This window comes from Apium graveolens, chromosome 10 (genome assembly GCF_009905375.1).
Source record: "Apium graveolens cultivar Ventura chromosome 10, ASM990537v1, whole genome shotgun sequence".
In the NCBI taxonomy this organism is placed as follows: Eukaryota; Viridiplantae; Streptophyta; class Magnoliopsida; order Apiales; family Apiaceae; genus Apium; species Apium graveolens.
In genome coordinates, this window is record NC_133656.1 from 185,311,645 (window position 1) to 185,383,733 (window position 72,089).

The 72,089-nt window shown below is 33.9% G+C and overlaps 3 protein-coding genes and 1 long non-coding RNA gene across 6 annotated transcripts; 1 reads left to right on the top strand and 3 right to left on the bottom strand.

The window, feature by feature from the left end:
* Positions 1 to 19,731: 19,731 nt before the first annotated feature.
* On the bottom strand, positions 19,732 to 22,995 carry LOC141690006 (uncharacterized). Its single transcript, XR_012562630.1, has 3 exons — positions 22,948 to 22,995; positions 21,425 to 21,497; positions 19,732 to 19,959 (listed from the first exon to the last, which is right to left on the bottom strand). It is a non-coding gene; the product is annotated as an uncharacterized LOC141690006 (long non-coding RNA).
* Positions 22,996 to 34,494: 11,499 nt separating this feature from the next.
* Positions 34,495 to 35,280, bottom strand: LOC141693351 (uncharacterized). Its single transcript, XM_074498425.1, has one exon. The coding sequence runs from the start codon at positions 35,186 to 35,188 to the stop codon at positions 34,613 to 34,615; it is 576 nt and encodes a 191-aa protein (XP_074354526.1). The 5' UTR covers positions 35,189 to 35,280; the 3' UTR covers positions 34,495 to 34,612.
* A 3,646-nt stretch (positions 35,281 to 38,926) lies between these two features.
* Positions 38,927 to 40,988, top strand: LOC141689301 (uncharacterized). 3 transcript variants are annotated; one of them, XR_012562334.1, is made up of 3 exons: positions 38,927 to 39,095; positions 39,555 to 39,632; positions 40,143 to 40,988. XR_012562334.1 is itself a non-coding variant. In XM_074493552.1 (3 exons), the coding sequence occupies exons 2-3, from the start codon at positions 39,654 to 39,656 to the stop codon at positions 40,751 to 40,753; spliced, it is 645 nt and encodes a 214-aa protein (XP_074349653.1). In that variant the 5' UTR covers positions 38,927 to 39,095; positions 39,555 to 39,653; the 3' UTR covers positions 40,754 to 40,988. The 3 variants fall into 3 exon arrangements, 1 of the variants encoding a protein (XP_074349653.1); XM_074493552.1 differs by having other exon boundaries at positions 39,555 to 39,687; XR_012562333.1 differs by lacking the exon at positions 39,555 to 39,632.
* Positions 40,989 to 60,727: 19,739 nt separating this feature from the next.
* LOC141691437 (uncharacterized) lies at positions 60,728 to 61,295 on the bottom strand. The gene is made up of 2 exons (XM_074496176.1): positions 61,083 to 61,295; positions 60,728 to 61,039 (listed from the first exon to the last, which is right to left on the bottom strand). Exons 1-2 carry the CDS (start codon positions 61,293 to 61,295, stop codon positions 60,728 to 60,730), a joined length of 525 nt encoding a protein of 174 aa, XP_074352277.1.
* Between the last annotated feature and the right edge of the window lie 10,794 nt (positions 61,296 to 72,089).

Genomic DNA, 72,089 nt, shown 5'->3' on the forward strand with positions numbered 1-72,089 from the left:
TTGAGTGGGGCTCCTCCCTGAGTTTTAATGAGGGAGAATCAGGAATTGATGTGAATATCATATCCACATCCAGAGAGGGTGATGGAGAGTTTGATGATTGGTGTGTTTCTATTATGAGAGAATGGGGCTGTGACTCCACATTTGCTGGAATCACATCAAGCTGAATTTGAGAAGGCTCAGATACAGGTGGATGTATCTGTGCTGTGTGTGCCCCTTGTGTGGAAACTAGGGTCTTGGCCTTCTTCTTCCTTGAAAAGGATTTAATTGGTGAATGTGTGGCTTCAGTGTCCCTCCCCCTTTTGTTCTGTGTCCCTGGTTGGGGACTATTTTCAATAGTTACATCCTTTTGGGAGGATGCAACTAGGGATGTGTTAGACTCCTTTTGAACCACCACAGTCTTTTGAGAGACTGTGGCTTGGCTGGCTTGGGTACCACTCACCTCTCCCACCTTATCCTGTGGGGTTTCTTGATGTTCACCACTCCCCTCACCACTCACACCCTGTTCACTCCCTTCAGGGTTTATGGTAGTTGTTACAACTGTTGTCTTTTGAGAAACAATAGAGGTAGTTTTTTTTGACTTGAGTTTTGAAACTTTAGTTTTGGTGGATTTGGTAGGAACCTGTTTGGACAAAGACACAGATTCCATGGCCACACTAGAAGGCAAAGAAACAATGGGGTTGGAAATAGTAGGAGTTATAGAAGTGTTTACCTCACTTACCTGTGGTGCATTCATGATTGACAAATATACCAATGGCACCTGGCTGTTGAGGTTCATTCTCAAAAGGTCTGCAAGGACCCTTTTCTCTTGTGCCCAGCATTTGAGTTTATTATTCTCATTTGATATAACCAATCCTTCAGCAACATGGTTAGCCAATAACATAAAAAATCTAGCATAGTAGATGTTATGTGGTCTATTAGCTTTGTTACCTAATCTGGAACCTAATTCTAGCATGACACAGTTGCTAAAATTAAAGTACCTATCAGAAACTAGCATATAAAGCATATTAACAAGAGATGAAGTTATGGCATCAAAATTGCTAATCTTCCCAGAGAAAACCTTAATAAAGGCATCTCCAAGAAAACTCCATTCTTTCCTAAGGCCTTTCCTTCTAATGCTACCTAAACTAGCAGAATCAAAAGCATAGCCTATGGAATCTAACATAGCAGATACATCTTTATCAGTGTGTGGTGTTATGGCATTATTCTCAGGCAACTTAAAGCAAGACTGTATATCATCACAGTAAATGCAATAATCCTTACCTTTGAGAGAGAAGGCAATAGTCATATCCGTGGAGTTGAACTCTGCAGTTGTCCAAATCTCCTCAATCACCTCACAGTAGATGGTTGGGGCTTCCAGTATTGCATAGCTCAGTTTGCAGTTTTTGATGAAGTCCATCATCTTGTGATAATCAGAATGGGCTTCATTCTTTTCAACCAAGGCTACGAAATTATTCTTTTTATAAACAAATCATGTTTGAGACATAATTTTGACTACTGGTGCCATTGTTGTGAGTAGAGGTTGCAGAGAAAAACTTGAGAATTTTGGGAGAGAAGGAGAATGAAAATTGCAAGAAAGCGTAAAGTGAAAATAAGAGTTCAATGGGCTTTTATACTTTCTTGAATTAAAACGTAAATAAAATGATACTTTTAAGTAAATTACAGTCGTTCAAGAATAAATAAAACTGTAGAAATTCTAAACTGCCTTTAAAACAAATACATACAACAGTGTATATCTGTATCAATGGTTAAGTAAAGAAATCAACGGCTGTGACTTACTGAAAGTAACTGATGTGACACTTCAACGGATAAGGTAAATAGTTATCCGTTGATGACCAACACTATTTTATCCGTTGAGGGATAAAATTACCAGAAATGTATATGTCCTTCAACGGATAATGAACATCCGTTGATAGAACAATTTTGGCTTTCAACGGATAGGGAATATCCGTTGATAGGATAGGTCTTTCTTAAAGCCAACTTTGTTCTTGCAGCAAATTCATTTCAGGCTTCAATGCAGATTATATAGAGGACATAAATTTATGAATAATTAAGCATACCTAGCTCACTTACTAATCTTGTGAATGTTGATTCATCAAGTGGCTTGGTAAATATGTCTGCAATCTGCTTTTCACTTGGAACAAAATGAAGTTCCACTGTACCTTTCATCACATGTTCCCTAATGAAGTGGTACTTGATATCAATGTGCTTGGTTCTTGAGTGCTGCACTGGATTTTCAGTAATGGCAATGGCACCTGTGTTGTCACAGAATATTGGAATTTTGTCAACAGTCAAACCATAGTCAAATAGTTGATTCCTCATCCATAGTATTTGTGCACAGCAACTACCAGCAGCAATGTACTCAGCTTCAGCTGTTGATGTAGAAATAAAATTTTGCTTCTTGCTGAACCATGACACAAGCTTGTTCCCTAGAAATTAACAGGTGCCAGTTGTGCTTTTCCTGTCTATTTTACAGCCTGCATAATCTGCATCTGAGTAGCCAATTAGATCAAAACCAGACTCTCTAGGGTACCAAATTCCTAGATTTGGAGTCCCTTTGAGATATCTGAAGATTCTTTTAATAGCCACTAAGTGAGATTCTTTAGGGTCAGCTTGAAATCTAGCACAGAGACATGTAGAAAACATTATATCAGGTCTACTAGCAGTTAAATATAAAAGTGAGCTAACCATACCTCTATAACTTAAAATATCCACAGACTTTTCAGCCTTGTTTAGTTCAAGCTTGGTGGCAGTGGTCATGGGAGTTTTTGCAGATGAACAATCCATTAAGTCAAACTTCTTTAAAAGATCATAAATGTATTTAGTTTGACTAATGAAAATTCCATCACTAACTTGTTTAACTTGTAATCCAAGAAAATAAGTTAGCTCTCCCATCAGGCTCATTTCATATTTACTTTGCATTAACTTAGCAAACTTTTTACAAAGCTTATCATCTGTAGATCCATATATAATATAATCTACATAAATTTGAACAAGTATTTTAGAGCCATTAACTAAAGAAGAGAGTTTTGTCAAGAGTACCTCTTGTGAAGTGATTATCTAGAAGGAATTTTGACAAAGTCTCATACCAGGCTCTAGGTGCTTGCTTTAGTCCATAGAGTGCTTTCAATAGATAATACACATAGTCTGGAAAGTTTGGATCTTCAAATCCTGGAGATTGGCTTACATAAACTTCTTCCTCCAATTTCCCATTTAGAAATGCACTCTTGACATCCATTTGATAGACTTTGAAATTGGCATGAGCTGCATAGGCTAGAAAGATTCTGATGGCCTCAAGTCTGGCAACTGGAGCAAATGTTTCATCAAAATCTATTCCTTCTTGTTGAGAATAGCCTTTAGCAACCAATCTGGCTTTATTCCTTATGACAATGCCATTTTCATCCATCTTGTTTCTGAATATCCATTTTGTGTCAATAGAACTCTTGTTCTTTGGCTTGGGTACCAGCTTCCATACTTTGTTCCTTTCAAATTGGTTTAGCTCCTCTTGCATTGCTAAAATCCAATCTGGATCCAATAGAGCTTCTTTCACTCTCTTAGGTTCCTCCTGTGATAGAAAGCTACTATACAGACATTCATCTTGAGTAGCCATTCTAGTTTGCACTTTAGATGTAGCATCACCAATGATCAGTTCAAAAGGGTGATTCTTGGTCCATTTCCTTTGAGGTGGTAGATTAGCTCTAGATGAGGTTGCCTCAGTATTGTCATGATGTGAGATAGAATGTTGATTGGTTGAAACTCCCCCTGAGTTGCTGATCCTTTGAAAGCAATTGGGAGCTCTATCAACTGATGAAATGAATTGATTATCCGTTGACAGACTGTGATCAACGGATGCTTCATTATGAACTTCAACGGATGATGCACTTTGTCTTTCAACGGATACTGCATTGCTCCTTTCAACGGAAGCTGAATTATGACTTTCAACGGATGCCGCATTCTGTGCATTATCCAAAGGTAGATTCTGAATTCTTCTTGAGATGCCTTCTTCATCATTCTCATCTTCACTATCATCACAATATATCTCAATGTTGTCAAATTTGAGTCCTTCATGATGTCCCTCATCTTTTAGTCCATCAATCTTTTTATCATCAAACAAAACATGCACAGATTCCATGACAATGTTGGTTCTTAGATTGTAGACCCTATATGATTTTCCAGCAGAATAACCAATAAATATTCCTTCATCAGCCTTTGTATCAAACTTTCCTTTGTGATCAGATTGATTCCTTAAGATGTAACATTTGCAACCAAAGACATGCAGAAAGTTTAAAGTTGGTTTTCTTCTCTTGAATAATTGATAGGGAGTCATGCCTTTTGCCTGATTGATTAGAGAAATATTCTGAGTGTAACATGCACAGTTAACAGCCTCAGCCCAAAAGTAAGTTGGGAGTTTTGACTCTTCAAGCATTATCCTTGCAACTTCAATTAGTGATCTGTTCTTCCTTTCCACCACACCATTTTGTTGTGGAGTCCTTGGAGCTGAGAACTCATGCATGATCCCATTTTCTTCACAGAACAACTTCATGGTTGAATTCTTGAACTCAGTTCCATTGTCACTCCTGATATTCCTTACTTTGAAATCAGGATGATTGTTGACTTGCTTGATATGATTGATAATGATTTCACTAGCTTCATCCTTTGATCCAAGAAAATAGACCCATGAAAACTTAGAGAAATCATCAACAATCACTAGGCAATATCTTTTCCTTGAAATTGACAATACATTGACTGGTCCAAAAAGATCCATGTGTAGCAGTTGTAATGGTTCATCAATTGCAGATTCAAGCTTCTTACTGAATGATACTTTCTTTTGCTTTTCTTTCTGACAAGCATCACACAGTCCATCCCTTGTGAATTCCACTAGAGGCATTCCTCTAACTAAATCCTTTTTGACTAGATCATTCATTGGCTTGAAATTCAAATGGGACAGCTTCTTGTGCCATAGCCAACTTTCAACTGCACTTGCTTTGCTGAAAAGACAAGTAATGGATTCTGCATCTGTAGAGTTGAAGTCAGCTAAGTACACATTCCCTTTTCTAACTCCAGTTAGAACCACTTTATTGTCCTTTTTACATGTGATAATACAGGCTTCAGAATTGAAGGAAACAGTATTCCCTCTGTCACATAGTTGACTGATGCTCAATAAGTTGTGTTTGAGACCATCAACCAATGCAACTTCATCAATGATGACATTTTCTTTTGAAATCAAGCCATATCCCATAGTGAATCCTTTGTTGTCATCTCCAAAGGTTATGCTAGGGCCAACTCTCTCCTTAAACTCTGTGAGCAGGGTGAAATCTCCTGTCATGTGTCTTGAACATCCATTGTCCAAGTACCATAGATTCCTTCTTTTTCCCTACACACAACAAAATCAATCAAGTTGATTTTGGTACCCAAGTTTCCTTGGGTCCAGCCTTGTTAGTCTTTTTCCTAGACTTCATTCCTCCTGCATCTTTTGACTTAGGTAGCTTTGGGTCAACCTTGATCTCAGATGTGGTTGGTTGAAGTGTAGGGTTAGTCACAGAATCACTAAGCACATTTGATTGAATTTGATAAGGCATGGATTGTGCAAACATGTTATTCCATATAGGCATATTGTATGACATTTGAGGCATACTAAATGCAGTAAAATAAGGATTATTAATATATGACATGTTTGTAAAATGTGCATGGGGATTCTGATGAGACATAACAGGCATAGCATGCAGAGGTGATATAGACATGTTAGTCATGGAGGGTTTTGAAGGTATGAGAGCATTTTTAACAGATTTGCAATTATCAGATAGGTGATTAACACTTTTACAATGCACACAGCTTTTTCTAGGAGCATACCTATCAGGTGTGTAATTGTTATGTTTGTTAATCCCTACCTTCCCATTTCTTTAATATTTTCTTTTAATTTCCTTCTTATCCTCAACCAACTTAAGCCTATTTTTCAGCTGATCCAAAGTCATGTGTCCTATATTCACCTTACTGGCATCTTTGGATGTGCTAGCTCCTTCTTTGACAAAGTTCTTGAGAGTTGAATCATTCTTCTTATTAAGGTTTTTATTTTTAAAATTACTTGCCTGTTTTAATTGATGAGCCTTCAACGGATGCTCCTTTTCTTCCTTCAACGGATAACTTTCATCATCCGTTGATTCCACATCCGTTGACAATCCATCAATTAATTCTAACTCTTTTTGTTCTTCTTCCAGGCATCCTCACAGAATGATTCAATTCCCTGAACCTTGGCAATTTGAACACTAACATCCCTAGATGTTTTCCAGGCCTTGATTACCTCTTGCTCACTTTCTAACTGTTTAGAAAGAATTTCTACTTTCTTAACAGCTTCTTCTAGTTCACTCTCAACAGTCAAGCATTTAAGTTTAATCTTTTCAAGCTCAATTACCTGATTCTCTAACACAGCATTCCTATCACTTAAAAACACATTATTCTCTTTGATCCTAGTGTTTTCTTTAGCTAGTGATTTAAGGGAAACACGCAAATGATATAATTCATTGGACATATCATTTATGGCTTCATTGCATTCATGTTTAGAAAGCTAAGAGAGATCAGTAGTAATTACCTGGTTGCTTGATGAACTAGTTTCATTTTCATCAGAATTAGCCATCAGGGCTAGGTTGACATATTCCACATCATCATCTTCATTGACCCCATCTGCTGCCCAATCATCTTGAGTGAGAAAAGCTCTTTCCTTTTGTTTAAGCAAATCAAAATACTTCTTTTTGTAATCAACTTGCTCAAATTTCTTTTTATCAGAGGTTGGCTTCCTACACTCACTTGAAAAGTGTCCACTAATGCCACAGTTGTAACATTTGAACTTTGATTTGTCCACCATGTTTTTGTCTGGCTTAGTGAATTTTGTATTTTTCCTGAACTTCATCTTTGCAAACCTTCTGGACAGAAAAGCCAGATGTTCATCAATATCATCAGAGTCATCCTGACTGGAATTGTCTTCATCCTCAGCTATTTGCTCTTTACCCTTGCTTGATTCTGATTTGCTTGTGCCAATTTTGAGACTTGGCATTGTCTTTTCCTCATTCATGGCTTCAACCTTCTCACTGTCAGCTACAAGTGCAACTGATCCTCCTTTTCTCTTTCCCTTTTCCAACAGCTCATCTTGCTCCATCTCAAGTTCATATGTCTTCAAAATTCCATATAATCTTTCAAGTGTGAAGTCCTTATAATCTTGAGAATTTCTTAGAGAAACAGTCATAGGCTTCCATTCCTTTGGTAGAGACCTTAAAAATTTTAAGTTGGAGTCCTTGACTTGGTACACTCTCCCATACAGCTTCAATCCATTCAACAGTTTCTGAAATCTGTTGAAGGTATCATTCAATGATTCTCCTTCTTCAAAGTGAAAATACTCATACTGTTGAATGAGAAGCTGCATTTTGTTTTCTCTAACTTGCTCAGTGCCTTCACAGATAAGCTGCACAGTATCCCAAATTTCCTTAGCAGTTTGGCTGTTGATGACATTGTCAAACATATCTTGATCCAGGCCATTAAACAGAATGTTCATGGCTTTCTTGTCCTTGTGGACCTCTTCAATATCTTCAACAGTCCATTCTGCCTTTGGCTTGGGAATAGACTGTCCAACAGCAACTGTTGCAGTAGCAGCTATTGCCACCTTGTGTGGGATGTGAGGACCATTCTCAATGCAGTTGATGTAGCTTTCATCTTGAGAGAGAAGATGTAAATGCATCTTCACCTTCCAGTGATGATAGTTATCTCTTTCCAGGATTGGAATCTTTACACCAATATCCTTCTTACTCATGATGTTAGCATAATAGATCTTTAAACTCTTTGTATGTTAAGAGCTAGCTCTGATACCAATTGTTATTCCCAATGGACTAACAATGAGATTTACAGAAGGGGGTTGAATGTAAATCTCAAAACTTTTTCAAGTTTTGAGCAGTTTCTAAGGCTAAGTGTTTTTGAGAACAAGTGTGTGAATTGCTTGAAGCTAATACAGACAGATATATATATTCAAACACAAATGTAAAGAACACAAAGAACTTAAAAACTTTTCTGGTGGATTTGTTGTTCCACCAGAGATGTGTTATTTCAGAAAATCTGTGATTCAAAGAATTAAATCACAGCTGCTTCCTAGTACAAACTAGATGATTTTCTCTCTGGATATTTCTAAACAGCTCAGGAAAAATTCTTATCTAATTACTAGCTGCTACTTGGTTTATATATCACCAAGTTTACAAGTGAAGACAAAACTGTAAAATATAATTAAAAAGATTCTTCACATGTTTCTTCTTCATTTCTATATCCAATGCAATCTGGGATAATCTGTGAATCTTTGAATACTTCATTGTTTGCATCAGAATAGAAATGCTGCATTTTCTTGATTCCTCCTAAAGGCTTCCACATTCCAGTTTGTCTCTGTCAACCCATGTGCCTCTGTCAGCTTGTGAATTGTCACTATCAACTGCTAATGAACTAAGCATCCGTTGAAGCTTTCATCCGTTGATGCCTTATCCGTTGAGGCTTTATCTGTTGAAGCTTTATCCGTTGATGCATTATCAGTTGAAGTCTTTATCCGTTGAAGCACTTATCCGTTGATGGATATTATCCATTGAAGCATTAGAGACATCCGTTGAAGCTTTGTTTCTTATCCGTTGAAGGTCTTCAATATCCGTTGATACTTCTTCACTTATATAAAATTACAAGGCATGAAATATTTACAATTAGCCCTCCTATTTGCATATCCATTAGTAGTCAACATGACTGATAATTTCCTACAACATCTAAGAATTACAACTTAAATCCAGAGAATGAAATGTGCTACAATACTAAACTTATTGCTAAGTAAAGCTACTCCTTCAACGGATAGCCAAGATGGTCTTATCCGTTGAGGCTATAAACACTAGATTTCTACTTAAGTGTTTTGTTTAACTTATCATCAAACTAATACACATATTCCTAACAAGAATCTTCAGTATCAGCATCTTGTGATAGAATAATTGTATGTGAAGCAATAGAAGATTCATCTGCAGTGACATCAACATCTAGTAGTAGAGTTATTGGCGGAGTTTGCTGAGTAAGTGGAGCTTCCAGATGCAAGACCATAGGCACATCCAAGTTGTTGATATCAATTTCAACACTTGTACCTGGGTTATCAGCATGTACTGGAGACTGTATTGGAGACACATGAGGTGTATGCATTTGAGTAGTTTCTGGCTCAGCACTTGGAAGAGATTCAACTATAGTAGGTTCTTGTGGGATCAAAGATTCCTGATCCCCTTCCACAGCTACTGCTTCCATTCCTTCTTCAGAGGTTGATTCTTCTACAGCCCTCCTTGCTCTTTGCTTTTTAAGTCTCTTAGCTAATGGAGAGACTCTGGGAGTTTAGCTTTCTAAGCCTTTTCAGGGGCCTAGAACTCCCAGTTTCTTGAGCTTTCTGAGAAGAGACCTTCTCAGCTACTTCAGCAACAGGTGCTGATGGTTGAAATATACTTCATCATCAGACTCATCTCTTAAAATCATCTTCCTTCTTTTCTGCTGTGACTGAGGTACTGTCTTAGTCCTCTTTGCTCTAGAAGAAGAAGGCTTCACTTGATTATGTGATGATGGTTGTGGTTTCTGTGTTTGGTTAGTGGTTGGTTCTGATGGTTGTTGTGTGTTGGTGGGTTGGACATCAGGATATAGCAATGAATAGGTATTAGAATCAGCATTTACTAGAGCTTGCTTTACTGATAAAGGAATTCTAAGGGGTCTCAAAACCTCCTTCTTGTTGTCAGCAGTTAAGATATCAGTTAAGCCCTTTTTGCTAACCTAAAAGGTTCTATGTGTTCACTTGCTAGTTGTGGTTCATCTGATGTACAGTAACTGTAAATTAACTGACAGAATCTAGCAAAGTAAACTACATTCCTGTCCTCTTTCATTCTATCTCCTATAAAACATAACACAGTCTTTGCATAATCAAAATGAGACTGGTTTAAGAGTGCATACCCAATTTGTTGTGTCAGAATAGGAATGACATCAAAATTTGAGCACTTGTTGGAAAACGTCTTCGTGATGCAATCGAAGAAGAAGCTTCATTCCCTTCGAATATATGGGCGATTGAGTTGACCCATCTTAGCTAAACTCTTTTTATACCCTAGATTAGCCATCATTTGTTGTAGCAAGGGCTCCTCCACAGCAGAACTGAATTGACAATTTTCAGGTAGGTGTAAAGCTTTTCGAGCTGTTGCCTGAGTAACAACGTACTCCACCTCCTTTGCTGTAAAAATGATGCTTGGAGTCCCATCCTTACCACCATCATCATAAAGTCCCGTTCGCCAGAACGTCAGAACTTGAGTTCCAGATAAAGTGGATGGCTGCGTCAAAGCGAACCCAATTTCACTATGAGATAAGAAATCCTGCATAAAATGAAGTTTCGAAGGAGCTTCAGTCTTAGTGATAATGGCAGCGTAGTTGTTGGGCACAAACTTTGCTCCATTAAAGATTATATCCTTGGGTGCCATTGAAAAATAAGTGAGAAATAAGAATGCCTGAAAGGTGTTTGGTAAAATTCCCGTGTAAAAACCGTCAGTGAATATAGAGAAAATAAGAGAAAAGAGAGAGAGAGTATTGAATACAAAAGTAGATAAAATATTTAAAATCTTTTCTCTCTTTTACTTATGCACGCCACTTGACAACAATTAAGACGAATTGGAACAGTCTTTACACCTGTCAGCCATGCAGTAGTTAAGACAATAGTTAATGGGCATGGGAAATAAGTAATGATTACTATACACATGCAGTTTTTTTTAAAAAAAACTGTTCCCACTAAACAAGTAATTATGACTGTCTTTATCTCACTTAAACCAATATTCTGATAAAATATAACCGTTCAAGTATTGACCCAAAAATAAATCAAGGAAATAAATACTGCCACGTAGCATCAGAACTTGACTATTATCAGAATTTAAAGGTCATCAGAATATGGCTCATGTACTCAAAAAGTGAACGTTTATTTCTGTAATCCTTCACACAAATACTGATATGGTTTCAGCAGAACTTAATCATCAGAACTTCCATCAGAACTTGTCCTCAGAATTTATGCAACTAACACTTAAACTGTTAATCTAAAATAACATTTATCACCACAGTAATTTTCATCATTCATATGGAGTGTAAGTGTGTGATTTAAGATAAATATCATACACAGAGTAAAGTCTAATTCACTTCATTATAACTTAGAAATAAGGCATAACTAAGAACTTTTCTCAAAATCTGTCATTAGTCTGAAGGCTACTATAGAATGAGTTCATGCATGAGTCCACCTCAACTGTTTTGTGCTCATTTTATGAATATTTTGAAATTCCTTTTTACAGTGGCTTCTCAGTGTAAGTGAGTCACGACTGCTTATCAGAATTTATGCTGTTATAAGAGTATTTCTCCAGTAATCAGAGAATGTGAAAAGTCACCAAGAAAATTTTATTTTGCTTTTCTAATGCATATTACTTAATACCAACAATGCACTTGGGTCTTCCCTTCCAAATATATTTTTCTCTAGATCTCAAAGGAGTACCTGATATTTTATTTTTTTTACTTTTTCTTTTGATAAGCGAGGCTTATCAGCACTTAGTACATCCATAAGATTTACCAACATCAGAACTTAACAGATATAAAGCATTATTCTAGTTTTTGACTTAGTAATAAGAAACACAAAGTAAACCTAACCAAGCTCAATATCAGAATTTGCTTATGTTAAAAGATTTCCACATAAACAATTACTTTAAACATGGGTTATTTAGTATATTAGAGACTACTAGGTCAACATCTAGCACATTTATCCTCATTGGATTGAATAGTCACAGAAACATTCATAATACTATCAGAGTTTAGAAATTCACATCAGACAACAATCAACACTTAGGTAAATTTCAATTTAAGCACAAATTACATAAAGATAGTAATATCTGTAAATACTGATCATAAAGTCTGATATATCAGAACATAATCTAAACAGATTTAAAAAGAACCTGAAACCATTCCAAGTTCATTTACCAATCTTGTAAAAGTAGCTTCACACAGTGGTTTTGTGAAGATATCTGCTAGTTGTTGATCTGTTGGAACAAAATGCAATTCCACTGTACCTTCCATCACATGTTCCCTTATGAAGTGGTACCTAATGCTGATGTGCTTTATCATTAAGTGCTGAACTGGATTACCTGTCATAGCAATAGCACTTTGATTATCATAGTAAATAGGGATTTTAGAAAATTCTAACCCATAATCCAGTAACTGATTCTTCATCCAAAGAATCTGTGCACAACAGCTTCCTGCAGCAATGTACTCTGCCTCTGCATTTGATGTGGAAATTGACTTTTGTTTCTTGCTAAACCAAGAAACTAATCTGCCTCCAAGAATTGGTAGCTTCCACTTGTGCTTTTCCTGCCAATTTTGCATCCTGCAAAATCTGCATCTGAGTAACCTATTATCTTAAAGTCTGATTCCCTAGGATACCATAATCCTAGATCAGTTGTACCCTTAAGGTACTTGAAAATTCTTTTCACAGCTGTTAAGTGAGGTTCTCTTGGATCTTCTTGAAATCTTGTACAAAGACAGGTGACATACATGATATCAGGTTTACTTGCAGTTAGATAGAGTAGTGAGCCAATCATACCTCTGTAATCAGTAATATCTACTGATGTACCAGTATCCTTATCCAATTTTGTTGCAGTGGCGATGGGAGTGGATGCACTTGAACAGTCTTGCATTCCAAATTTCTGGTATACTTAGATTGATAAATAAAAGTTCATTCTTCGTTCTGCTTGACTTGAAGACCCAGAAAATAGCTAAGTTCCCCCATCATACTCATTTGATATCTTGATTACATTAGCTTGGCAAACCGTTTACAAAGTCTGTCATTTGTAGATCCAAAAATGATATCATCAACATATATCTGTACCAAAAGTAAGTCATTTCCATGGTTGAGATATAATAAAGTTTTGTCAATAGTCCCTCTGTTAAATCCACTTTCCAGAAGAAACTGAGCTAATATCTCATACCATACTCTTGGATCTTGCTTAAGGCCATAAGGTGCTTTATCAAGTCTGTAGACATGATTAGGAAATTTTGAATCTACAAAACCTGGAGGTTGTTCAACTTATACTTCTTCCAATTCTCCATTAAGAAAAACACTTTGTACATCCATTTGAAAGACTTTAAACTTTTTGTGAGCAGCATAAGCCAGAAGTACCCTTATGGCTTTCAATCTAGCAACTGGTGCAAATGTTTCATCATAATCAATTCCCTCCTGTTGAGAATATCCTTTTTCAACCAGCCTTGCTTTATTTATTGTAATTATACAATCACTATCAGTTTTATTTCTGAACACCCACTTTGTACCAACAACAGATCTATTCTTTGGTCTTGGCACTAGGGTCTAGACTTTATTTCTTTCAAATTCATTTAACTCTTCCTGTATTGCTTGCACCCAATCAGCATCTTGAAGGGCTTCTTCCATAATCTTTGGTTCAGTCTGAGAAAGAAAAGAATGATAGAGACATTCATTTGATGTTGCTGTTCTAGTTCTAACACCTGCTTCAGGATTTCCAATAATCAAGTCAGGTGTATGTGCTTTAGTCCACTTTCTTGCAGATGGAAGGTGATCCCTAGAACTGGATGCTCCCCCATGATCCATGCTGTCTCCATCAATATTTTTTGATGCTCCCCCTGAAATTATGCTCTCTGAGTTGGATTCTTCAGAATTTGAGTTTTCAAAATTATCAGAACTTGGCCCATCAGAACTTGAAGAGCCTGTTCTAAGTTATGATGCTTCTTGAGATGTGGTTGGATCTTCAATATACTCCCCTACACAGGTGCATTTTCCTTAGGCGTAGTCACCACAGTTCCAATAACATCAGAGTTTAACCCACCAGAGTTTACAGTATCAGGATTTAGATTATCAGAATTTACAGAATCAGAATTTAAAACTTCATTCTCAAATCTCAGCTGATCATGATCATTGAAATCTTCAAGTCCAGTAATCTTCTTATCATCAAAAGAGACATTGATAGATTCCATGATAACCCTTGTTCTTAAATTGTAGACTCTGAAGGCTTTTGTGGAAAGTGGATATCCAACAAAAAATTCCTTCATCAACTTTTAGATCAGATTTGGATAGCTGTTCTGGATGAGTCTTAATAACAAAACACTTGCATCCAAATACATGAAAGTACTTCATATTTGGCTTCTTATTCTTCACCATCTCATATGGTGTCTTTCAATGCTTGTTGATAAGCGTTGCATTCTGAGTAAAATAAGCAGTCTGCACAGCTTCAGCCCAAAAGTAGGCTGGTAACTTTGCTTCATCAAGCATAGTTCGTGCAGCTTCAATAAGAGTTCCATTCTTTCTTTCAACAACTCCATTTTGTTGTGGAGTTCCAGGAGCAGAGAATTCCTGCTTTATTCCATGGTCTTGCAGAACTCTTCCATGATCAAATTCTTGAACTCAGTGCCATTATCACTTCTTATGATTTTTACAGAGACTTTGACCAATTTATCCAGTTGTTTGACATGATCAATCAAGATAGATGCAGTTTCACTTTTTGTGTGCAAGAAATACACCCATGTGTATCTGGTAAACTCATCTACTATGACCATAGCATATTTCTTCTTTGCAATAGACATGACATTTACTGGACCAAATAGATCAACATGTAGTAGGTGATAAGGCTCAAGAATTGAAGATTCAGTCTTGCTCTTGAATGAAGATTTTCTTTGTTTTGCCTTTTGACATGAATCACAAAGGCCATCAGGAGCAAATACTGATTTTGGCAGTCCTCTCACAAGATCTTTCTTGACTAGTTCATTTATATTGTTAAAATTTAAATGAGAGAGTTTCTTGTGCCAATCCCAGCTTTCTTCAATTGATGCTCTGCTTAACAGACAGATTGCAGAACCATCAGAACTTGTTGAAAGATTGGCTTCATAAATGTTACCATGCCTGTATCCCTTCAGAACAACTTTGCATGTAGATTTGCTTACAACTTCACAATGTTCTTCAATGAAATCCACATGATAACCTCTGTCACAGATTTGACTAACACTCAGCAAATTTTGTTTAAATCCTGAGACTAGAGCTACTTTTTCAATGATGACATTCCCAAGATTGATATTGCCATATCCCAGAGTTTTTCCCATGTTGCCATCTCCATAAGAAACTCCTGGGCCAGCTTTCTCCACAAAATCTGATAGCAGGGCTTTATTACCAGTCATATGTCCTGTACATCCACTTTCCAGAACTAGGATGTTTTTCTTGTTGCCCTGCAATCAAAAAAACCACTAATGATTAGTTTTAAGGACCCAGACTTGCTTGGATCCTTTGGCCTTATTAAGTTTGATAGTATTTGCAGCGGATTTAATTTCAGAGTTTATGCTAACATGCTATTTATCAGAATTTACAGTATCAGACTTTGCATCAGAACTTACACCAGAAGGAATAATGCTAAATTTCTTTAAAGAAGGTTTTATTTGATAATAATCATAGTACAAACTATGATATTCCTTACAAGTATAAATGGAATGTCATAAACTACCACAATGAAAATAAGGATTTTGTGGTTTAAACCTAACAGACTGGCTCTTAACTCCTGATTTAGGAGGTAAATAGTTTATATCCTTATTCTTCCTGCAAAAAGAAGAAAGATGGTTAGAATTTTCACAGTTATAGCATTTCTTTATAGGAGCATTAGGAACAGGCTTATAATTATTGCTTTTATTCATACCTTCCTTTCCATTCCTATTTTTCCTAGGTGGCTTTACCTTGTTTACATTCTTAATCTCTTTCAGCTTATGCTTAAGCTGCCTTTTTGTCATTAAGCCTATGTTGACTTCAGTTGGCTTATCCTATTTTAATTTGTCAGAAGTTGACTCTGCCTTAACTTCTGTCTCAGTATCTTTCATCTTTCAGAATCAGACTTTACAGTTTTAGCTACAAACTTAACAGGATTTACCATTGGCTTACCAGTTTGTCTAACAATAATTGGCTTAATTTGTTCAGTTCCTATTTCACTTTTATCATCTCCATAACCTAAGCCCTCTTTCCAGTTTCCACTACTTAGCAAATTCTGAGTTATTCTTCCAGAGTTAGTCCAAGTCCTGATAATCTCTCTTTTCTTTTCTAACTCAGTTTTTAGAGATTGATTCAATTTTAGCACTTCATCTCTAACATAAAAAGCATCACCTTTTTTTCTGAGGTTGATGGAACATAAATAACTCCTTTTCTAAATAGTCATTCCTTTTCTTAAAAGCCAGATTTTCAGAAGTTAACCTATCATATGTTAAAGTCTGATCTCTATAGCTAATGAATATGGTTTTAAGATAAGATCTCAACTCAGTAATATCATCAGTATGAAAAGCATAGATTGTTTGAGGTACCTTTAACTCAGCAACATCAGAACTGCTATCAGCATTTGCCATCAAGACATAGTTCACCTCATCTTCAGAATCTGAAATGTCTGTCCAGCTTTTCTTCTTTGTGATAAGTGCTTTTCCTTTGTCACCTTTTCCTTTCTTGCAATCAGGAGATATGTGGCCTTTCTTACCACAATTGTAGCATTTAACATTTGAGTAATCTCCTTTCTCAGACTTTCCTACTTTGCCTTCAGATTTTTTGAATCCCTTCTTATCAGAACTTCCACTTTTCCTGGAAAACTTCTTTCCCCTTCTGAGTTTCCTGTAGGCTATCTTTGTGATATTCTTCACCATAAGAGCACACAATCTCATCATCCCTTCATCAGCATCCATCTCAGATAGACTTTCAGTTTCTGAATCCCTATCATTATCAGAACTTGATGACTCAGTATCAGACTTTGTGATGAGAGCCTTTCCTTTGCCTTTCTTTGAGACAACCACTTTGGGGGATTCCTCCTCAGCCTTAAGAGCAACTGTCCTTGACTTTCTCCCATGTCTCTTGCTTCTTTGATCCATCTCAAGTTCATGAGTTTTGAGCATACCATAAATTTCATCAAGAGTAGTTTCATCAAGAGCATAGTTGTCTCTTATAGTAGTTGCCTTCAAATCTCAACTTTCAGGAAGAGCTAATAGGAATTTAAGATTAGAATCTTCAAGATCATATTCCTTATCCACCAGTGACAGATCATTCAAGAGTTTGCCAAATCTGTCATATAAACCAGTTAATGACTCATCAGGTTTTGAGTCAAAGTGCTCATACTCTTGAGTGAGTATAGTCCTCATGTTCTTCTTAATTGCATCAGTTCCCTGGCATCTTGTCTCTAAGGCATCCCATATCTCCTTTGCAGTCTTGCAGTTAATTACCCTGTTTGACATGACATTATCAATGCACTATGCAACAAATGCCTTTCCTTTGCATCCTTGGCAATATATGAGATATCTTCAGCTGTATACTCACTTTTCTCCTTTGGTACAGTCTTTGCTAGCTGATCTGCAACTACAACAGAGAGCTTGGTTGGCTTATGCGGTCCTTCATTATTTCTGTCAAGGTATTCTGGATCTGTAGCTTCCGGAAACATAGCCATCCTCACTTTCCATATGGGATATTCAGAAGGTCTCAGCATGGGAACCCTAATAGTCTCATATCGACTGTGGATTTGAGTCTTTGGAGTTTCTTCAGTTTTGGTGGGCTTGGTTGGAGTTTATTCTTCTTCAGACATGATTATTTTGGATCTTTACTGTATATGTGTTAACAGATTGGCTCTGATACCACTTGTTAGGTCACACACACTGTAGAAGGGGGTTGAATACAGTGTATACTACAATCAAATCGAATTAAGAACTTAAGTATGTAACAAAAAATAATCTTATTAATAAAACAGTATTGCAATGGAACCGTTCTCTCTCAGTGATGAATAAATATCATGAGAGCTGCCAGGGTTACAATGAATAATATTCTCGATAACGATAACACATATAGTGTAAACCCTATGTCTGTATTTTTATACCACACAGTTACAACATAATCTCTAATTGATATCGAATATAATTCTGTATCCTAAAATATATCAATTAGTTATCTTTTCCTCCAAGTCTTTTATTCTTCATAGAATTCTTCTCCATGCATACCTCTTCTTGTTTTAGTCTTGATCTTCTTTCCCTTCAATCAACCACCTTCCTTATCTGAAAGTCTTCTTAAGTCCTGATATTATCTTTTGATGAATATCTTCTGATATCTTAAGTTCTGATAACTTAAGTTCTAATATCTTAAGTTCTGACTTCAGTATAAGTACTGATTTCCAGTTAAGTCCTGATTTGTCCTGTTATTTAAGATCTGAAAACTAAACACAAATCATTATTAGACATGACATCACAAATAAATCTAACAGTTTACCCAGTGCGCACCCGAAGGCTAGCGGCTGCGGGTTACCTACGATTAAAAAAATAGAGAAATATGTATAATAATGAAAAAGTATCAATTGAAAAGGATGTTAAAATAATAGTGCTCAGTATCATATGTTAAATTTTATAAAAAATCAGATCACATTAATTTGTTTCTTAAATTTACTTCTCAATAATTTAAAAACTTAAATCAAATCAAAATAATATTTTTAGTGACGGTTTCTATTCTGTAATTAAAAAGGTACATTAGAGAGGTGTCAATTTAAGTTTCTCTCTTGCTTCCTTTTCTCTTTCTCAAATATAGTCGCCGCCTGAGTTTTCGCCGATTTTCACAGGTGAAAAACCCCAATCTCTTTATTTTCTTTCTGTTTTCTTAGTCTTGTTATTAGATCTTGGTTTCTATCATTTTTCCAAAAATAGTTTTAGATCAAAAATCATTAGAGTATCATAGGTATGTATTAATATTAATTTATTTTTAAGTGAATTATAAAATTATATGTAATATAATTAAAATATTTGATTGAAGCAAAAAATTGAAATTGTTATAAAAGGTCGCCTTACAACATATAAAAGAGAACACCAAACTGGTTGATAACGACATTTGATCCATTTATATTATTATTATTTAATAAATTTACGCTCAAACACGTGTTAAGAAATTTAATATATACCTATGATAAGCCCTATCCGAAATGAAATATTTATTATTTTTATTTTTTTTGAATTTATTATATTTTTTAAAGATAATATTATTATTTCCTAATTCACTTCACAAATTCTCAATTTTTTTATATGTATTAAATAAGTTTATAAAAAATCTTTTGAATTGGAAGTACATTTAAGTTCGAAAGATAATAGTAAAAAAATTATTATATATATATAATTATCAATAAAACAATTTGTGCTCAAGTGTGATATATTTATATGATTTGCACAAAATTGTCCAAGAGTAAATTTGCTGACAAACTTAGTAACTTTATTCATACTCATTTGACATACTTTTTGTCAGTATCAATATTTTCTATAATAAGTTAAAAATGTTAAAACTAATAAGAAAATTATAAGGACAACTTAGAAGAGAATGCCTGGGTATGCAGATAGGCTAACAAAACCACTTTAAAGGAGAAACATGCCTACACAATCTTGCTTGTGTAATTCATGATTTGTAGGGTCTATAACGACAATCTCAGAAAGTACACAGGTGATTCCAATATAAGACACTCACCAGCATTGCCAATCTCAACACCTGAGTTTATCATAACATAAAAGTTATTAGACAACAACTCCCATAAAGCCATTGACCGCAGATTTTACAGACTTTTCACTGTTGACTATCTTCTTATTCAAATTAACAAAGTTCATTCCAAGGAATTCAGAGATGAACTTGAGACTTTCACTATGTATCATTTGACTGTATTTGCACTCAGAAAACCATCATTATGAAAAATTGACCATTCTTTTCATAATTGCAAGAAAATTTGTGTATACGAGGTGATACTCTAGAAATTAAGAATTTGGTGAAGAACTTCCATTGTCGAGTATTACTCTTTAAAAGCCTAACTATACGAAAATCTAACCTTCAAGACCCATCATAAGAACTTCCGTTGATGAGTCGATCTCCTGCAAATATCACATGACAAATCAAAGTAAAGTTAAAAAATCAACAACCACCATAGTATTACGATGCTTATGTTTGTTACTAAACACAAACACAATGTTAATAAAAATACAATTATTTTTTTACGGTGCTTGTGATATTTGTATGCAAAAAATGTGTGTTAACTAATAAAAAAGCACATTCAAGATATCAAGACCCCGATTTTAGCTTTTATCAGAAGGATTGCATGCAAAAACAAATCTAGTGTTGATCTATGTATTAGTATCTGATAATTACAAATTCCAAGATAAATAAAAATTAAGGATAATGCACTTATGCACTATAATCGTGTGTGTCATTTAGGTGATTAACAGGTTCAACTTAGATCATTAATATTTATATAAATGTTGGCGATCAATAGAAAGTTTGTTGCTCGTGTCATGGCCAGAAACAGGGTACTCATTGATGCCATTAAACATGCTAACAAAGGTTTGGTCCGAAATTATTTGATTGAGTCTTTGATGAGCATGCAAAAGGTCTGATGTAGATGATAAATTTTAGAGTAATACTTAAGTTAGACATGACATATATAATAATGTTAACTTTACATTAATATTAAAGTCTTGTAATACAATTTTAAGTTGTTGGATATATTAACTGGGAAATATATATTATGAATGTTGGAATTTGTGAAGGTAATATCCTTGCAGAAATTAAAATTATAGTACTTTAATTTGAATAATTTGAGTACTTGTAGTAGCTAGTGTTGACATCACTACTATTTTCACTTCCGTTACTCCAAGGACCTTCATGATTTTCTCTGTTGAGGTTTATAGTCCTGTTCTCATGGTATAAAATGGGAAAATTTCGTTAAGATTAATTTATAAAGAGTAAAATTTAATATCATCAATATACAAAGTTTCTTTCTTACACAATTATAGAAAATTATTACTTGTAATATTATACCTCTCCATCGAGTTTCTTGTTCTTAAACCAAAGGGAATCATTATCATCCCTAAGAGCATCATATTTTGTCTTGAGAATATTCAAGTCTCTCTCTAATTGTTAGTCTTCCAGCTAGCCCTCCTGTTCTAGAACCAAATAGTGTCTAGATTGTAGTCCTAAAGACCTAGCTAACTACATTTTCCTCTCAGGTTCAAACTTGTTACCAAACTCAAAACTCTTCTCAAGTGGCTTGGAGACCAAATAGGTGCCTTCTATGCTGAATGATCATACTACTTTCACAATCCATGTCGGAATTTTTTAAAATAAACTAAAAAAATGTAGTATTATGATACTCCTTTTGATAAATTTGGAGATTGATTTTTTACATTTGGACTATGAATATCATACACTTCAAATCTATGTCTCTATGTCAATTTAAATAATTAAATTATACTACTTCAAACATGTTTCACAAATCACTTATATATACTAATCAAATTGTTTGTAAATAAATAATATAATATCTGGCCAGTTAATGAAGACCTTGACGACGTAATTTGCACGTTTGGCCTTAAAAGAGTAATATTTTTTTGTTGGTGAGTAAAGCTTGTTGCACCTGTCAAACAAATTCAAAGATAAGTAGAATAAAAGTCAAAATCTCTGGAAGCATAATTATTAAATAAACCAAAGGTTATATAAATTTGTGCACACAAAAGCTCTACATCAAGTGGTAGTAATTTCAAGTTCCGTTTCACACAACAGAGTTTGTAGTGAGGAAGGTTCTGGTCTATATGAAATAAAAAGTTGTAATAATGTGGTCAACTGTCTAGAAGAAAGTAAGATGCATGTAGTGAGATAATATGGAAGACTTAGTATATAGTTCAAAGCTTCTGGAAAATATTAAATGAAGAATAAGCATGTAACACAAAGGTTATCAACAACTGCAACACTTTCTCAGGTGAATATCTTGCAAAATAGTGGCTGCCCTAAAAAATAAGTGGTATAACAGGCTGGTTTAAAGTCTTCAGTGGTAGGCTAATAAATGTTGTATTCTGTAAGCAATGATGAAATATAATGTATTTAGCTTCTATACATAGGATAGGATATACTGCAGTTTGAAAACACATGAGTGAAAAAAGAAAAACAGCAGGGAGAGTATATAATAGTTGTGTGTCTATTATAGTTGTGTATCCAATATACGCCTCCCGTGAAAGTATTTATCAACATGAAAATTTAATACTTGAAAGAATTAAAAAGAAGACATAACATAACTGCGAAACGTTATATCAATGTGTGATTACCTTCCATTTCATCTCAGCAACCCACAATCAGTGTCAAGTTCATAATAAAAAAATTCCAACTAGCCTGACTCATCTCTAATAAGTTCATAAAAGATAACAGGACGTGGTAGTAGTTTACTAATAAATAAACATAATAAAAAAGCACTTCATTGAGACACCAGATCAAGCAGTTGGTGAACATATCTTGATTATCAAGCACAATTAAACAAAATAATATCTTAGGCAAAATTACTAACCTCCGTCATCATTTTAAAATACCTGAATATGAATGTAAAAATCAATCATATACCATGTACAAATCAAGATAAACTTAAATGTATTTATACACATAACTCATCCATGGTATCAAATTATTTACCACTACTATCAATTCATTCACTTTCTGCACAAAAATAAATATATATTGTCAGATTATAAGCTCTTCATTGAGACAGCAGATCAAATAGTTGGTGAACATATCTTGATTACATGACACAATTAATCAAAACAATATCATAGGCAAAATCACTAATTATCATCATCATTATAAAATACCTCCTCTATGGTATGTACATATCAAGATAAACGTAAAAGCATATACATAACTCGTCCATATTATCAAATTATTCACCTGTTGTATTTATTTATTTACTTTCTGCACAAGTCAAACAAAATTAATAAAAGATGTATATAAACAAAGAATTTGAAGATCTTTTCCCAAGTAACACATAATAACATTTATACACACACACACACACACATATATATATATACATACATACATACCTTAATTAACACTTTTCAAAGTAATTGATTTATGGTTCATCATCATTTTTTATATGCATAAATCACCCAAATATGAGTACATATGAATATATAAAAATAATATAAAAATCAAAATAGAAACAAATCAGAAAAAAGATACCGAATTTATATATGGGGTGGATGAGTATTTAAGAATCAAGAATATACATAATAATTTGAATTTTAAAAAATTGATTCGGACAGATGATGAATCAAGAATGTATTGATTTCACGTATAAGCATTATCAATCAGTGGGTTGTCAAGTTTTAACAGCATTACTATGTTTAGAAAGAATACAATTCAAAAAAAATTCAAAATATTCAGTTTCTATAATTAGGGAGCGGTTTAGGTGTATAGATTGATATGTAAGTTTAGTTTCTATATGGGTTAAATGGATTTAAATGTAAAAAATCATAAATATGTGTATAATATAAAGTTTTATGTGTAAAAACATTAAATGGGTCATCAATCACGGATCATGGGTGAATTAGTGGGTAAAAGTTATAAGGGCAATAGTAGCCTTTAAGATAATATAAATAGGGTCGGGACCAAGAAAAAATATTATTTTAGCAAGTTTATTACTTTACCGGGAGTAAAAATACACTGTGTCCATTATGTTGGGACCGGAGAAAAATATTATTTTAGTGAGGTTATTACTTTATCGATTATTACTTCATCGAGGTTTAATTGTATTACTATTTTTAATAGAAAAATAGAAATATCCTACTTTTGAGTCTCATTTAAGATTATTTGAGTTTAAGCACGAAAAACATGTTAAACATGGAATCACCTTAATCTCATTTGTAATGATATAATACATGTGTGCGCGGTGAACTAGGGGAGCTGCTCCTCAGTAACAACTCGGAATTTATTTATTTTGTACTAATATAAACCAACTTGATATGTTAAGTTAAGTACTACTACCGAAATGGATTGTTTAGAAACCAGTCAAATTATTTTTCAAAAACAATGTCTCAATTACAAGTATTACAACGAAGCAATAAAAAAGACATATATATGTAGAAAATAAATTTTTATTGATATTTTAAAGTTACAAATTACAACATATGTTTAGGTTATGCCCTCGAGAGTTTATACAGTACTCTCTAAAAAACAGATTCTATGCATTATCTAACAAATTTCCACCTTAACTTGAATCCACTAAAAAAAACAGATGTACCAGATGCACCATAATAATGTCAGATGTACCAGACTAAACTCATATGCCTTAGATATTGCCCTTAAAGGGAAATTAACAACTCCGAACAATTAGCAAGTTCAAACAATATTGAAACTTGCTATGTGAAACCGGCTTGGTGAGCATATCAGATGGGTTATCAACAATACCCACTTTGATCAACTTGATTTTCTTCTCACTTCTCAGAGAATGATATCTTACATCTATGTGCTATGTCCGCTCATGATGGACCTGGTCCTTGGCTAAACAGATTGCACTTAGATTGTCACGATACACTGTAGCCTGATCATGATGTAGACCCAAATCACTGACCAGACCTTTCAACCATATTCCTTCTTTTGCGGCTTCTGTCAATGCTATGTACTCTGCTTTTGTAGTAGACAAAGTCACTGTAAGTTGTAGAGTAGCATTTCAACTGACAATTGAACCACCCAGAATAAAAGTATAACCAGTCATAGATCCTCTACTGTAGTGTTTGGGATTTTCGCGATGTATTTAAGTGAATAAAGTATAGTTTGTGCTATAATTGTGAATTTATGTGAATAAATAAAAGATTAAATGATTTTGTGGTTTTCTTATCATTGTTGTATAATAGTAACTGGGAACGTAAAGTAACTCGTTCCAGTTTGATGAGTCAGCTAAGGGCTTAAGTTGTGTTGTTGGGCCGTCAAGTTGAACGGAACTCGTTTTGTAAAAGGGATTAAGGTGTTTAAGAGTGCGAATGTGAAATATATTTGATGATCTTGTGTATTTGCATGTTATTTGATGTATGCGTGTTGCATGTTATTTGATGTATGCGTGTTCAAATATGAGATCTTTGGAATTTTAAATGTTTTTAAAAGGATTTATAAGGATTTTATTGATCTTTAAACATTTTTGTAAATTATAGATATGTGATCAAGGTGCGAGATTTGTTTTATTATTCTTAAAATAGTCCAAGGGACTTTTTAAAAGTGATAGTTGGATTTATTTGGATGATCTAATATTTTAAAATGATTTTATGAAGTGTAATTATATTATTTTGGGATTATTTGTAAAATCCATAATCAATAATCTCTTCGCTTAAAAATTTACTTAAAATATAAGTGAGGAGCTAATTTTATGTTTTAGTTTATAAATTAAAAGGTTTAATTATTTGTGAGTGGAATGGGGATAAATTGCAATATTACAATTATTTTGTAAATCAAAAATAGAATAAAAGGAAGAGGGATTTTGCAAATGACCAAAACACCCCTGAAATGTTTTATATATATCTCCCTCCCTTCCCCCTGAGAGTGTGCATGTTGAAAATTATGAATGCATTCTAAATTTTAGTTTAAAATTTGTGTTTAGTTTCATTTTTTTCAAAGGATATGGTTTAAATGGTTGATAATCAAGTGTTTTTGATTTAGAATAAGTGTGATTCTTGGTTTTTGACCTTGCATGCCAAGTTGGTTAGTTGCTTGTTGTTTTGGTTGAATAGGGTCGAATGATGCTTGGATTTTAGAAAAGAAAATAGTTCGAATTACTTGATTAATTGATATGATTCATGATTTTGGTTGTATGGTGTATTTAAGTTTGAGTTTGAGTTGATAATTCGTTGGGATTTTAATCTAGAAGTATGCATGTAATGTTAAGTGATTGCATGTTGGTTTTATAAAAGATTTGTTTGATTTTATCATGTTGTGTTGATTCGAATTTTGATAAAAAGGGAAAGGGATAATTGTTTGATGTTAAGTGGTTATATGTTAAGTAGGGTTTGCTTGCATAAATGATAAGTGCATATTGCAGAGTCGATCGAAAGGACTTATGGTCAATACTATAAAGAGTTTATAAGCATATCGTATTATGTGCTATGTGAGTATGTTTGTGAGCACTAAGTAAAGTGTTATTACGATTGGGGTAAACATTAGATGTTCTGAGAAATGTCGAGAGTTGATTGAGTATCTAATTAGGGTTTTATGTTATATTGTAGATTTGGATAGCGGAAGCATTCAAGATAGTAAAGGAAAGAAGGTCGTAGGTGGCAGTAGCCCCGGTTCCGTAAAGCAGGAAAACTTTTGAGGCAAGTAACTCTGGCTTCTATTATGAATTGATATAGAGAGGATATTACTGATGCCATGATAGAATGAAAGTTCTTTGTTATACTTGTTATTGATTCTTGAGAAATCCTAAAATTGTTCCTTGTAATAAGCTCGTTATAAGTCTATATGACGATCCCTAACAATAACCCCCTTTGTTTCTAGAAATTGTTACCCTATCCCTATATCTTATTAATCCTTGACCCTAAAAAGAGATTTATGAACTTTTCACATGTTATATCTTGTTAACCGAGATGCCCTATTATTCCTTATACCTTGTTACGTATCGTTCTTTGAAACTATCCTTATTGCAAACTTATACCCTTGTTCAACGATTGATCAATATCGTTAACTTATGATCCCCTTTTATTTTCGATTTATTCACTTTCCTTGAATTCTTAAATTGAACTTAAGAATGACTTTCGACTTGAAAGAGTCCAATTGATTTCATTTATCGACAATGTTAAAACTGAATTTAGATAAACTTACTTGTATTCCAACGTAAAGGTTTTCCAAATGAATTCCTTGAAGATTGGATAGAGACGTAAGAGGCTAATGGGACTAATCCAGTTATATAAGAGGCTAGCGGGGCTAGTCCACTATAAGGCTGAAATAATGCCATAGGCACCTTAATGACCGGATGGAGGTCAGTACGGGCTGATCACCCGTATTATATTTGAAAAATGGATATTCCAATCAAGGGTTCTTTAATGTTTTATAAAAAGAGTAATGTATATATTTGATAAAACATCTTGCTTAATTACTTGAAATGAATAGAATGAGTAGTATCTTCCTCAGAGTAGTGGAAATTTGATCGAGAACCCTGTCACTTTATGTTGTTATTGATCCCCGAAGCTTGAATGACTGTTTCCTTTGGAATGAGAAACTCCTTGAGAGCCTTGTTGTTGATTTGTGATGAATGTCAGTTTTCTCCCAAACTTTGAATCTTGAAAGCCTGGATTTTTTTCAAAGCCTTTACCTAGCCGTTAAAAGAATACTGCCACCTAGTTCAGTTTTATGCAAAAATAGAATGCCTAAGTTAACGTTGTTTACGTTGATATTTATAACTGCTATATAGTTACTTGCTAAGCGTCTTTGCTCATTTATTTGCTTTGATCTAACCATGGCAGTTAAGCGAGAAGATGGCCAGCCTTAGGCGCACTGCTCGTAAGAGCGATCCTGGCGGTCACTACCGTGTTGTAGGATTTCAGATGCCAGATCAGGTTGATGCTGTGTGAGTAAGCGATGGTGGGAAATGTAATAGTTGAATCATATACTTTTGGGTTATCTGTCGATTCCAAGTCGGAATCGAATTAATTGAATTCATTTATATTTTGGGTTGTAATAATATTATTTTCTGGTTGGTAGTTGTAATCTTGTCTCATAATTTATCCTGTTTAGATCATGTTAGTATCGGGGTTTATTACTTTTCTGCTATTATGGTATTAGTATATTGGTGTGTGGTTCCTCATTTCCTAACCCCGAGATTGAGGGCGTCACATCTACTGTCAACATCTCCAGCATAATCAGAGTCTGAAAACTCTGTCACCAAACACCCTGTATCGCCTCCATAAATGAGACCCACATCAGACGTATCTTTAAAGTACCGAAAAACCCTCTTCACAGCTTGTCAATGCTCCTTGCCTGAATCACCCTTAAACTTACTAACAACACTGACTGATTGTGCAAGATCGGGTCTATTAAAAACCATTATATACATCAAGCTCTCTACTACACTAGCATAGGGAACTCAAAATATGTAATCCTTCTGCTCAGCAAACTTAGGTGCATAAGCAACAGACATATGTGCATTTGCAACATTAGGAGTATCTATGAGCTTTGTTGTAGACATGCCAAACCTTGATAAAATCTTTTGAATGTATCATTTCTGCAATAAGAAGAGTTTTATTTTGCTTCTATCCCTATAAATCTCCATTCCAAGAATTTTTCGAGCTGCACCCAAATCTTTCATCTCAAACTCAGCACTAAGAAGACCCTTCAACTTCTAAAAATCAGACTTGTTCTCTACAGCTATCAACATATCGTCCACATACAAGACCTGATAAATCAAAGAATCATTTGCTGTCTTACTATAATAAACACAACAATCATATAGACTCCTGGTATAGCCAATACCTATCATATAGCTGTCGAAATTCTTGTACCACCGCTTCGAAGACTGCTTTAGTTCATACAAGAACTTTAACAACTCGCAAACATAGTCTTCTTTACCAGAAAACTAAAAATCATATGGTTGAGTCATGTATATCTCCTCTTCCAGCTCTCCATGTAGAAAAGTTGTCTTCACATTGAGTTGTTCAAGCTCCATATTCTGATGTGCAGCTATTTCTAGTAGCACCCTGATGGAAGCATGTCTAACCACTGGCGAAAGAATCTCATTATAGTCTACTCCCTCTTTTTGAGTGAACCCTTGAGCTACTAACGAAGCTTTGTACTTGATACCCTCAACGAATGTTTCTTCTTTCTTCTTCTTGTAGACCCATTTACAAGTGACAATCTTTTTGTCTCGAGGCCATTTAACCAATTCCCAAGTCTTATTTTTCTGAAGTGACTCAATTTTTTCTCCCATTGCAGCAAACCATTTTGTAGACTCAGTACATGTAACTGCTTCTTTGTAAGTGGATGGATCATCAGATCTATGATCTACCTCTTCAACAACTTGTAGTGCATATGCCACCATATCTTCAAAACCATATTTCTTGGAGGCACCCAATAATTAGCTCTCCTTGATCGATCAAGAGCCAAACTGTGTTGGTTCACTATTAGTATTGATGAAACTGATGGTTCTGATTCTGATTGTTGTTGAACTTTCTGTTGGGGTTCACTCTCAACTTGAGTAACTCCCTGCTTCACATGTTTTTTAACACCACCACTTTCTGAAACAACAGTAGATTTCACAGTAGAGTTAAACATAGAATTTTCATCAAAGACTACATTTACTCAGTATAACCCTATTTTCATATGGAGACCATATTCTATAACCTTTAACCCCATCTCTATAGCCTACAAATACCCCCTTTTTAACTCGTGGCTCCAATTTACCCTTATTTACATGATAGTAGACAATACAACCAAAAACTCTTAAATCAGAGTAATTAACATGCTTACCAGACCATTTTTCAATAGGATTTATGAGATGAATACCTATGTGAGGTCTACGATTAATCATATAATATGGTGTACTAACCGCTTTTGCCCTGAATCTTTTAGTTAGTCCAGCATTAGTGAACATGCACCTAGCTCTCTCCAGAACTGTCTGATTTATACGTTCTGCTACACCATTCTGTTGTGATGTATCTATGAATGTATGATATCTAGAAATCCCCCATTCTTGCAGAATTCATTAAACTCAGACGAGTAAAATTCTAGGCCATTATCAGTTCACAACCTCTTAATCTTTTTCCCTGTTTGATTCACCAGTAACGCCTTCCACTGCTTGAAAATCTTAAAGGATTCACTTTAATGCTTTATGATAAACACCCAAGTCATTCTTGAGAAATCATCAATCATTGACACAAAAAACCGTGACACCCTAAAGCTCCACCCGGGAAGGATCCCAACAATCAGAATTAATGTAATCAGGTGTGCCTTTTATTCTGTGTGTTGCTTTAGAAAACTTGCTACGATGTAGCTTTCCAAAAACACAATGTTCACAAAACTCAAGACCTATGAACTTATGATCACAAAGAAGATCAGTTTTTGACAGGATTTTCATCCCCCTTTCACTCATGTGACCGCGATAAAATATATTTTTATATATATTTTAGATGATTTTGTCCTCATATTTATTGAGTTATGCAATAATTTTGATATTTATCTGATAGAATTTGATGTTTTATTATAGGTTACAAGAAAATTCTAGATTGGGAAGAATTTGGAGCAAAAAGTCATATTTTGGAGTGAAAATAGAAGAAAATTTGTAATATTGAACTACATGGGATGCAAATACTGTTTGGGCTGTATCTAGAGATCCATAAGTCTGATTTTGATGATCTAACAGTCCATGCGAAGTCCACGAAATTCTATTTAATTCAGAGATTTTCCAGTAAGGAGAATCCATCTGGAGCAGCCCAGAAACACAGAAAAATAGAGAGCAACGAATTTTTACAAAGAAATCCTATTCGGTTTAGAAGTCTCCCTTGTAATTTGATTAGAATAATAAAATACGTTTATTATTAGATAGACCATCATATTTTATTATTATCCTTAGACACAGATACGTATTATTAAAAAGTTTAGACACATAGAATAGTGAGGATTTTATATACTGAGAAAAAAGCCATGGATTTTGGTGTCGTGACAAGATTGAATATCACAGGTTTTCTTATCTGATTTTATTATGTGTTCTATTTAGTTTAATTATGCTTCTTTATTATCTTAGTTGATTTACTTGTTTAATTATTAGTGAGTAGTCGTTTTCTATGGCATAGAGGGGAAACCATGTTTGCATGATAACATTGGCGTGATTTTCACAGTGATTTTATTGATCATGGCTAATTCTAGTTGATTATGTTTTAATTATTAATTTGTATAATCGGCCGATATCATGAATTAATTCCATGCAAATAGGAGTAATAGATTGGGAGATTTTACTCACTAGAGGCACACATACAATTAACATAATTGAAAGTGAGAGCATGAGCATCATTGGATTTCTGAGAGCGTTAATGCTCGGAAGAGATTAACAATTGCTTTAATTGCCTGATTAATTGAATTACTAAAAGTTATTGATGTGTAAGCGTGTTTCGAAAGTGTTGATACTTGAGAGAAATTAACATACTCTAGTTACATTACCACTTTAGTGACTTTAGTTTAGAAGACAGTCATTGTGTGAGCATGGTGGACCTGATTACCCTAGGTTTCTTATTCCTTGTTTAGCATCTAATAGTTTAGTGTTAATTTAGTTTCAGTTCTTAGTTACTAAGATATTATTCACACAATCGTTCTCCTCTTAAAACAATCTATAGTAATTGAGTCGAAATTAATAAAACTTGTCTCCTTGTGGATACGACCTGCACTTGCCACTTTGTACTAGCAATAGACATCGTACGCTTGCGGTTAGATTTAAACTAAACACATCAGACCGGGCCTCATGTGTCATAACCTGGTCATGTTTTCCTTTTCAATCTCAAAAGATGAACAACAACAGAACCTGTTAACGTAGAAGCTTGAAGAAAATATAAGGTACCATGTTTAACACCTTTCAGAATCACTTCAGAACCCTTGCAGACATGCAGAACCCCACATTCACCTTTAAAACTGAAACCCTTGTTTTCTAATGTAACTGTCCGCACTTCCGTACTATGAACTCTAAATCAAAACTGAAATAAAATACAATTTAATAATTCAAAATCTATTATAAAGGTGATTATTACAAAAGTGCAACTAACGAAGTCCAAATGTCAATCTACTCCAATTCTAATTCCTCGAATTCTAGTGCTATTCAACTCGAATCTCAGATGAAACCTAAAATTGTAAGTAATGAGCTATACAGCTCAACAAAAAAACAATCGATCCAACTAGTAGGCCAAGTAACACGTACATATATAACAAAATACGATGATTTATATGATATAATATACGAAACAAACACTTTTGATATACATTCTTATTCTTATTTGATATATACGATACACATAGCGCAAAAACAACAATAATTCAAAATCCATAATCCATGTCACAACTACAACAACCTGGTGATAACGATCCTAAATTTTCAGAAAAATGTCATTACAATCCGATGATTACGGTCTTAAGTTTTTATTCGATATTTTCACAAACCATGACACAAATCAAAGATCCAAAATTATTGTCTCGACACCACGCATATTCAATAATACATATACTATAACACATATTATTTTCAAATATATTATTACTTAACCCAAATTTTGATAATCGAATATATACGCATGTCACACAATTTTGAAAATACTAGCAAGATCGATAGAAGACTTACCTCAAATTCTAACCAGATGTAAATTTACCCCTTTTAACCCTCTAAACGGAGTTTTTCGAAAAACTCGAAACATGAAAATTGAAGATAACTAAAAGACCTTTCTGAAAAGTCCAAAATCAACGAATTCCGATTTGCGATGAATTTTCTATGAATTTTACAAAATTGATGATTTTTATGTATAAGTGCCCTACAAATTTTGATATAAAAAATAAGGAAAACGAATAAGATATATTTATAATGGTACAAAACCCTCTTTCTTAACCTACAAGTTATTTATATTAGAGTCTGATCAAAATTTTAGGTCCGTTAGTCTAATACAATTTTAAATCCTAATCTTTATCAAATTATAATCCTTTTAATTTATTATTATTTTATTAATATTATTCTAAAAATCACAGGAGATATTACATCTAAAATACTCAAAGATATCAGATTCTTCGTCATTAGTGGAACATGCCTAACATCATTCAATGTGCAAAAATTACCATCACATGTCCGAAGTTTAACCGAACCTATACCAACCACCTCACAAACAATAATGTTAGCCATAAAAAATTTTACACCGTCTACATGCTCGTAGGTTGTGAACCACTCCCTGCGTGTACATATATGGCAAGACGCTCCAGATTCAAGAATCCACACATCAGAGTGATGCGTGTGATTAACCGCAACTAGAACAATATATTATTCAGAATTATCACCAGCTACAGCAGTAGTACCAACAACAGTACCCGCCAATTTATTTTGTTGCTTATTTTTCTTGGGACAGTCAGATTTTCAATGCTCCTGCTCTTTACAATAAATGTAGACATCATTAGATTTAGAACCCTTCACATTTGGTTTCTTGGATTTGTACTTCTCTGACTTTCCCTGTCCGGTACTCCCGCTGGCTAACTACCCCGCAGCCTGATTATCTGCACTTGTACCAGCCGCCTTATGGCGCAGCTCTCTAGAATGAAGAGAATATATAATCTCCTCTAGAGAAATAATATCCTTACCATCAATAAACGATTGCACAAAATTCACATACTATAATGATAAAGAAACTAACAGAATTAAAACAGCATCCTCATCTTCAACTTTAACATAAATATTACGCAATTCTAATTAAATTGTGTTTAACCGATCTAAGTGATCTCGAAGAGGCATATCTTCCTGCATACGCAGACTGAACAGACGTTGCTTCAGAAGCAACTTATTTGTCAAAGACTTTGTCATGTAGAGACTTTCAAGTTTCAAGTATAAACCAGACGCGGTATCCTCCTCCGCGATTTCAGTAATAATATTATCTGCAAGGCATAACAAAATTGTTAAGTGTGCCTTTTCTTCGAGATTGGCCATCTCAACGCTTCCAGAAGCAGCCGATTTCAAGTTCAACGACGTTCAAATCCCATGTTGCTTTAACAAGGCACTCATCTTGATTTGCCATAGATTGAAACTATTTCTCCCAGTAAATTTGTCGACCTTCACGTTTATATCATTAGACATTCCAGACATCTTTCTCCCTAAACCGAAATTCAAACCCTAGAATTAGAACTAGGCTCTTGATACTAGTTTGTTACAACGGAAGAAAGAAAGATTATAGTAAATGTAAGAAAATAACACAAATAGGCCGAAATTTTTTTTTTTATTAATCTTTACGATACAAATTATAGCATACATTTATTTTATGCTCTAGAAAATTTATATAGTACTTTTTAGGTGATTATAATAAAAAAAATCCGAAAAACAGACCCAAAACAGAAAAACTCTAAAAAGACATATATTCAAAATCTATATTCTAACAACAAGTCACGTCAATGCCAATATATTCATCAACGGAGAAGGCGTATTTTAAGAGCGGACAACGACCTTTCATAATTACATTGTGCTTGCTCATGTTACCAGTTTCACTCGGAGTACTCGATTATTTAGAAGTTGGTGACCAAATAAGTTGGAAAATGGGTACTCAGAAAATCTAGAGACAACCGTTCATGATTAACTTTTTCTACTAGTCACTCAAAATTTAGTCACTAAAACATAACTAATCAGATTATGATATCATTATTACTTAATTCAATAATATCTTGTATCTCAAAGAGTTGTTTAATATCATGGATTAAAATTAAACAGTGATATATAAGATCATCTGTTAAAATCCAACAGTGATATATAAGATGGACACCCATTATTGATTATAAAATTAACAAAAATCTTATTGTTGAGTCATTTCAAACTATTTTTGTTATCTAATTTGCAAAGTAGTTTATAGAAAATTTCTCAACTAAATTGACAATATGCATGCGAAGAACATATATGAGAGTTGCTAAAACTGAACCCCACATATATAAGTTTTTATTTATTTACAAAATTTAAGATTGCATCGAAGGAAAAGAAGATGAAATTTGTACAACATTAAAATCACACCATTATCGAACCCTCGTGTAGTAAGGTAACGGTTGTGCCATGCTCTTTTGTTTCTCCAGCTCCTTATAAAAGTTCTTAATAAATTCTTCAGCAGCCTTGTCCAATTGATCCGTATTCTCCTCTGATTTCATCGAAAATGGCGAATCCGACACCCTGGGCTGCCTCACCGTGCCAGGACTTTTTCCAAACCCCGGCAGACTAATTGCTGGCGACGCCTCCACACTTCCATAATCACTAAACACTTTTTGATGGTTGTACTTGTGACGGTACTGATAATAATGTTTGTTACGTCTGCGAATCAAAGGCGTATTGCTACAGCTGAATTCGTACTCTTTTCGAGGGGAGACGAATGACATGGCCACGTCTGTGGAGCGACAAACGGAGGAGGCAGCATAGTGGTGGTGGAGCATTAGGCTGCTCATGGAATTGCTTGCATGCTTTTGTTGTTTAAGCATGATATGAAGATCAATTAGTCTTAGTTTGCTCTTTGACAAGCCTTTCTTTAGCATGTAAAAAAGTATGCTTAGTGTGTTGGACAACTTTTTGGCTACAAGTGATGAACATTCTTCTACTTCCATATTTACAGAAAATAAAGTGTAATGTGCCTTATCTTGGGAGTGAAATAATTTGGTTGTTGGTTTAGAAGTGAGATGCAGGGGGGAAGGTATAAATACACACACTGCACATATTGTGGAAAATTATGATATGCATTGTGGAAAACAAACTATAATCATAATATTATAATAAATGTAGGAAACTAATACTTTCCTAGCTTTCGGTTGTGCATTTTGAAATGCAGTACCGTCTAATTAAGCATTGTTTGGTCTTAATAACTTTAATTATATTAAAATCTGTAATCCACAAATATTTCTCAAAAGCACGGCCATCTTCTAGACTCCTAATCTTGTTAGGATAAAGAATTAGGAAGATGTAGCGCCAGTACTTCTAGTAGCAGATTAGTGTATCGTATTTTATCTATACTATATTATAATAGCCGAAATAAAGATAATTTGGTTCCACGGTTTGGTAACACGGTTCGGTTCAACGATAATTCCCTAATTTTGATTATTATAAAAATAGATAAATAGTGTTATATATCTAATAAACTACTAAATTATTAAATTACTACTAAATATAGTATACTTATCCTACTAAACTACGAATACAACTTATCATATTATTAAAAGATATAAATAATAGTGTTACATATCTGCTAAACTACTAGAAATAGTCTATTTATTCTACTAAATTACAACCACATGTTATTCTATTATTTTTATTATAAATTTATAATCATTATATATTTATATAAATATTTTAAAAATATAATATAATTTGATAAATAAAATTTTAAAATATTAATGGAAACCCGTATATCGCACGGGATTTATGCTAATATGAAATAAATAGTTAAATATGGGCCCGGGTTCGGGTAATTCATGGATGTAATTATTTGTCCGTTATAAATCTAAGTAAATAGGTTTAATAGTGAAAATTAACATGAATACAGGAAATTACACGTATTCACCGAAAATTTATGTAGACAGATAGTTTGCCGACATCACTGATCACGGGATCAGTACTAAACATTTCTATATGCATGACCGGCCAGTTGTAAATTTGAATGAAGATAAGAAGCCATGAAACAAAAAACAAATCCCACTTTTGACTTGGTGTGTGAATATGCAATGATTAAAGGCATTTATTATATTAGCAACCTTATGCATGCAGGATTAAATCAATCCAAAACCACAAATGTGTCAATGAACTGGTGGGTTAGTTATAAAAGAAGAGGCCTTTTAAGCACGAAAAAGAGAGAAAATGACGAAGTTATGTTAAGTTAATTATGCATGTAGCTTAGTAATCAGAGTCTTGTACGGAACATTAAAATATACATTCCATTAGCAGGCTAATGAGCCCACATTGAAGCACCAACTGAATTGAAGCCCGCCTATATCAAGTACAAATTTAGTTTCGAATTTTTTACTCAAATGAACTGGACTAACTGCCTGGAATTAGGTTTACTTTAAGTCCAATGATATGATCAGTCCCTGCGTGTCATTCTCATTCTCATATTCAGTGCAAATTAGAGATAGTTTCGACAAGAACAACTTAATTATTTGGGCGCGAACACATTCATCCTCTAATAATCAGTTATCAGCCTCTCTTAAGTTAACCTCTCTTAATCAAACGGTAAACATGAGTCACTAGCTCTCTAATATATATGTTAATGACTAGTCATTAACTAAATGGAAAAACTGCGCGTTTTTTATAGTAACAATTGTTTTTGTTAATAAATTTCATTAACAAGAAAAAAGACCTCCAGCTTAATAGCTTTTGAAACTGAAGCTATATAGTCTGGATTCCAGAGCAGATCATAATCAGAGATTTTATCCATTGGTCAAGAATAAGAAAGGAAGGAGGTGTTAGAGTAATGCCTTAACAAGATCTTGTACTATTCACCAATGTAGAAAATAAAATATGCAGTGCATGTTCACGCATGCCACTTGAACAACCAACATCCCATAACCAAACTAAAAGCAGAGTAGTATCAGCTCGATCGGATGTTAGCTAGACAATGATGACTGAAGTGGACATAGAGGCAGTTGTTGAAGAAAATGTGTATGCGGAAGCTGCTAATGATGGGGCATCTTCAAGTTCATGTTGCAATTCAGAGTGGGGGATTCTAACTACCTGGAATTTGTTTCTGTTGGACCAAAGGCCCAAGTAGAAAGACCAAGAAGACGTATAAGCCCAACTATTAGGAATTAGAATGTACTTAGAATATGGCCCAAAGGCCCATATTGTAAGTAGCTAGTAGGAATCTTATTTGGAGAATGTAGGTATCATTAGTAATATATTTTCTCTTATCTTTTTTTTTAAGAAAAAATATTATAATTTTTTACTATTAAAAATTTGAATAAATAAAAATTAATAAGCAAAAAAAATATCATGGTGATTAGAGAAATAACATCCATTTACCTAATTTAAACTAATTCAAGAAATTACGAGTATTTATTCATGTTTTTTTTAATATTTTTAGATATTGTACTAACTATAATTCGAGTAAATGAAATATACTAATTTAAATAAAAATAAAGAAAGAGAAAATAAGCATAATTTATGTAAAATTTAAAATGTAAATTAATATCATTCAGAAAAACTAATACCAAGAGAGTACTACTCATAATTTACCTAAAATTTAAATTTGAAATAACAAAAAAGGATTGTTTTTTTATGAATTTCATTATTACAAATATGATCTTCCTCCTAATTGGTAACTGCAGACTCTTTATATGCTCTTTTTAAAAGAAAAATTTACTCTATCAATAATTATACCTCGTCGCCGGGTATATATATATCTACGTTTACATTAAATTTATTTCTCTGCAATTCTACCGTTTTGGGACAACCACAATTTCTATTTATGTTTTTAATAAACACTAATACGAATAAATAAATAATTAATTTTCTAACAAATAACTATTAAAAATAAAATACTCGGGGTGTAAATTATGGAAGCATGCACACCACGTTTTAAACCTAATTCTAAGCTCATGCGTGGTTTCCCTTTTATTTGTGTAGTTTCTTAGGTCCCTTTGTTTGTCCGAATTGTCATTGTTGGTTGTTACTATGATGTCACTATTTGTGTCGTTTAAACACTTTGAATTTTAATGATTTCAATATATTATTCTAATACTTTTGCTAATTGCTTAGAAAAATACTTATAAATTAAATTTTAAGGTTTTAAAAAAATATATAAATTCCATTAATTACCCTTGATCGCAGGTCTGATATCTGAATTTCTGATCCGCACAACAAACTGTACCAACCTAACCGATTAAATATTTAATGTTAAAATTAATATTATCTTGGAAGAGTTAATTTATGATATATAATTCTAAATAAAATAATAATCAGAGTTCTGACAAAAGAAAACATAAATAATAATCCGAGTTGTACTTGTAATATCACTGTGTGTAGTTGACCCCGTTAAAGTACTGAACTTTCCCACTATTCCATCCTTTTTAGTCAAAACTTAGATGATTGATATCAACGTGTCATTAAATAATTGGATACTATATTAAAGAACAATTAAAATTTTAAAATTCGTAGCACGTCAACCACGTCATTACACTCGAAGCCGTTTGTACAGGCGGCTGTTGCCGGTTTATTACATGCAATATTCCCAAACTACCCTTTATCAAGCTTGACCAAATTGCATAGCCCTTGTTTCCTGAAATTGACACAAGGGTATTATAGGAATGTAACATAATAATAAAACCGCTCCCTTGGAGTTTTCATCATCTAGAGTGGGCTTTTTTTCAAACTACTCAAAGACTACATCAAAAGGAAAGAATACTCCTATATGATGATAATCCATATTTTTACATTCCAAAAAATTATTTTCTTCCTAAATTAGAGCTTTTAGTTCACTGTTTATTGGATTACAGATTCTTTACCCACTCAGGTTTACTACAAAAGGTAAAATTTGTAATTGTTTCTTTTTTGTTTTTGCTTTTCTCTTCTGCCCAGGTACTTTTATCAATCTTTATGGAATTTTTGATGTATATGTTTGTGATTTCAACTGTGTTTGAAGAATATTTGTTTGGTTTTGTCTATAACTGTCAGTATGTGCTTGTTTCTGGCTGAATAATAAGGTTTATGAAACAGTTATGTGATCTTTTATGTGCTTGGTGTAATTATCTGTACATCTATTTTGTATGTTGTTGCAACAAAACTAAACAAAGTGAATAAGTGATCCTCTGGTTACCAAGAAAGGTGTTTTGTTGGAGTTATTATTGTTTAGAATTCAACTTCATATTGAGTTTAAGGTTTATCAAATAGAATAATAAAACATAATATTAACCTTATCTGCAGAGGAATTTCAGATGATCATATTGTAATTCTCGTTTCTCCTTTGGTTTTGCTCTGTTTCTTTAGGTTGTTTAGGTGTACATGCCTGAAATTTCTTTCCAACTCATGCCGTCAAGCGTAGTGATTAATGTCCTGCTAAGAAGAGTAAAGCTATAGAGGATCAGAATGTTCTTATGGATACTGTTGTTGATCTTAACTTGTATTTATTCCTTTTGTTTGTAGTCATTAGATACAAGTCTTCTTTTGGGAACCATTATGCTGCCTCCCTATATCTAATTATTCCCCTCCCTTATGTACTATGGTTAATCTTAACATATATGATATAATCGATGCCACGAGTAAATTCCCTTTAGTGGTGTATCGCGTGTCTAGAAATTTACCGGCTAATCAGTCCATATTTCTTGATCAGCTGATTCATGCCTAATGCATGCCAATCTGTTTTTCTAATTATAAACAATACAATAATATCAGGTATTAGCATTATAGTTAGGCGTACCAACCAAAGTTCCAAAGTTAGACATGATACTACCCTTCTTTTTGTGCAATAAACTGACATAGGCCGATAAGTTTGTGCTATATCTTCCATCATTTTGTGGTTTAAATTTTGTGTACCAATATGTAGTGTAGTTGCTTACTTGTGCTCTGTTTTCTTAGGTAATATGACAAATTACCAGTCCACTGGCCGGAACCAGAAACCTAGAGGGTTACGAGTAAAGCAGGCCCTTCAATTCACACTGATTTTGGCCATATGCATCTGGTTGCTGTATCAGATCAAAGCTTCTAATGAGAATAAACATTATGGCCTAAGTAAATGGACCGAACTGAGTAAAGAAGGCAAAACTTTAATTTTTGGGCGGAAAGGGAGTACAGCGTGGTCTAGTGATAGAATTGACTATGTGTCTGAAAATGATGCAACAGATGATAGTGACGCTGAAAACTGGACGACGGAGTTAGTGTTGGACAGAGAGGAGGAGGCACTCATCGAGAATGATACAGACGAGATATCTACCGAAACGGAGTCTGGAAGTAACTTGCAACACAATGAAATGATTAATGAAACTATTTCTGGGCATAATGAAATGGAAGATGGGAAACATAGCTTTCCTGATGAGAATGGAATTCCAGAAGAGCTACAAAAAGATTATCAGATAATTAGTTTCGATCATATAAGCATCTCATACACAAATGTCCAAAGCAAAAGTAGTAAAAGTAAGGTCATTCCAAGACAAATATCAAAGCAAAAAAATGTTGTAGCAGAAATTTAAGATGATCGCACCACAACAGATCTGGAAATGACTTAAAAGTCGATTCTGATTCATTCAAGTACTTCGAAGATAATGCAGGCAAAGGGTCAGGAACCTGATAATTCTCAGGTTCAGCGTTCAACAGCACAGTCATTTGTAAATTCTCATCTTTCTCATTTTGAGATGCCATTCAAGGTTTTAGTAAAAGTATACAGTATATTAGATGAAAACAAGATATATTACAACTATTTTTGGATGTGGGTTTATGATTTGTTGGAAATTTCGTTCACCTCTAATAAAATTGTAAAATTACAGCTATGAGTATAAAAGAGAAGTTAGTTAAAATGGTGAAGAAGAGTGTGAAATGTATTTTAACTGAATTGTTTTGATACATAGTGTCCTCGAGTATTTATAGTCAGACAAGTCTAACAAACTAACAAAACAGTAAATCATACAGTTGGCAACTACAACACTAACGCTCTGCTCCCGAGTTCAAATCAGGAGAGAAAAGAAAATAACGGAAAAGAAACTTTTATAATTTTCTTTCATAGTCGTGCTCCCGAGTTTTTTTAGGAGAGAAGAGAAAAGATTGAGAGAGAAAATTTCAAAATTTTCCACTCAAAAGTTTCTTCCAAAAAATGGGATGATTTGGGGAGAAGTTCTCACATCCTTTTCAATATATTTCCCTCCAAAACAATATTTTTAAAATTTTCTCTCATTTACAAGATATAACTTGGGAACATCTTAAATAAATTTTTTTGCTTCTCTTCTTTTCCTTTCTCTTCTCTTCGGTTCTCTTCTTTCATAAAAAACTTGGGAGCACAGCCTAAGTCCATATAACAGTCTGCAGTTCCTTCTTTTTTTTAACAAATGCAAAAAGTTTTCATTAATTTGAATATAGTAGAGCTGGGACAAATCCCCGACTGTCTATACAATCAGGTGCTAAAACAAATAATATACTAAAAATAATTAGATGATTTGTTTCCTGATCGTTTAGTACATAGAGTTTAAAAATTCTTGAAGCTAAAAACGAAATCAAATACATCTCAAACGATCCAAATTAAACCTACATCTCTGAAAATAATAACATCGCAATTGACCATATCACATAAAAACCACTGTTAGCCCAATGTTCGAAAACATCAATCGCATAAACTGAGATTGAAGAAACGGCACCACAACTATCTACATGTTGGACACCAGTTATAGACATGCCGAAGACACCCTAGCTATCTACATGCTGGATACCAGCTATAGACATGCCGAAAGTGTAAACCCGTGAAAGATGAACTGTCTTTAATTGTGAAAAGTGAGCTCTTGCAATAATCACCACTGCCCAGATTCGATGCAGGCTTTGTAGATCACCGAAAATATCAATAAACTCGTTATCAAAAGATCCAACACCAAATAAACCCAACCATGACTAAACAAAAACATAACAAAATACTCCAAAAAGAGAGACAAAACATACACTCCAAGAGGAGAGACACACAAACACCCAAAAAATGGGGTCCTTCTTAATTTATAAGCCAATAGCCTTTGTAATTGCAACTTTATGTTGTGGCTTTAATTGACCAATGCAATTATATGCTTTTCTGGACTATTATCCGTATTACCCCCCCCCCCCACAAACTTGAGGCAAACAAGGATTATGAAGACCAAGTTGGGACCATATAAACCAATGAGAAATACCTCCAATTGCCTTGGTGAGTATATATGCCAACTGTAATTTGCTAGGAATCTTTTGTTGTAAAATAATTTCGTCATGGACCTTTTCTCTGATAAAGTGACAATCCAGCTCAATATATTTTGTACAAGCATGTTGAACTGGATTGTTAGTTATATCAATAGCTTCTTGATTATCATAATATACTTCAACAACATAGTCTACAGGAACATGTAAATCTTCTAATAAATACTTAAGCCACATGACTAGAGTAGTAGTCGAGGCTAATACTTGGTACTCAGCTTCGACATTGCTCTGAGAAGTCACAGTCTGTTTCTTCGCCTACCAGGAAATAAGAGAAGAACCTAATTGCAACAAGAAACCCGTGATTGATCGACCAGAGATAGTGCATCATTCCCAGTCACTATCACAATAGCCTTTGAGTCGCAAAGGCGTGTTAACTGGAAAGAAAAGGCCCATGCCAACAATACACTTCAAATAACGAAGGACCCTGAATAAAGCAGCTAAATGCTTGTCACGAGTAGCTTGCATAAATTGACTAAGTAAATGAACGAAATAGCAAATGTTATGACGAGTAAGGGTCAATTATAAGAGCTTGCCAACCAGGCTTCGATAAAGAGATGGGTTCTTGACGAGGGCACCAGATTTGATATTATCAAAGAGTTTAGTATGTTGATCTAGTGGAATAGAGAGTGGCTTAGAATCAAGCAAATTAGTGTGGGCAAGCATGTCGAGAATAATTTTTTGTTGGCTTAAAAGTAAACCTGAATCTGTCCGAGAAATCTCAAACCCCAAATAATATTTGGCCTGCCTTAAGTCTTTGATGCTGAACTTGGCATGTAAAGCATCTTTAATATAAGTGATAAAGTCTGTAGAATTACCAGTCAATAAAATATCACTAACGTAGATGACAACCACTGTAAAGAAAACACCTTATTGATGAGTAAATAATGCATAATCTGCCAAAGACTGTGTGAATCCAAGAACCAACAAAAAATCTGATAATTTCTTGTTCCATTGACGAGAGGCTTGGCGTAAACCATATATAGAGTGAACCAACTGCTAGACGAGATGCATATAATCAGAATTGACAATATACCCTTGTGGTAAATCCATATATATCTCTTCACTAAGATCGCCAAGAAGAAAGGCGTTGTTAATATCCAGTTGAAAAAAGGCCAATTCTTAGAAGTTGTAATAGCCATGACTGATTTGACAGTAACCCCTTTCGCAACAGGAGCAAACGTGTCATGGATATCAACACCAGGTTCTTGAGTATACCCTTTGGCCACCAAACGAGCTTTGAAACTGTCAATTTCACCATTGGACGGGTATTTGATCTTGAACACCTATTTACATCCAATTTTTTGCTTACCAGATGAAAGAGGAGCAAAAATCCATATGTGGTTAGATTCAAGGGCATCCAATTCCTTGTTCATGGCTGCTATCCAACGTGGATCCCGTACTGCTTGAGCAAAGGATTTAGGTTCATGATGTTAAATAATCTGACTGAAGAAAGCATGTGTAGGAGAAAAGGAAGCAACAAAAAGAAAATTGGACATAGGATATTTGACAGTCGTAGAGCCTTGTACAGTATTAACCTGATAATCTGTCCACCAAACAGGAGACTTACGATCTCTGTTGGACTTTCAAAGCAAAGAATCATAACTATCATTGACCAAAGTATGATCACGTGACAAAGTAACAAGACTATCTTCATCAGGTGGCAAAGTATGCCAATCAGAAAAGAAAGAAGTAGGCACGGGGTCCAAAGTAAAACACTTAGGAACAAGAGATGACTGGAAAATAGTATCTAAATGAGCAGGAGATACCTCAAAAGGAACGTCAGAATCAGTTGAATTTTCTAACCAATGATGTAAATGATGTGGATCTGTTTGAGAAATCCCTGAAGTAGCATCATGAAATGGGAAATAAGTTACATGGAACACAATGTGTCGTGATATAAAAATATCATTAGTAGTGAGATTTAAAAGTTTGAAACCTCGATGATCAAGTGGATAACCCAGGAAAACCGAACGTATAGCATGATGACTAAACTTATCTGTATCATGAACAGAAGAGTAACATAAACAACCAAATACACGAAATTATGTGTAATCAGGTAGTTTACCATACAAACATTCAAACGGAGTTTTATTTCCAAGAGTAGGCGTGGGAAACCGATTGATAATGTAAGTAGCCGTTTGAATATATTCATCCCAATATTGAATATGAAGGCCTAATTGAAAACAAATGGCACGAGCAACATATAAAAGATGTCGATATTTACATTCCACTTGACTATTTTAAAAAGGTGTGCCAACACAAGAAGCCTGATGCAGAATCCTTTTATCAGATAACAGTGAATTCATGGCAACATTAAAGAATTCAGTTCCATGATCACTACGAATTTGTTGAACTTTATTGTCAAACTGGGTTTCCACAGTTGCCAAAAAATCTCGAATTTGACTAAACACAAACTGTTTGTTTGGCATTAGAAAAGTCCAAACTGTTCGTGTGTGATCATCCACCAAATCTCGAAATTAACCTTGGCTTTACTTTACGTCCACATTTTTGGACTTCCTTTTAAAATTTTTATTATTTTAATAGCTCTTGTACCAAACCTATTCCATGTCATGGTGATCAAGTTAACCATTTTTTTCTTTATTTTTAATATAATCCATAATTTAAATACTATAATTTTAAAATTTTATGATTATATTTAATACTCATGCTCTAAACACTATTATTTAAGACATAAATAAATATTCACAGAATACACATTGGCACATTTAAAAATCAACTTTAAATTACCAAGTATATATCATTCTACACAGAATGACACATCAAAATTATTAACTATTTTATAAATTACTTATACTATAAAATTAAAATTATATGTATGTTTAACATGCATGTGTGTGTATTTTGGGACATAAATGTGACAACTCTCCTCTCCTAATAAAAAATTATGTCCTCAAAATTATATACATGCCATTTCAAATAGGTAGGGATACCGGCGTCTCATATCCTCTTCGGTCTCCCACGTTGCTTCCTCCCTAAAGTGATTTTTCCATAATACCTTAACGAGTGATATCTCCCTACTCCTTAACTTTTTGATCTCATGACCTGTAATTACTACGGGTTCTTCCACATAACTCGCATTTTCATAAATCTCTATTTCAGGATCTTTTAAAATATGTGTTGGATCAGAACGATACCTTCTTAGCATACTAACATGGAAAATATTATGAATCTGGGAGAGCTCCAAAGGTAATGCTAGCTTATAAGCTAATGGTCCTATTATTTCAAGAATTTTCATACAGCCCCGTATATCACGGAATTAATTTCTTTGTTGCTGAATCTCATCACTTCTTTCCAATGAGATACTCTCAAAAACACGTTTTCACCAACATGAAACTCCATTTATCATTAATGTTGATCAACATAACTCTTTTGACGATCCTGAACTACCTTCAACTTTTCCTTCACGATGTTTACCTTGTCAAGCACATTTTGGACAATGTAAGGCCCCTCTAAGATTGTCGTACCTTTTTTATCCTAGCATAATAGACTTCCATATTTTCTTCCTTATAATGTTTCATACGGTGCCATGTCAACACTGCTATGAAACTGATTATTATATATAAACTCCATCAAAGCAATACATTCATCCCAAGAATCTCTAAATTCAAGTACACAAGCCCCACATACCTTCCAATGTTTGAATTATCCTTTTTGATTGTCCATCAGTGTGAGTGTGAAAAGTGGTACTAAAATAGATATAGGTACCCCTGTGAAATCTCACAATCTCATTGACGTGTCTCTTTGCTATATGATCAAGTGTAAAACCCCAAAATAGGTAGAAAATGAGCAGACTTCGTTAGACGATCAACGATAACTCGTATAACATCATTTCCCTTCTGAGTTTTAGGCAAGCCTATAACAAAATCAATAGTAATCCTCTCCCATTTCCATTCGGGAACTGAAAAAGGAAGCAACTTACCGGCTGGAGCCTGATATCCTATTTTCACTTGTTGACATGTCAAACACTTCGTTGTGAATCATGCCACTTCCTTTTTCATTTCAGGCCACAAATAATGCAATTTCATAGTTTGGTACATTTTGGTTGTTCCAGAGGTATATCATATAGTACATTATGAGCCTCATTCAAAATCTCTCGATGTAGATTATCAACATAAGTAATACATATTCTATCACCACACATAAGGCAATCATCTTGTAGCCTAAAATCAATATCTTTCCCCCACCTCACATTTTCAATAATATCCACCAATTTTGGATCATGTGATTGGGCTTCTTGTATCCTCTCTTTCAACACTGGTCGTATATTCAATGTAGCAAGCAACACTCCAATAGTCTTCATATCTAGACTCATATTCATTGCCCTTAATTAATCAAAGATGGTAGGGAAGGTACCTGGAGACTTGACAAACTGCTATTACTATTTTGTGCTTAAGGCATTTTCCACTGTATTTGCTTTTCTATGATAGTACTCGATAGTGCAATCATAATCTTTTAAAAGTTCAACCCATCGTCTATGTCTCATATTTAAATCATTTTGAATCATTAAATACTTCAAAATCTTATGATCAGTAAAAATTTGAAATATTTCACTGTATAAGTAGTGCCTCCAAATTTTCAAAGCAAATACCATTGCTTCTAACTCTAAATCATGATTCGGATAAGAAATTTTATGTGGCCTTCGTTTTCTTGAAGCATATGCAATTACTCTTCCATGTTGCATAAGAACACATTCTAATGCTTGGTGAGATGCATCACTATAAATAACAAAACCTCTCTAACATGATGGAGTAGCCAAGTTAGGAGTTGAGGTCAACCGCTGCTTCAATTCGTCAAAACTTTCTTGAGCTGCTTCATTTCAATGAAAAGTCACAATCTTTCAAAGTAACTTAGTCACTGGTCCTACAATATTTGAAAATCCTTCTACAAAACGTCTATAATAACCAGCCATATCTGGAAAACTTCTTAATTCTGTGACACTTCTTGGTGCCTCCCAATTAAGTATTATCTCTATTTTCTTCGGATCAACTTCTATTTCTCTACTAGAAACAACTTGTCCTAGAAATACCACATGATCTAACTAGAATTCACATTTGTTATTAGGTCTGAAAGGTACATAAGAGGGAGGTGAATCTATATTTTTTATTTTCTAAAATTAATTACAGTGGAAAATTAAACTCGAAAACAAAATAAACAAACACAAGGAGATTCACGGAATAATTCTTGTTATTAAGAAATTAAACTGTAAAGGGTTGCTTACAACTCCGAATATAAATGATTCGAAACAACAAATATAGAGAGAACCAAAAATAATAACTGTCAATATAGGGTTCTATCTATCACTCTAAGAATTTAATACTCTCATCAAAAGGTATTAAAAATAATCAAGGGAGCTTTAAATAATGAATGTTACAAGTTTGTAAGGCTTTAATTGGTATGAAACAAATTGGACATGACCTTCGCTTGAAAAATGAAGCTTTTAAGAAGTGTTGAGATTAATTTGCAAGAGTTTCGCACTGTTGAAAATGGAGGAGATATAGATCCAATTGCTGCTGATTTGATTATATAGATTGGTAGGGTGGAGAGAGAAGAGGCTACATGGCACAACCAGGACCAAGCAATTTGAATTTACAGCTTGCAAGAAATAACTTGCGACCCATAATTTTGGTGCAACTGGCGACTAGGAAAATCACAACCTGCGACCTTGATTTAATTTCCCAACCTGCACTTGTCAATCTCTTTTATTTTTCTTACTCAACTACTAAACGTATAGACAGACTTTACCAACCTGCGCTGAGTAAAAACAGAAGGCAGCTTCGTTTTGCTTTATTTATGAATTAACCTGCGACGCATATAAGGGAATGCCCTGATTCCTTTCTTTTCGATTTTATGCTGCGACTTAGAATCAAGCTGTGATTTATAACATCAACGGGGCACATGTACTTCCTTTTTGTTTCTCTTTTAAACAAACAAACAAAAAGCAAGCAGGAATGTTTCCTTTCCATTCGATTCGTTCAACATGTAGGCCATGAGAACGTATCAGTCACGCACGGAAGATACAAGGAAGAAGAGGAGCGTTTGGGCGCCACACGCGTGTGGGTTTTTCCGAACGAGAATCAAAAACAGCTGTGAATCATTATTTCTTGTACAATCTGTTTGTTCGTTTCTTTGCTCAAAGAAGGATGGTTTATTTTCTGTTTTTTTTTATTTGAATTCCATGTGGGTCCTACCACGTTTCTACTGCGCACAAACAAACACAACGGTTTCTCCTTATTCGCCTTCTTATTCGAATAAACATTGCTCCACAGCTTTCCTTTTATTTTTTGTTGAATATGAATTTCCTTTAGACCAAGTGCATGCATGCAAATAAGGATCTGAAAAATAAATTAAACATTAGATATTTAATAATCAATAAATAAATAAAATTTTATTTTATTTATTTATTTGGTTAACAATCAAATATTAAATTATTTTTCCAAAAATTAAATATTAATATAAATTAAATAAATAAATGTTTTGAGTTTCATTTATTCATTTAATAAAAATTAATTTTTAATTTATTTATTTTAAAATCAAATTGTGATCTAAAATTAAATAAATAAATGAGATAATTTCCATTTATTCATTTAATAAAAAATCAGTCATTGATTAAAAATAAGTCTTGTAAATCCTCGGCATGTACTCCTCTGTATCTTCAGGCCTTCTAATCTTCGTGATTTTGTATCTCATAATATTTTCAGACTCCTCGAGTACAAAAACCACTTTACAGTATTTTTAAAAATAATACTTTGTTTCCTTTCACGGATCACTGACGTAGTGCACGTGTCCGCTTCACAGACGACTAGTTCCGCTCTCAGGCCTTTGTATTATACCCGTATAAACCACTGTTAAGTCTTCTGCCAAATATAACCAACTTCACTATGAATCCTTGAGGTCTTCACACTGATTCTGATAACTGCTTCGAATGACTCCAACCTTATTCCTCTGATGCCTGAACATATTAATGAACTTCATACGGATCACTGTTGATGTCTTCTTCACTGCAGCTAACAAACCCTTTTGTGCAGATACCCAATTAAACAATCTGTACTGATCCTAGTGGAATATAGATTATTTCAAAGTCCTTGTTCTATGTTGAGTTATCCAAACCAGTATTGTTGAGTTAAACGTACAGCTTCAATCTTGCTCAACAATCTCCCCCTATTTGACTGTTACACCTGACGGTCAAATAATAATGGAGAAGCAACAGTTTGGAGGATAACTCAACTAACCTTATCCAAAAATCTTCAATCAGCTTTCAACTTTCAATCCTGAACTTGGAAATAATGCTACCTTATATCTACCATATCTTCTATAAGCATTCAGCTCCAACAGAGAACAAATTCTTCTCTCCCTTATTTAAAGTTGCATATAGATACGTCTTCCAAATACTGTCTTCAATAATCTTCCGATCTTCCCGTAAAGCACATAGAAAACATTTTGGAACTTAGAACCAAAACCCAATAATCTCTCCCCCTAAGATGAAAAATACCTTCTTCAGTATAATAAAGTTAGAAATCCCTCTTCTTAGTTACAGAAAGACTATCAGTCCTTTATAATCTCTCCCCCTTAGTTGAGTAATCCTTCAAAATGTATTCTGAGTAAAACCTTAGGATCAACCAACCAAGTGAAGAGACTATTTGGTAACCATTTCTCATAGTGCAAGTGTGATTTCTGTTTAGTGATCTTACATTATGTTTCAATCCACTCTACACTCAAGTGTTTTTCACTCAGTCTCACAGTGTGTCACTCACTCAAAGCTCCAAACATCCAAGTGTACCTGCGATAAAATCATTTTCATAGAAAAGTTGTCTTTCACATTTAAGGATGGAAACTCTCAGTCAAGAGATTAAGAAATATTTCTTCTGAGAGGGGAAATTAGAATTCTTTTAAGTGGCAGAATTCCTGATATCCCTCAATTTCCATGAAGAAGTATACCTTATAAACTCGTCAGAAAATATCTGAGTCCTTATTTACGAGTTGCAATTTTGACAAAGTCAAAATCATTTCCAGATTTGAATTCTGGGAAGATAACCAATGATCAACGATATGCCATTAGGGATCAAAGATTTCTTCTAAATTCTGTGAGGACTTATCAAAGTAACCAACCAGGATCATATCTTATCATTCAAGATCAGAGATAAAGAGTAGAACATGATCCAGGATTTTAACCTATTTCCATTGACCTTGATATGGTTTGACAATGATTGTTGCGTCAATACATTCCTTGTATGTGTGAATCTCACATGTGCATTGGAAATATTTTAATCAAGGGGTAGTGACTCTTATACAGATGCCCTGGCTGACAGGAAAATTTTCAATAGATAACAATATGTTGGGAGAATGCACCTAGTAACTGTTTATATGCCTTTTTCAGCTCTAAATTCTTTTGAGAGAATACATATGGGCTTACAGATATCTCAGGTTATAGATACTCCACTTTTTTGTGAGAGACAGAGTTGTAGGGTTGACCTTTCCTTCCTTATGTGGTGCTTCTTGGCACTATCTCCCTCATTCTCAACACAACTCCAAAACCAAATGGTAATTATTTCTAATCACTGAATTGATATCTCAAGAAAATTAAGTGAATCAGAGCAAAATCTGGGGGATGTATCAGAGTAAGGTAATGGAATATTGTTTGAGAAGTGTTTGGTTCTAATGACTTGGGCTAGAACCTATGAGGTGTGATAGGCTCTTAATCAGTTCCTAAAATCACTGAGGATGTTAAAGATCACAAACATCCGAAGTACAATATCAGAAACTTTTATGATTAAGAACACAGTGATTTCAGAATCAGAGATCTTTTACCTTTACTTACCACAATATGGATTCATGAAGGATGTCTCAGATGATCATGCTCTCTGATTATTTTGACAATGCTACTCAATCAAATCTAATTAGCTCAAAACAGTTCATGTTAGTCCAATACAGATCAATACTGTAGAGGAAAGAGAGTGAACATTGTTCCAAACTTATAAGACTTGCATAAGGTAATAAGAGTATAAGAAATATATCTGGATTTAATATCCAGAACAGAGTATAAGCATAGCAAGATCATAAGAGTTACACATAGGATCAACACATAAGTCATAAAAACTATTAATTATGCCAAGTGCATATCCAACAAATATGCACCAATTGATTAGTCAAGACAAGACTAAACCAATTAAAACTACTCCTAACATAATTATATCACGACTATCACTAGTTATGCTGCATATTTATTTTAGCACAAAACATACAGAGTTATTCTAGTATAAACAGAGAATCAGAGTGACCAAGGAATCTATTGTCAGAGTTGCCTAGGGTCTGAAACTCAACAATCATACAGAATCACTTAGAAAACATTTTATAATCACACATAATATAACATAGTACTCAAGCTAGTTGCAAAGGATCAAAAGCAGGATCTAGACCTATAAATCAGAGTTATGATAAGATCACAAATAAGATTACACGGTCTAAAATCAGAGTGCAAATAAAATGAGATGTGTGTGTGCTAAAATAAATATCAATATCAAGAGTGTTTGTATCAGAGTAAACATATAACATGTAAACATTCAAACAACTCATATATTGCATCAAAAATTCTAACTTACTTACCACTAACATATAACATGTAACGCATGGTAATCAGTTGGCTTCAAAACAAGTTTACAAACATGGATATATATAATGAATAGATATGTAAACTTACTTTTCCATGATGTTAACTTGGATTTGTGGAATATTGTTTGTTATGCTCCCCCTGAGTTATTGCTGAATCAAATCTGAGATTTGGTGTTTTGAGGGGAATAAATCTTGAACTTGTATTAGAATCTGGATCTGGATCAACCCCTATTATATTCAAAAATAGCTTTAGGTTTCTTTTCACTCTTGGAAAGATCTTCACTATTTAAAGATTTTGATCTATCCTTGAATCTGGGAACAAGCCTCCACAAATTTAATCTTCAAACTGATTGAGTTCATCTTGCATAATAATCACTCAATCTGGATCTTCAAGAGCTTCACTGCTTCCTTTGGTTCCATTGGTGATAGAAAACTAGAATCTATTCACTTGTTGCAGCAACTCTTCTAGCCCTTACTCCAGTATTAGAAATACTAAGTACCACATGCCAAAGATGGTCTTTACTCCATTATTTACATCTTGGTAGACTAGCTCTTGGTGACTCAGCATTTCTAGAATTAAGTTGAGTCTGACTAGTATATCCTTGTTCTTCCTCTTTTGCTCCCCCTGAGTTGTTGTCAGCATGATCTATAGAATCTGAAGCTTGTGGATTGGTTCCAAAGATGGTATGACTGTGCTTCTTTCAGTTTCCACTATCGTTAACTGCATTTGAACCATTTCCACCATCACCACTGTCAATTTATCCTTCAGAATCTGAATCTTGAGAACTAGTTCCAGAAATAGATTGACTATCTTTGCTTCTCTCAGGACCATTCCCATCAGAGTCTGAATCAGAATTATGATCATGGACAAGATCATTTACATTTACATCTTCATTTGGAACAACCTCAGGTTCGTCTTCATCTTCGGAAAGATCTTCAACATCTAGATTGTCTAAGTTGTCTTCCTTCTGATTGCTTGGGAGCTTGCTGTCATTAAATATTAATAATGACAAAAATGAAACCTCATAATCAAACATAATTCACTATCCCCTAAGTCTACTACCAAATATGATATTCAACAAAGAATTCATTAATTGTATGACTCCATGAAAATTAAATTATGTCCAACTATGCTACACACATGATTTTGATCTTAGTGAGTTTTTCAGAAAAGGCAATTTAAAATATCTCACCATTATCAAAATCTCACCACTAACTTGTGATAAAAATATTAACAAGAATTGTAAACAAATTTACTCAAGTATGTAGTGCTATGCAACTCACCATTAACTAGTGATAAAACTATCAACAAGAATTATTACTAGATTTGTCAGAAGTTTATAGTGCTACAAATATCACCACCAACTAACGATATGACTCATCAAGAGTTTATGATATTACATATATCACCACTAACTAATGATATGAATTATCAAGAGTTTATGATGTTACATATATCACCTTTAACTAATGATATGAATTATCAAGAGTTTATGGTGCTACAAAACTCATCACTAACCACTGAAAAAGATTCTCAATAGTGTAATTTTACTAATTTCATCACAAATCACTGAAATAAATTATCAGAGGTGTAATGCTGCTAAACTCATCACAAACCACTGAAATAAATTATCAGAGGTGTGATGCTACTAATCTCATCACAAACCACTGAAATAGATTATCAGAGGTGTGATGCTGCTAAACTCATCACAAACCACTGAAATAAATTATCAGAGGGGTGATGCTGCTAATACTTTAACAATTTGACTTATGGAGCAAATACTAAAGTTGAATTGCTTCAAGGTCCTTAAATCAAACTATTAAAGTAGAAACTCAACAAATAACTGTAACATATATTCAACAAATATATGAATTTAAATATTGAGTGAAAGATGACATTGCTGATTTCACGCCATATCCCATAGTGATTCCTTTGCTGTCATTTCCAAAGGTAACTATTGGGCCAGCTCACTTGTCCACTTCTGATAGCAAGGCTTTATCCTCGAACTCTTGTGTATTAAACATCCAATGTTCAAAATCCACATGGTTCGCTTCACTTTTGCTTGCCCTGTCTTCATTATGGATCAAGTTTTCTTTGGTACCCAAACTAAATTGGGTCCAGGGGACTTAGAGAGATTCACAGTTTGAGCAATATCATATGCAAATTTAACATGCTTTTGTTTCTCATCGACTGTCTTCTTTTTCTTCTCTTTAGAATCCTTAATAATGCCTTTAGGCTTCCAAGTAGAAGTTTCCTTCCTAACCTTAGGAGGACTGACAGTCTTTGCCCTATCATGCTTTCTACTCATGTTCTTATCATTATGATTACAAGTAGTGGATCGCAAATGCATCAAGTTAAGATAAGAAGACATGGTATTAAAAGTACATGGCATACATTTAGATTTATGACATGATGTATGAGAACTAGGCATGGTAGGCATGGCATGCTTATTATGAACTTTACCTTTTTCTACTTTACTCACAGTACATGCATATGCAAGATGCGAAGCATAATTATATTTAAAGCATAACTTCCTAGAAGATTTAGGTTTTAGCAGATCTTCATTTTTATTGTTAACACCTAACTTCCCATTTCTAATACGTCTGTTTTTCTTTTTAGCCTTGTGAACATCTCTATCATCTAAGTGAGTATTGGATTCATCACTAAAAGTTGACTCCTCGGATGAATTTTACAGTTGACTCTTCCTCACTAGAGACATAATCCTCAACAAGCACCTTATCTTCATTGAAAGAATCAGGAGTGCCCTTTTTGCATAACAATTTATTGACCTTTTCAGAAGCTTGTGATGTATCGAAAGAGTTTGATTTACCATTATCAACACTCTTTGATTCTATCACATGTTTCTGTCCAGCATTACTGGATCCAATATCAATTATGGCTCCACCGATTTGGTTGTCAATAGTTTCCTTTGCCCTAATAGCAGAGTCTTGATAATCTTTCAACTTAGATTCTAACTCAGCTATCTGACTCCTACGGACAACATCTAAATCCTCACTGGCTTTGACCATGTTCTCTAGGCATTCATTACGTTTCTTAAGATTATCTAATTCAACAGTAATTAGGCCTAGTTCTTCTTGTCTACTGAGCATCAATCTATTTTTAGATTTTATTCTATTTATTTCCTCTTTAAAGCTGGTCACACTAGCATCAAGTTAAAACAATTCTACTCTTCTATCCTTATCACAATATTTGCAATCATGCCAAGATATATTAGTAGTGGTCTCAGAAGATACTTGCGATGAAAAGGTTTCCATTAATGTTGGATCATTGCATTTTTCTTCCTCTACATCTGTACCATTCCAGTGCTTTTTATCAGTGACTAATTCTTTATCCTGATGTTTCTTCTGTCCATCTTCATTCCTTCTCAGACAAGCTTCTTTCTCATTTGCTTTTGTGGACTCTTCCATTTCACTGTTAGAGTGTCCCTTTTCTTCACCATCACATAGTTCATGTGTGCTTCCTTCAATCAACCATTCCTTGCAGCATTTACTGGATACTGACTCTGTAGATTCTCCAACTTTAAGATTTTGATTGTCTCCACTAGATGACTTAGCCTTATATTTGGAATTTCTTCTGAATTTAATTGCACTATATTTAGAAGCCATCTCAAACATAGTTTGATCTTCTAATTTCTCAAGTTCTTTTAAAGTATAATAGTCATCTGTAGCTTCTTCATTTCCAGTCAGATTTGATACACTTGTAGAAGCTTCCGAAGTCAGTGATCCTTCAACATTTTCTTTAGGAATTAAGTAATCTTCTGCTAGAGGACATGTTGATTCATTTATGGTCTTGTTCCTGTTGTTCACTGTCTCAGACCCATGTTTGACATTTCTCTGCTTTTCTTCAGCTTCATAGGTCTTCAACTTGTCATAAAGCTCATTCAATGACATTGTATTGAAATCCAATCCTTCTCTGTTGGATGACACTTTATTTTTCAAATGATTGGACAAGGTAAGAATAAACTTTATGTTTATCTGTTTCTGTGAGTATTTCTTCCCAAGTGTACTCATTTCTTCTAGAAGTTGGGTGTACCTTCCAAGCAACTGTTTGATACTTTCACCGGAAAGAGATTTAAACTCCTTATACTCAAACATCAGAAAATTCAATCTATTCTTGTCTTTAGTTCCCTCCACAATAGGATGGTTTCCCACATGTGTTTAGCACTAACACAATCCTTAATCCATTGACTCAACTAAAATTGATCGAAGAATTGCATCCAAAGAAACTAATTATGTATCCCTATCAGTGTATTCAGACGGATCCTTTGGGATAAACTCTTGAGGAACTCTACTGTCTGAATCTGTAGTTATAGAAATGTCCTTTCTTGATATAAACGAACCACTCTCTACAATTCCCTTGTAATCATGGTTTACCACTGAAATAAATAGAGTGATCTTTTTCGTCCACAATTTGTAGTTGTTTTCACTAACATTAGTGAATGAAGGAACCTTGATTCCATTAACTGTCTGAATACTCATTTTTTCAAATCTGTGAAAATTCTGTGATATAACGTCTCAAAATATGATAACCCAAACAGTCAAAATCCACCAATACCAATCTATCAACCAATCCATAATAATCACGAACACTACGACCACAAATTAATCCAAATCAGATCTACACACCAGAAGCACTCCCAAACTCCGCAATGACCAAAACCAACACAGAACTTACTAATCTTACGAATCTGATATGTGTATCGATCAATAGGCTCTAATTCCAATTGTTAGGTCTGAAAGATACATACAGAGGGGGGTGAATTTATGTTTTTCATTTTCTAAATTAATTGCAGCAAAAAATTAAACTCGAAAACAAAATATGTAAACACAAGGAGATTCACGGAATAATTCTTGTTATTAAGAAATTAAACCGTAAGGGTTGCTTACAGCTCCAAATATAAATAATTCGAAGCAACAAATATAGAGAGAACCAAAAATAATAACTATCAATCTAGGATTCTATCTATCACTCTAAGAATTCAAAGCTCTCATCAAAAGATATTGAATACAATCAAGGGAGCTTTAAACAATGAGTGTTTCAAGTTTGTAAGGCTTTAATTGGTGTGGAACAAATTGGACATGACTTTCCCTTGTAAAATGAAGCTTTTAAGAAGTGCTGAGATTAATTTGAAAGAACTTCACACTATTGAAAATGGAGGAGATATAGATCCAATTGCTGCTGATTTGATTATATAGATTGGTAGGGTGGAGAGAGAAGAGGCTACGTGGCATAACCAGGACCAAGCAATTTGAATTTACAGCTTGCAAGAAATAACTTGCGACCCATAATTTTAATGCAAGTGGCGAATAGGAAAATCACAACCTGCGACCTTGATTTAATTTCCCAACCCGCGCTTGTCAATCTCTTTTATTTTTCTTACTCAACAGGCGACATACAGACAGACTTTACCAACCTGCGCTGAGTAAAAATAGAAGGAAATTTCATTTTGCTTTATTTCTGAATTAACCTACGACGCATATAAGGGAATGCCCTGATTCCTTTCTTTTCGATTTTATGCTGCGACTTAGAATCAAGCTGCGATTTATAACATCAACAGGGCACATGTACTGCCTTTTTGTTTCTCTTTTAAACACACAAACAAAAAGCAAGCAGGAGTGTTTCCTTTCCATTCGATTCGTTCAACATGCTGGCCAGGAGAAGGTATCAGTCACGCGCGGAAGATACAAGGTAGAAGAGGAGCGTTTGGGTGCCACACGCGCGTGGGTTTGTCCGGACGAGAATAAAAAACAGCTGCCAATCTTTATTTCTTGTACAATCTGTTTGTTCATTTCTTTGCTCAAAGAAGGCTGATTTCTTTTCTGGTTTTTTTATTTGAATTCCATGCGGGTCCCACCACGTTTCAACTGCGCGCAAACAAACACAACTGTTTCTCCTTATTCGCCTTCTTATTCGAATAAACACTGCTCCACAGCTTCCCTTTTATTTTTTATTGAATATAAATTTCCTGTAGACCAAGTGCATGCATGCAAATAAGGATCAAAAAAATAATTTAAACATTTGATATTTAAATATTTAATAAATAAATAAAATTTTATTTTATTTATTTATTTGATTAACAATCAAATATTAAATTATTTTTCAAAAAGTTAAATAATGATATTAATTTAAATAAATAAATGTTTTGAGTTTCATTTATTCATTTAATAAAAATCAATTTTTAATTTATTTATTTTAAAATCAAATTGTAATCTAAAATTAAATAAATAAATGAGGTAATTTCCATTTATTCATTTAATAAAAAATCAGTCATTGATTTAAAATAAGTCATGTAAATCCTCTGGCTGTACTCCTCTGTATATTCAAGCCTTCTAATCTCTGTGATTTTGTACGTGATAATATTTCCAGACTCCTCGAGTACAAAAACCACTTAACAGTATTTCTAAAAATAATACTCTATTTTCTTTCATGGATAACTGATGTCTAGTGCACGGGTCTGGTTCACAGATGACTAGTTCCGCTCTCAGGTCTTTGTGTTATACCCGTATAAACCACTGTTAAGTCTTCTACCAAATATAATCAACTTCACCAAGAATCCTTGAGGTCTTCACACTGATTCTGATAACTGCTTCGAATGACTCCAACCTTATTTCTCTGATGCCTGAACATATTAATGAACTTCATACGGATCACTGTTGATGTCTTCTTCACTGCAGCTAACAAATCCTTTTGTGCATATACCCAATTAAACAATCTGTACTGATCCTAGTGGAACATAGATTATTTTAAAGTCCTTGTTTTATGTTGAGTTATCCAAACTAGTATTGTTGAGTTAAACGTACAGCTTCAATCTTGCTCAACAACATTGTCTTAACTTAGCATATAAATGTTTCTCTTTTAAGGTTTGCAAAACTATCCTCAAGTGTTGTTCGTGATCTTGAGCAGTTTTGGAGTAAATGAGTATGTCGTCAATGAATACTATAACAAACCTATCAAGAAAAGGTTGGAATAACTTATTCATCAACTCCATAAACGCAGTCGGTGTATTAGCATTGTGCAAGACATGTCTTAACATAACAAGACTAAGTCATATTGACAATCCTAAAAATTAGTTGACTTGTAATAATTTTTGTAATCTGTAAATGTGTTCTTTGAGTCTGTAAAAATGATTAGAAGACTAGACTAGAATATTTTTCTATGAACAACCATCAAGCTAATGAATAAAGCTCTGGAAGATGATCAAGCATGATCATGCCTCATAATGAAGATACAAAGCTTGAAGAAGAATAATGTTATAGATTGAAAAATGTTCTAAATCAGATATCGAGAATTCACAGATCAAGGAATATCAAGAAATCATATTGAGAACTATACAAACCTATCGAGAAGTCATGTCGAGAACTGTCCAAGCCTGTAGAGAAGTCATATAGAGATGAAAGAAATAGAGAAGTCTCTACAAGCTATAGAGATCTCTATTGCGAAGTCATGTAGAGATGTGGATATATCAACAAGTCAAATACATGTAGAGATATAGAGATATCGATGAGTCAAATACATGTAGAGACATGGAGATATCGACAAGTGAAATGCATGTAGAGATGTGGAGATATCGACAAGTCAAATGCATATAGAGATGCGGAGATATCGACAAGTCAAATATATTTAGAGACGCGGAGATATTGACAAGTCAAATGCATATCGAGATGTGGAGATATCGACAAGGCTTTTTTGTAATTAGAAGATCTCGATAATAGTTTTATTTACATAATACAATTATCATGAAGATTCCGAATCGCCAGTCAACAAACCATTTTATTATTAGAAGAATGCAAAGATCAAGGGCCAAAATAAAATGGACAATAGAGTGTAATAGCTCTGGAATATTTTCTGCAGATCAGTAGCACTTAGAATAGATATAGACAAAAGATCTTTAAAAATTGTGTTAGTCTATTTTAGTCCAATTCCTGTAAATTGTGCATGCTGGTTTATAAAGCGTGTCATAGGTCCTTTGTCTGGAAGTAACAAAAACAGTCTAGATCTATTGTATTCTCTCTGAAGTAGAAAATAAGTTCTAATTATTTAAGAATTTAGATTTTTAGCACAACACAGTTGATTTTGAATAAAGATCAAGCGAGTTTTGATAATTGTTTCATATATTTTTTACAATTAATTAATTATCACCACAAACGTATTTTAGCTATTGAGTTCACCAAAGCCTAAAGCACTTAACTTGATTTACTAAAAATAAATTTAAAGAAATGAAGAACACACATTCACCCCTCCCTCTATGTGTATTTCACACCTAACAATTAGTTAATCCAAAATGCATAACTAGAAACTCAAAATGACCATATCTCGTTCTGAAAACAGTCTTGGGAATATCTTCTTTTGCAATTTTTAACTTGTGGTAACCTGATCTTAAGTCAATATTCGAGAAAATATATGCACCTTGTAATTGGTCAAACAAATCATCCACTCTTGGTAATAGGTACTTATTCTTAACTGTAACCTGATTTAACTTGCAGTAGACTATACATAATCTCATGGTACCATCTTTCTTCTTAACAAACAATACTAGCGCACCCCAAGGTGAAATACTTGGATGAATATATCTTTTTTCCAGTAAATCGATCAATTATTTCTTTAAATCCTTTAATTCTAGTGGTGCCGTCTGATATGGAGAATTCGAAATTGGTGTTGTACCTGGAAGAAGCTTAATAGAAAATTCTATATCTCTATCGGGTGGCATTCGTGACAATTCCTCTAGAAATACATCTGGAAATTCCTTAATCACTGGAATATCTCCAAGTTTACTCGTAGTTGCATTAGTGTTAATCATATGTGCCAAATAAGCATCACAACCATTTCTAATCATCTTAAAGGCTTTCATAGCATAAACTAAGCAACTCAGTATAGTTTGACGATCACCGCAAAATACTACTTTGTTCTGACCAGGAGAATCAATTAAAACTTTCTTAGTATCAATATACCTTAGCATGATGTCTAGATAACCAATTTATTCCTAATATTATATCAAACTCATGAAAAGGTAAAACTATCAAATCTGCATACAACTTTGCTCCACTCATCTGAATAACACAATCTCTATATTCTTTGTCTACAACTACGACCTCGCCTAGTGGATTATGAACATTCACCTTAGAATCTAATATGTAAGGATTCTTGTGCATATGTGATGTCATTTTAGATTATTTGAAAGAATATGTAGATTCAGGATCAATAAGAACATAAAATTTTAAGTTATGGAAAAGAACTTTACCAGTGATTACTTCCGGTGCCGTTGCATCTTCATCCCTGGTTAATGAAAAAACTCGTGCATGTGTAAGTGGATTGGAACTTTGAGTTTCAGACCTGTTACTACCTCCACCCATACCAACAGATTTTCCTCGACCTCGACTAAAAGATGTTCCACCTCCTCTAGTCCCTGTGTTTTGCACAGTTGGTTCTGAAGCGAATGGTCTTGAATTTGTTCTTTATGGGCATCCATCACAAAAATGACCTTGTTCTCCACAGAAATAACATCCTCCCGTATTTTTTTTACATTCTTCAATATGTTGTCTTCCACAATGTGGGCATGTAATTCTTGCTTGTATAGTTGAGGGTTGATTTCTATTTGCATTCCCAGAAATAGATGACCTTCCACCCCTAGATCCAAAAATACCTCCCCGTATAAATGATTGTGCAAGTGAACTAAAGTTCTGAAGTTTACCCGATCTTCCATAAAATTCACCTGAAAATCTCGATCCTTTTCTTTAGGGCCTCTGAAAACAAGTTGTCATTTTCTTGATTAGATCTTCAGCTCTGATGGCTACAACTGGCAAGTAAGTGTAAATACAAAGATCTCCAGGAGTAATCTTGCTTCGAATATCATATTTGAGACCTTTCTCAAACGCCTACATCGATCCATTTCATTTGAGACCATAGTCATGGCATAATGAGATAATTATGTAAACTTTAACTCATATTCATCCACACTCATAATACCTTATTTCAAAGTCAAAACACTCTTTGATTCTCATCCTTGTATATCTCAGACATATACTTCTCTCTGAATTCACATAGAAAATCATCTCAACTTAATATTGGTGGTTGCACCGCTGAGTCAGGAACTGTTTCCCACCAATCATATGCATCTTCTTGCAGCAATGATACTGCATAATCAAACTTCTCCTCTGGAATACAATGCATCATACTGAATACTCTTTCAGTTATTTTCAACTATTTTTCTACTTCATCGGGATCTAGTTCCGGAGAAGTCAATTGCCACCAACTTCCTGAATTTGTTATAGTACTTGTGGAGTATGTGATCCACTTCTAGATTGATGATCAGCTACTCCTTCACTCTTTTGTGCAATGGGAACATGAATATCTTGATTCATATCCATAGACCTATAAATATGTACATATATGTTAAAACTATATAATTATAGCGTATCTCATGCATATGAATATATATGTCCTAAGAATCATAACCCTACTTCGATACCAACTAATTGTGTCACCCTTGTACCTTATAGTATTTGAATAGTTCAATCCAAATAAACGTATACTCATAAGACTAAACATATCCAAGTGCTCAAATTTTAAATTCACAAAAAAGTATTTATTACAAATATAAACCCGCGTTCCTTGCTTAAGTTATACAAACAGAGTTTAACATAAAATATTACAAGTGGCTGCCAAAATACTCATCTACATATAGCTATATATATAAGTGTTGAGGAGTGGGGAGTTTGGAGTATTAGCTGGCCGGCCTGTAACTTAAACTTGTACATATTAAACTCCAAACTCCATATCAAGCAAAAGTCTAACCTTTAAGATCATCTGAAATGTATATACATTTCCGTGAGTCACAACTCAGTCAATATAAATTAAAACAGCTTAGTCTATGGAAAGTCATGCACATATATAAAATAGTTAAGTGCTTATGTTATGAACATTTATGCATATGCTTTTGTATTCTATTTTCTTTGTTATGACTATTCATATGCTACATCATCCCGAGATTCCAAGTGTTTGACCCGAAGATCCCATATATAAACCTGAAGGTTTTCAGGTGTATGACCTGAATGCCCCATATATAAATCCGAAGGTTTCCAGGAGTATGACCCAAATGCCCCATTTATAAACCCGAAGGTTTTCAAGTGTAATTGTGAATACAGGAATATGAAGATCACAACACCTTTATTTAACCCGTATATGTAAGCCTCTTTATTTAGAACCGATATGTAATCAACATGAATATAGCATGTATATAATTAAACAAATATACAACCAACACAAATGTAGCGTTTATACAACTAACAAGTAATATGTGAAATCAAGTAATCAACAAATATTTCCAAATAATAATCTAAGAATTATAGATTAAAGGTACAGTTTATACAATAAAATTTTGATGAGTTAAGTGGAGAATTTATACTCACCTTCTTTAGTCTTCCCTTAATTTACTTTAATCCAAGTCTCTGTATAATAAAACTTTCGCTACCACCTGAGATGATGGTGACTTACTTTTATCGATGATCGGTATGAATAAAAATTAAACTGATTAATGCTCTCTATAACTCGCTCATCCTTTTTTACATATTTTGTTCGCCTTCTTTCTTCAAATGCTTGGAATCTTTCTTCCTTCGATATATTTTTTTCCTCCTATTCTAATTGCCATTCTTAATTCGATAGGAAAAAAATTGGGCATTAATCTTGTATTCAGTGCACCACGTGTCATTTTTAATATAATATTTTGGCCTCCCACTCTTTAACTTATTTCAACCATGTAACCTAATCTCATTTTAAGGAAAAGAAATAAACTAGTTGTATTTTTATTTTCAAATAAATCACTTGGCTTTTCCAATAATACTATTATGCATTTTTTAACAATCTAAGAGATGTCCTTCCTATTTCTTTTACATACAATTATCAGTTACATATTTTATAATTAATAGTACTTGATTAATAATAGTACTTGGCAACGATTTTTAAATAAAGCCACCCTGATAAAATTCTATTTTGGGGTCTTAAGCTTAAGTTACAACAATTATAATACTTTTTTAATTTTAAAAAAAAAAAATAAAATACTATCTTATTGGGCTAGGCCTAACAGGATGAAAGGCCAAATGGCCCAAAATGCTTTAACTTTAAAATTTTAACCCTCTAGCCAACATTTCATTTTTTCTTTCTTTTTAACCTTGACTTTACTCCAAGTCCACGTTTTTGGACTTCCTTTTAAAATTATTATTATTTTAACAACTCTTGTACCAAATCTATTATATGTCATGGTGATCACGTATTTTTTTCTTTGTTTCTAATATAATTCATAATCTAATTACTATAATTTCAAATCTTTATGATTATTTTTAATATTTATGCCCTAAACTCTATTATTTAATATATAAATATATATTCATATAATACACATTAACACATTTAAATATTAATTTTAAATTACCAAGTATATATCATAATACACAGTATGAATCATTAAGTATTTTACAAATTACTTATACTATAAAATTAAAACTATATGTATGTTTAACATGCATGTGTATGTATTTTGGGACAAAGATGTGATAAATTGCCCGAATTTCATTTAATAACCCGATAAAATATTAATATCGATTTTATGTCATAACACATATTATCAGTCCAATAATATAAACTCAATCACCCAATGAAAAATCAAGTAAGAGTTGCATCACAAATATATATTTTGTATATAAGTAAAATATTATAGTAGATTTAGGAAAAGATTACAATGCAAGATTTATAACATAATACCCAACAAAACCTAACCAAACCAACTTGTTACACCACATTCTTCCTAGTTACTACATTTCAGGGGCTCACTCTTTGATTAAAATGAGAAACCAATAATTATTAACCAAAAAAATATGAAAATGATATATATATTGGATGAACATCCAAAACTCGCCGCTCATATACGAAAACGCATATTTTTTCCATTCCACGCAAAGCGCCCCTGTTCATCTTCACTTATAAGGAGCAATATTGCAACTCTATCGCCTTATGTAAGCCTATTTGTCTCCCAAAACACAGGTTAATCACCATCATCACCTAGAAGCATGTAACCTCCATTTTAATTATTTTGCAAGCAACAAAGTTGAAGTCATCATAATCTCCCATGACGGTGACCGATTGCCCTTCCGGGGGACACCACATTACTTCGACAATAGGAATTCAGAAATTGGACCAGATCGAAATACTTTCTCTCGGTAGTAGATATGTTTAACCAGTGGGTGTACTGGGAGAGTCACAACACATGACTTTGCCCTCGAATTTTTAACTACACATACACCTACACACACATAAAAATTGTAAGAACGCAAATGAGAGAATTAGATTTACTAAAGTTCTTAAAATAATTATGTGATTTCTAATATTATAACTATATATAAAATATCAGTAACTATTCGTGTTATCGTTGCATTTGCGTAAATGAACTATTCGAAACTGAAATTGATGAAATTTTATTTACGAACAACTACACCCCAAGAAAAACTAAATGATATTATTGTTATGACAATCAAAACTTATATTTTAGATGAAGTTCACATCAAAATTAAGGTATTGTTGATTAGTTCGTTATAAAATAAGGTAAGAAGATCATCCCACTTTGATGAATTTGTAGAAATATATTTATTGTTATAAGGTATTTTCATAATTAATTTTATTTGAAAACTGTTATTTAAATTAATATTAAGGTAAAAAATTATAAAGTTAATTTGACTTTTCACACAGTCCCACATATTTTTTTGCCCCGACTCTTTATTTAATTCATGTAAAATATGGGAAGTTTGTAGGACGAAATTAAATGGATATCCCTTTTTTTATAACACTGATTTTCACGAAGAAGAGTATAGAAATATAATCGTTATTTTAGTGTAGCATTATGGAAAATTTTATATAAAATTAATGGATGTTGATGCATGCAGCCACAACTATTTATAAAGACAGGTGATATATCAGAATGTCGAGAGTAGTCATTCAATAAGATTGTTAAAAATTTGTAAATCAATTCTATAAGTTCAAAGCATTATATCATTGTAAATTAAATATTTAGATGTTATTTATGGACCCGACTGAAAATACAATATGTTGATCTCATTTTTTTTGAAACTAAGGTATATTGGCTGAAAGCGTATTATCAAATTAGGTCTTTACTAAAATATATTAATAGTTACTATCATAACAATTCAGGTTAAAATTAACAATAAAAAATTGATTGATTATCAAAAATTATACTTTTTTTAAATTTAATATTTCTGAAAATAATTAAAAAGTACTAGTTATAACTAAAAATAATGAAGTTTCTTTGATCGCATCCCAGTTATACATTGACTTGTAAAATAGCATTTTTACAAAAAAACGTATTTTCACAATTAAAAATAAAAAAAATCATATTTGGAAACATATTTGGACAAGTCTAGGCTGGGAAAATCGAATCGAAATCGAAAATCAAACCAAAATAGGATATAAAATCGTTTTGGTTCGGTTTCTCAAAATATTATTTCGGATTTAACCAAATTAACTGAGTTATAAATTAATAATATTTTCAATTTTACATACATATACATATATATATGTATATAACTAAGTAAATATACTAAAAAAGCATGATCAATCGAACAAATGTCCAAATTCTTCATATAAACTGACCCAATTAAAAATACGACAAATTTAATTGCAACATCAAGCTACTAATTGTATTTTTCTTCCATGTATCAAATCATTCGCACATTAGCTTTCTCTTAAATTATTTAGACAATTCCAAACACAAATAGGGATGGGCATCGGGTCACTTCGGGGCTGGATAGTTCAAACGGGGAACATGGATCCACACTGGTCCTCGGGAATATTTTATTTAAATTCAAAATTATGCTAAATAATATTTTTTAACAAGCCATTGTAAAAATAATAACTTACAAATATTTTGACCAATAATCACGTTAAAATCTTATTACAAAACTAAGATATAGTTGATTTTGCATTGAACTTCAGCATAAAACCAAAATACGTAAAATGAAACAATCTTTAATATAATATAACTTCCAGAAAGAAGGACCCACATATGTGCATCTTTTTGTTTTCAACCTAATGAAACTAGGGCCTTTATTGTACACTAAATTTGTCCATTAATTTTGTCCCTGCCAATTATCATTTAAGAGAATTAATTAATATAAGACTTAAATAAAGAGTTTAAGTATAAATTTGGGAGTATTCTACAAATGCCAATATTTAAACTCCATCAACCTTTTTAGTTATTTTGGCATCAATATAAACAGGGATCAATTATCAAAATGGTTGGGCTTTTTGTTAGGTTACTGCGTTCAATTTTATTTGTCATAACTCACAAAAAGTATAAAATATTGCTACCATATGGACTAAAATGAATTAAGAAAGCAAAGATAAGAAGAAGAAAACAATTTCCTATTTTATGATATGGCCCTGTTCTGTAACTGCATATTGCTACAGACCTGGTTTTTTAACAACTTTTCAGACCCCTAAACTTTTACTTTTATTTTGTCTTATCATTTAGGTATACTCACAGAAGATACGCACAATGTTATCATCTAGCAAGTTCTAACTTCTAACAGATTTTAGATTTTTTTTATTAAATTAAATAGACTATGCGGGCAGTTATATCAAAATTGGAAAGATTATTGTCCATCACATGTTCATATGCTATATCAGACTTTATGTATCCAGTTTTTTCAGTTATGTATTCAATAATGTTATTCCTAGAAGACTAACAATGAGATTTACAGAAGGGGGGTTGAATGTAAATCTCAAAACTTTTTCAAGTTTTGAGCAGTTTATAAAGTTGTGTGTTCAAGAAGAACAAGTGTGTGAATTGCTTTAAGCTAATACAGACAGATATATATTCAAGCACAAATGTAAAGAACACAACAGACCTTAAAAACTTTTCTGGTGGATTTGTTGTTCCACCAGAGATGGTATATTAGAAAATCTGTGTTCAACAATGTTGATCACAGCTGCATCCTAGTACAAACTAGATGAATTTTCTCTCAAGATATTTCTTAACAGCTCTGGAAAAATCTATCTAATTACTAGCTTCTTCTTGGTTCATATATATTACCAAGTGTACAAGTGAAAAACAATATAAAATTACAATAGTAAAATAAGTTCTTCACTTGCTTCTTTTCCTGTTCACTCAAGTACTTTGTTGACTATTGCAACTTTGTACAAAAGAAGAACGGCTGCTTTTTCTGTTGATCCTGAAATTCGGCTACCACATCTCAGTTTTCTCTGTCAACCCACGTGCCTCTGCTTGTAGGTACAACTACCACTTATCAACGGCTGATTAGCAGAACATCCGTTGAAGCTTTCATCCGTTGATGACTTCATCCGTTGAAGGATGTTATCCGTTGAAGCTTTCATCCGTTGATGCTCTCATCCGTTGAAGGATGTTATCCGTTGAAGCTTTAGAGACATCCGTTGAAGCTTAGCTTCTCATCCGTTGAAGGTCTTTTAAGTCATCCGTTGATACCACTTCATTTATACAAAATTACAAGGCATGAAATATTTACAATTGGCCTTCCTATCTGCATATCATCTAGTAGTCAACATGACTCATAGTTTCTCTCAACTTCTAAGAATTACAATTTTAAATACAGAGACTGAAATATGCTACAATACTAGACTTATTTCTAAGTAAAGCTACACCATCAACGGATAGCCAAAGTGGTCTTATCCGTTGAGGCTACAGACACTAAATTTCTACTTAAGTGTTTTGTTAAACATATCATCAAACTAATGCACATATATTCCTAACAATCTCCCCCTATTTATGTCTATAAGAACTGTAGGCATAAATTCAGGGTTATCTTGATGATAACAAAACACTTAACAAATATTTGAATTGAAACTAAGTAGAAATATAAAGAGTGCTGCAAAAGTGTATGTACTAGGAGGTAATTGAAGATTTACAGTATTTCCAAGGGTGCTCCTCTAGCCTGAGCAAAACATCATTTTCTTCTTTGTTCCCTGGTTTTCTTTCCTAGCCCTTTGTCATTTCCCTCAATTTGGAGTTGGAGTTTTCTGAAGAATTCAGCTTCATCTTCATCACTGATATCCAACTTAGATTGCATTTCCTTGAGAGTTTCATTGCTGGCAATCTTGAGTTGGTCTTCAAGTCTGAAAAATCTTCTGACTCCTTTGTCATCTCTAAATTCCATCAACCAATGAGGTGATTTGTGAATTTTAGTTCCCCTTTCTTGTATGAGTAAGGTTCTGGGTAAAGCATTTGGTTCCCTCCAAGTCTTCCTTATGTTGGCAATCTTGTTGAGAATTTCAGTCTTGGCTGTTCTGGTAAAGCCAGAATCCTTTTTGATGGCTGAAAAGACTCTGATCAAGGTAGAGTAGCCTTCATTTAGAATCCTGTGGAGAGGCCATGTTCTTTCCCCAGCTCCTTTATATCTGAACACTAATCTTTCTGGTAACTGTCTGTAGGCAGCTATTCCCCTTACATCCTCCAGCTCATCCAGATAGAGTTCAATGTCTGAAATTTCTTTTATGTCACAGATGTGAACATAATCATCTTTAGAAATGGGTGACTTAGGTTTAGGTTTTTGTTTTTGAGTGAATTTCTTAGAGGTTGTGGGAGGTGTAGATTTTGGTTTTCTTTTCTGTTTCTTTGGTGGTGGAAGAGTGGTTAGAAAGGTAGGCAATGTGATGTTGTCCCAATCAATAGGTTCCTCTTTTGGAATGATTGGTTCACCATGGATATTTATAGAGGGATCAGTAACAAAAGGTTCAGGTATGGAAGGTAGTGGTTTAGATGTAGATTTGGTATCTTCAGGGTTATCTTCACTCCTTCTGTGTGCCTTGGCCTTTCTTCTGTTTCCCTTCTGCCATTCCTCTCTTTCCTCCATATTTTCACCAAATATGCTCCCAAGAACCTCATCTAAGTTAGCAATCTTTTCTTCACCCCTGACTTCAATTCCTTTCATTTCTTCAACTTGGCTTGACTTTAGCTGTTTTTCAAGCTTTGCTTGTGCTCTTTTGTCAGCCTTTAATTGCTTGGCTTCTTCTTTCTTAGCTATTGAGAATTTGGGATGTCCTTGCATCACACATATGCTCTTTCCCTCTCTAATGATAATAGCTCTATTTCTCCTTACAGCCTCATCCATGGACTTTTTGAGATAGGCAATACTCCTGCCTAAGATCTTGTTCTCATCATCTTTTGAAGGAGGAAAGTCCACTTCTTTTAAAGGATTCTTTGTTGAGTCCTTATTGGATCTTTCATTGGGCTTGAGGATTATAGCTTGTAGCTCTTTGGAAGAAGCTTCTCCATCCTTAAGACTCCCTACTGGCATGAGCTCCATGTTGATTGGTTCAATCTTTGTGCTAAATTTCACAGATGTTGATTTATTTTGTGTAGAACCAAACACCAATTGCAACCTTTCATCAATTCTCCTCCATTGTTCTTTCATTTGTATTTCAGCTGCTGCTAGCTGAATCAAATCAATTCCATCAGATTTTCCCTTGATTTGAATGATTGGAGAGGTAGTGATGGCAGGAACTAGCACTTTAGATATCTGAATCTTTGTAGAGGGCTCTCCTTCCCCTTCCCTTTTATTCTCCCCCTTTTTGTTATCATCAAGGAGAGGGGTCAAGCCTTGTGCTTTTGCCAGCTGCATTAGGAGATTGGTTTGAGATTGTTGGTTGAGAAGAAGGGTGGCCACAGAATCTTCAATTCCTTGAACTCTGTCTTCCAACTTGGCCAGCCTTTGTTCAGTAACTGATTCCTTTTTCAATCTCGAAACCAAGTCCTGCAAAGTACCATAGGGCATGACTGAATCCAATTTTTCTGAAGTGAAGGATTTCAAGTCAGCAATATCTTTCCTGAGATCATTTAGACTCATATCTTGCTTTACTTTCTGCAACTTCATGAGATGCAGTGAGTCCAGGTGAGCTTGGAGGATAGCCTTGATATTTGCATTTGAAGTGTTCTGAATGGCCTGTTGAATAGTGATGATTTGTTTGACCAGGTGGACATTGAATTCACCTGTTCTATGCTCCTTAGTCAGGGCCCATTCAGGTAGATTAGGAATGGAACTAGGGTCTTCATCTCCCCCTATGTTCATGCTTCCATCAGAAGAAATAGAGTCATCATCATCAGAATTTACTCCAAATTCCTCAGATGGCTCACCAGCTGTAGAAGGCATCCTGTTAATAGCAGCTTTATCCCTTTGAAGAGATTCTGTTGAGTGCACTAGATGTAGTGTCCTCTCTGCCTCCTCATTGCCCTGAGCAGCCAACAGTTGATAGGCTGTCACAGGATGAGTAAAAGTGTCAGCATCCAAGGAAATGTTATCAATTACAGCTTTGTAATGTTGCTGAAATTGTCTTTCCTTTTCAGCATCATCCACAATCATTGACTCATGAGCAATGGCTGGTTCCACCCTTGTATCAACTGTACCTGCTTTTCTCTCTTTTTCTCTATGTTCTTGCATCAGGGGCTCCCCCTGGCTCACACATCTCACTCCCTCACCTTCACCTTCTAAGGTGGTACTCCACTCACTGACTTTTGCCATGCTGGAAGAAATAGCATGCATTTTTGTGCTCTCAATCTCTCCTTTTGCCTGGGAGCAACCCAGCCTCTCACTCAAATTTTCACTCCCTGCCCTCAATCCTAAAAGTGATTGCACAGTATTCATGTCTTCTACACTTGGAATCATTTCAGTTATTTGTGTAGAGACTATCAACGGATGTGGAATATCCGTTGAAGTTGAAACTGTTGTTATCAACGGATAACTGCTGTTAAGCTTATCCGTTGAAGAGCAACCACTTGTCAACGGATGAGTGATATCCATTGAAGAAGGAAAAGAAGATGAAATTGAAAGTGATATAACTGTTGAATCTGTATAGATTGATTTGATATGTGTTGATACAGATCCTTCAATTATATCTGAAAGAATTTGCGGGTGATCCAACAA

Bases quoted from the DNA above. Each gene is read 5' to 3' on its own strand.
- LOC141693351 (XM_074498425.1), bottom strand. From the start codon at position 35,188: ATGGAAGTAGAAGAATGTTCATCACTTGTAGCCAAAAAGTTGTCCAAC.
- LOC141689301 (XM_074493552.1), top strand. From the start codon at position 39,654: ATGTTCTTATGGATACTGTTGTTGATCTTAACTT. The intron at 39,688-40,142 runs GTATTTATTCCT...CTGTTTTCTTAG, and splicing joins ACTGTTGTTGATCTTAACTT to GTAATATGACAAATTACCAG.
- LOC141691437 (XM_074496176.1), bottom strand. From the start codon at position 61,295: ATGACATCACATATGCACAAGAATCCTTACATATTAGATTCTAAGGTG. The intron at 61,040-61,082 runs GTATATTGATAC...TCTCCTGGTCAG, and splicing joins TATCTAGACATCATGCTAAG to AACAAAGTAGTATTTTGCGG.